The sequence below is a fragment of the Lathyrus oleraceus genome, chromosome 7 (assembly GCF_024323335.1).
Source record: "Lathyrus oleraceus cultivar Zhongwan6 chromosome 7, CAAS_Psat_ZW6_1.0, whole genome shotgun sequence".
In the NCBI taxonomy this organism is placed as follows: domain Eukaryota; kingdom Viridiplantae; phylum Streptophyta; class Magnoliopsida; order Fabales; family Fabaceae; genus Lathyrus; species Lathyrus oleraceus.
Window position 1 is genome coordinate 363134323 of NC_066585.1, and position 72089 is coordinate 363206411.

Consider the following 72089-nt stretch of genomic DNA (forward strand, 5'->3'; position numbering starts at 1 on the left):
TGAAAAAAATTGTGAAAATAACGCAGAGTTGCTTTTATTAGAAACACGAAACCTACTAGATGGATACATGGAAAAAGAGCAATGTTTGAGTTGAATATTAAAGCATGGGTTAAAACACTCAGAATACATGTCTTTGAATAAAAATGACATATACATACACATATTATTCAGCTACTTGATTTATTTGTTTAACATAGTAGTCTTCTCAAGGTGACTGACTATATTTACTACACCAATTCGACATTGGTAGAATGATTTGCTTGTTTTATACCTTTTTTAAAATTAAATATATAATTTGAACATTAAAACAAGAAAATATGCACACAAAAAATCATAATTAATTTTATTGACTTCAGTTGTAATGTATATTTGAGTTTTATTAAATCTAAAATTCTAAAGTATAATGTATTGATATCATAATATATGTTTTTAAAATGACAATGAAAAAAAGAAATAAAGAAAATGAAAGTTTATATAGACAAAAATGGTTAAAGTTATGAAAAACAAAATAAATTGTGAAAATAACGTAGAATAGCTTTTATTAGAAACATGAAACCTATTAAATGGATACATGGAAAAAGAGAAAAGTTTGATTTGTAAATTATAACATGGGTTGAAACACTCAGAATGCATGTCCTTGAATTAAAATGATATATACATACACATATTACTTAGATACTTGATTTATTTGTTTAACACAGTAGACTTCTCAAGGTGACTGACTATATTTACGACACCAAATCAACATTGGTAGAATGATTTGCTTATTTTATACCTTTTTTAAAATTAAATATATGTTTTAAACGTTAAAACAAGAGAATATGCAAAAAAAGTTATAATTAATTTTATTGACTTAGGTTGTAATGTATATTTGAGTTTTTTTAGATCTAAAATTCTAAAGTATAATGTATTGATATCAATTTTTTTAAAATGACAATGAAAAAAAAATAAAGAAAATGAAAGTTTATATAGACAAAAATGGTTAAATTTATGAAAAAGAAAACAAATTGTGAAAATGACGCAGAGTTGCTTTTATTAGAAATATGAAACCTATTAGATGGATACATGGAAAAAGAGCAAAGTTTTCTTTGAACATTATAACATGGATTGAAACACTCAGAATGCAAGTCTTTAAATTAAAATGACATAAACATACACATATTACTTAGCTACTTGATTTATTTGTTTAACACAGTAGTCTTCTCAAGGTGACTGACTATATTTACGACACCAAATCAACATTGATAGAATGATTTGCTTATTTTATACCTTTTTTAAAATTAAATATATGATTTAAACATTAAAACAAGAGAATATGAAAAATAAATTATAATTATTTTTATTGACTTAAGTTGTAATGTATATTTGAGTTTTATTAAATCTAACTTTATAAAGTATAATGTATTGATATCATAATTTTTATTTTTATTTTACAAATGACAAAGAAAAAAAGAAAAAAATAAAATGAAAGTTTATATAGACAAAAATGGTTAAAGTTATGAAAAACAAAAAAAAATGTGAAAATAACACATAATAGCTTTTATTAGAAACACGCAACCTACTAGATGGATACATGGAAAAAGAGCAAAGTTTGAGTTGAACATTAAAGCATGGGTTGAAAACCTCATAATGCATGTCATTTAATTAAAATGACATAGACATACACATATTACTTAGCTACTTGATTTATTTGTTTAACACAGTAGCCTTCTCAAGGTGACTGAATATATTTACTACACCAAATCAACTTTGGTAGAATGATTTGCTTATTTTATACCTTTTTTAAAATTAAATATATGCTCAAAACATTAAAAAAAGAGAATATGCAAAATAAATTATAATTAGTTTTATTGACTTAAGTTGTAATGTATATTTGGGTTTTATTAAATCTAAAATTCTAAAGTATAATGTATTAATGTCATAATTTTTATTTTTATTTTAAAAATGACACTAAAATGTTTATATACTAAAATAAATTGTGAAAATAACGCAAAGTTGCGTTTATTAGAAACATTAATCCTATTAGATGGATACATGGAAAAAGAGGAAAGTTTGACTTGAACATTATAACATGGATTGAAACACTCTGAAGGCATATCTTTTAATTAAAATGACATATGCATACACATATTACTTAGCTACTTGATTTATTTGTTTAACACAGTAGTCTTCTCAAGGTGATTGACTATATTTACTACTCCAAATCGACATTGGTAGAAAGATTTGCTTGTTTTTTTACCTTTTTTAAAATTAAATATATGTTTTAATCATTAAAATAAGAGAATATGCAAAAAAAATTATAATTAATTTCATTGACTAAAGTTGTAATGTATATTTGAGTTTTGTTAAATCTAATATTCTAAACTATAATGTATTTATATCATAATATTTTCTTTTAAAATGATAATGAAAAGAAGAAATAAAGAAATTGAAAGTTTATATAGACAAAAATGGTTAAATTTATGAAAAAGAAAAAAATTATGAAAATAACACAGAGTTGCTTTTATTAGAAATATGAGACCTATTAGATGGATACATGGAAAAAGAGCAAAGTTTGCTTTGAACATTATAACATGGGTTGAAATACTCAGAATGCATGTCTTTGAATTAAAATGACATATACATACACATATTACTTAGCAACTTGATTTATTTGTTTAAAACAGTAGTCTTGTCAAGGTGACTGACTATATTTACTACAACAATTCGACATTGGTATAAAGATTTACTTGTTTTATACCTTTTTTAAAATTAAATATATGTTTTAAACATTAAAACAAGAGAATACGCAAAAAAAAATATCATTAATTTTACTGACTTAAGTTGTAATGTATATATTAGTTTTATTAAATCTAAAATTCTAAAGTATAATGTATTAATATCATAATTTTAATTTTTTTGAAAAATGAAAATGAAAAAAAGAAATAAATAAAATGAAAGTTTATATAGACAAAAATAATTAAAGTTATGAAAATTAACAAATTCTAAAAATAACGTAGAGTTGCTCTTATTAGAAACATGAAACCAATTAGATGGATACATGGAAAAGGAGCTAAGTTTTCTTTGAACATTATAACTTGGGTTGAAACACTCAGAATGCATGTCTTTGAATTAAAATGACATATACATACACATATTACTTCTTAATGTATTTGTTTAACACAATAACCCTCTCAAAGTAACTGACTATGTTTACTACACCAAATCAACATTGGTAGAATGATTTGTTTATTTTATACCTTTTTTAAAATTAAATATATGTTTTAAACATTAAAATAAGAGAATATAAAAAAAATTATAAGCAATTTTATTGACTTAAGTTGTAATGTATATTTGAGTTTTATTAAATCTAAAATTCTAAAGTATAATGTATTGATATCATAATATTTTTCTTTAAATGACAATGAAAAAAGAAATCAAGAAAAAGAAAGTTTATATAGACAAAAATAGTTAAAGTTATGAAAAACAAAACAAATTGTGAAAATAACGCAGAATAACTTTTATTAGAAATAAGAAACCTATTAAATTGATACATGGATAAAGAGCAAAGTGTGTTTTGAACATTATAACATGGGTTGAAACACTCATAATGCGTGTCTTTGAATTAAAATGACATATACATACACATATTACTTAGCTACTTGAGTTATTTGTTTCACACAATAGCCTTCTCAAGGTGACTGACTATATTTATTACACCAAATCAACATTGGTAGGATGATTTGCTTATTTTATACCTTTTTTAATATTAAATAAATGTTTTAAACATTAAAATAAGAGAATATGCAAAAAAAATTATAATTAATTTTATTGACTTAAGTTGTAATGTATATTTGAGTTTTATTAAATCTTAAATTCTAAAGTATAATGTATTGATATCATAATATTTTCTTTAAAAAGACAATGAAAATAAGAAATAAAGAAATTGAAAGTTTATATAGACCAAATTGGTTAAAGTTATGAAAAAGAAAAAAAATTCTGAAAATCACGTAGAGTTGCTTTTATTAGAAATATGAAACCTATTAGATGGATACATGGAAAAATAGCAAAGTTTGCTTTGAACATTATAACATGGGTTGAAACACTCAGAATGTATGTCTTTGAATAAAAATGACATATACATACACATATTATTCAGCTACTTGATTTATTTGTTTAACATAGTAGTCTTCTCAAGGTGACTGACTATATTTACTACACCAATTCGACATTGGTAGAATGATTTGCTTGTTTTATACCTTTTTTAAAATTAAATATATAATTTGAACATTAAAACAAGAAAATATGCACACACAAAATCATAATTAATTTTATTGACTTCAGTTGTAATGTATATTTGAGTTTTATTAAATCTAAAATTCTAAAGTATAATGTATTGATATCATAATATATGTTTTTAAAATGACAATGAAAAAAAGAAATAAAGAAAATGAAAGTTTATATAGACAAAAATGGTTAAAGTTATGAAAAACAAAATAAATTGTGAAAATAACGTAGAATAGCTTTTATTAGAAACATGAAACCTATTAAATGGATACATGGAAAAAGAGAAAAGTTTGATTTGTAAATTATAACATGGGTTGAAACACACAGAATGCATGTCCTTGAATTAAAATGATATATACATACACATATTACTTAGATACTTGATTTATTTGTTTAACACAGTAGACTTCTCAAGGTGACTGACTATATTTACGACACCAAATCAACATTGGTAGAATGATTTGCTTATTTTATACCTTTTTTAAAATTAAATATATTTTTTAAACGTTAAAACAAGAGAATATGCAAAAAAAGTTATAATTAATTTTATTGACTTAGGTTGTAATGTATATTTGAGTTTTTTTAGATCTAAAATTCTAAAGTATAATGTATTGATATCAATTTTTTTAAAATGACAATGAAAAAAAGAAATAAAGAAAATGAAAGTTTATATAGACAAAAATGGTTAAATTTATGAAAAAGAAAACAAATTGTGAAAATGACGCAGAGTTGCTTTTATTAGAAATATGAAACCTATTAGATGGATACATGGAAAAAGAGCAAAGTTTTCTTTGAACATTATAACATGGATTGAAACACTCAGAATGCAAGTCTTTAAATTAAAATGACATAAACATACACATATTACTTAGCTACTTGATTTATTTGTTTAACACAGTAGTCTTCTCAAGGTGACTGACTATATTTACGACACCAAATCAACATTGATAGAATGATTTGCTTATTTTATACCTTTTTTAAAATTAAATATATGATTTAAACATTAAAACAAGAGAATATGAAAAATAAATTATAATTATTTTTATTGACTTAAGTTGTAATGTATATTTGAGTTTTATTAAATCTAACTTTATAAAGTATAATGTATTGATATCATAATTTTTATTTTTATTTTACAAATGACAAAGAAAAAAATAAAAAAATAAAATGAAAGTTTATATAGACAAAAATGGTTAAAGTTATGAAAAACAAAAAAAAATGTGAAAATAACACATAATAGCTTTTATTAGAAACACGCAACCTACTAGATGGATACATGGAAAAAGAGCAAAGTTTGAGTTGAACATTAAAGCATGGGTTGAAAAACTCATAATGCATGTCATTTAATTAAAATGACATAGACATACACATATTACTTAGCTACTTGATTTATTTGTTTAACACAGTAGCCTTCTCAAGGTGACTGAATATATTTACTACACCAAATCAACTTTGGTAGAATGATTTGCTTATTTTATACCTTTTTTAAAATTAAATATATGCTCAAAACATTAAAAAAAGAGAATATGCAAAATAAATTATAATTAGTTTTATTGACTTAAGTTGTAATGTATATTTGGGTTTTATTAAATCTAAAATTCTAAAGTATAATGTATTAATGTCATAATTTTTATTTTAATTTTAAAAATGACACTAAAATGTTTATATACTAAAATAAATTGTGAAAATAACGCAAAGTTGCTTTTATTAGAAACATTAATCCTATTAGATGGATACATGGAAAAAGAGGAAAGTTTGACTTGAACATTATAACATGGATTGAAACACTCTGAAGGCATATCTTTTAATTAAAATGACATATGCATACACATATTACTTAGCTACTTGATTTATTTGTTTAACACAGTAGCCTTCTCAAGGTGACTAACTATATTTACTACACCAAATCAACATTGGTAGAATGATTTGCTTATTTTATACCTTTTTTGAGTTTTATTAAATCTAAAATTCTAAACTATAGTGTATTGATATCATAATTTTTTTTAAAATGACAATGAAAAGAAGAAATAAAGAAAATGAAAGTTTATATAGACAAAAATGCTTAAAGTTATGGAAAAAAATTGGGAAAATATCGCAGAGTTGCTTTTATTAGAAATATGAAACCTATTAGATGGATACATGGAAAAAGAGCAAAGTTTGCTTTGAACATTATAACATGGGTTCAAACACTCAGAATGCATGTCTTTGAATTAAAATGACATATACAAACACATATTACTTAGCTACTTGATTGATTTGTTTAACACAGTAGTCCTCTCAGGGTGATAGACTATATTTACTACACCAAATCGACATTGGTAGAATGATTTGCTTGTTTTATACCTTTTTAAAAATTAAATATATGTTTTAAACATTAAAAAAGGAGAATATGCAAAAAAATATATAATTAATTTCATTGACTTAAGTTGTAATCTATATTTGAGTTTTATTAAATCAAAAATTCTAAAGTATAATGTATTGTTATCATAATATTTTCTTTAAAATGACAATGAAAAACAGAAATAAAGAAAATGAAAGTTTATATAGACTAAAATGGTTAAAGTTATGAAAAAAATTGTGAAAATAACGCAGAGTTGCTTTTATTAGAAACACGAAACCTACTAGATGGATACATGGAGAAAGAGCAACATGGGTTGAAACACTCATAATGCATGTCTTTTAATTAAAATGACATATACATACACATATTACTTAGCTACTTGATTTATTTGTTTAAAACAGTAATCTTCTCAAGGTGACTGACTATATTTACTACACCAAATCGACATTGGTAGAAAGATTTATTGTTTTATACCTTTTTTAAAATTAAATATACGTTTTAAACATTAAAACAAGAGAATATGCAAAAAAAAAATATAATTAATTTCATTGACTTAAGTTGTAATGTAAATTTGAGTTTTATTAAATCTAAAACTCTAAACTATAATGTATTGATATCATAATATTTTCTTTTAAAATGACATTGAAAATAAGAAATAAAGAAATTGAAAGTTTATATAGACAAAAATGGTTAAAGTTAAGAAAAAGAAAAAAAATTATGAAAATAACACAAAGTTGCTTTTATTAGAAATATGAAACCTATTAGATAGATACATGGAAAAAGAGCAAAGTTTGCTTTGAACATTATAACATCGGCTGAAACACTCAGAATGCATGTCTTTGAATTAAAATGACATATGCATACACATATTACTTAGCTACTTGATTTATTTGTTTAAGACAGTAGTCTTCTCAAGGTGACTGACTATATTTACTACACCAAAATGACATTGGTAGAATGATTTGCTTGTTTTATACCTTTTTTAAAATTAAATATATGCTTTAAACATGAAAACAAGAGAATATGCAAAAAAAAATTATAATTAATTATATTGACTTAAGTTGTAATATATATTTGAGTTTTATTAAATCTTAAATTCTAAAGTATAATGTATTGATATCTTAATATTTTCTTTAAAATGACAATGAAAATAAGAAATAAAGAAATTGAAAGTTTATATAGACAAAAATGGTTAAAGTTATGAAAAACAAAACAAATTGTGAATATAACGCGGAATAGCTTTTATTAGAAATATGAAACCTATTAAATTGATACATGGAAAAAGAGCAAAGCTTGTTTTGAACATTATAACATGGGTTGAAACACTCATAATGCATGTCTTTAAATTAAAATGACATATACATACACATATTACTTAGCTACTTGATTTATTTGTTTAAAACAGTAATCTTCTCAAGGTGACTGACTATATTTACTACACCAAATCGACATTGGTAGAAAGATTTATTGTTTTATACCTTTTTTAAAATTAAATATACGTTTTAAACATTAAAACAAGAGAATATGCAAAAAAAAATATAATTAATTTCATTGACTTAAGTTGTAATGTAAATTTGAGTTTTATTAAATCTAAAATTCTAAACTATAATGTATTGATATCATAATATTTTCTTTTAAAATGACATTGAAAATAAGAAATAAAGAAATTGAAAGTTTATATAGACAAAAATGGTTAAAGTTAAGAAAAAGAAAAAAAATTATGAAAATAACACAAAGTTGCTTTTATTAGAAATATGAAACCTATTAGATAGATACATGGAAAAAGAGCAAAGTTTGCTTTGAACATTATAACATCGGCTGAAACACTCAGAATGCATGTCTTTGAATTAAAATGACATATGCATACACATATTACTTAGCTACTTGATTTATTTGTTTAAGACAGTAGTCTTCTCAAGGTGACTGACTATATTTACTACACCAAAATGACATTGGTAGAATGATTTGCTTGTTTTATACCTTTTTTAAAATTAAATATATGCTTTAAACATGAAAACAAGAGAATATGCAAAAAAATTATAATTAATTATATTGACTTAAGTTGTAATATATATTTGAGTTTTATTAAATCTTAAATTCTAAAGTATAATGTATTGATATCATAATATTTTCTTTAAAATGACAATGAAAATAAGAAATAAAGAAATTGAAAGTTTATATAGACAAAAATGGTTAAAGTTATGAAAAACAAAACAAATTGTGAATATAACGCGGAATAGCTTTTATTAGAAACATGAAACCTATTAAATTGATACATGGAAAAGAGCAAAGTTTGTTTTGAATATTATAACATGGGTTGAAACACTCATAATGCATGTCTTTAAATTAAAATGACATATACATACACATATTACTTAGCTACTTGATTTATTTGTTTAAAACAGTAATCTTCTCAAGGTGACTGACTATATTTACTACACCAAATCGACATTGGTAGAAAGATTTATTGTTTTATACCTTTTTTAAAATTAAATATACGTTTTAAACATTAAAACAAGAGAATATGCAAAAAAAAATATAATTAATTTCATTGACTTAAGTTGTAATGTAAATTTGAGTTTTATTAAATCTAAAATTCTAAACTATAATGTATTGATATCATAATATTTCTTTTAAAATGACATTGAAAATAAGAAATAAAGAAATTGAAAGTTTATATAGACAAAAATGGTTAAAGTTAAGAAAAAGAAAAAAATTATGAAAATAACACAAAGTTGCTTTTATTAGAAATATGAAACCTATTAGATAGATACATGGAAAAAGAGCAAAGTTTGCTTTGAACATTATAACATCGGCTGAAACACTCAGAATGCATGTCTTTGAATTAAAATGACATATGCATACACATATTACTTAGCTACTTGATTTATTTGTTTAAGACAGTAGTCTTCTCAAGGTGACTGACTATATTTACTACACCAAAATGACATTGGTAGAATGATTTGCTTGTTTTATACCTTTTTTAAAATTAAATATATGCTTTAAACATGAAAACAAGAGAATATGCAAAAAAAATTATAATTAATTATATTGACTTAAGTTGTAATATATATTTGAGTTTTATTAAATCTTAAATTCTAAAGTATAATGTATTGATATCATAATATTTTCTTTAAAATGACAATGAAAATAAGAAATAAAGAAATTGAAAGTTTATATAGACAAAAATGGTTAAAGTTATGAAAAACAAAACAAATTGTGAATATAACGCGGAATAGCTTTTATTAGAAACATGAAACCTATTAAATTGATACATGGAAAAAGAGCAAAGTTTGTTTTGAATATTATAACATGGGTTGAAACACTCATAATGCATGTCTTTAAATTAAAATGACATATACATACACATATTACTTAGCTACTTGATTTATTTGTTTAAAACAGTAATCTTCTCAAGGTGACTGACTATATTTACTACACCAAATCGACATTGGTAGAAAGATTTATTGTTTTATACCTTTTTTAAAATTAAATATACGTTTTAAACATTAAAACAAGAGAATATGCAAAAAAAATATAATTAATTTCATTGACTTAAGTTGTAATGTAAATTTGAGTTTTATTAAATCTAAAATTCTAAACTATAATGTATTGATATCATAATATTTTCTTTTAAAATGACATTGAAAATAAGAAATAAAGAAATTGAAAGTTTATATAGACAAAAATGGTTAAAGTTAAGAAAAAGAAAATAAATTATGAAAATAACACAAAGTTGCTTTTATTAGAAATATGAAACCTATTAGATAGATACATGGAAAAAGAGCAAAGTTTGCTTTGAACATTATAACATCGGCTGAAACACTCAGAATGCATGTCTTTGAATTAAAATGACATATGCATACACATATTACTTAGCTACTTGATTTATTTGTTTAAGACAGTAGTCTTCTCAAGGTGACTGACTATATTTACTACAGCAAAATGACATTGGTAGAATGATTTGCTTGTTTTATACCTTTTTTAAAATTAAATATATGCTTTAAACATGAAAACAAGAGAATATGCAAAAAAAAATTATAATTAATTATATTGACTTAAGTTGTAATATATATTTGAGTTTTATTAAATCTTAAATTCTAAAGTATAATGTATTGATATCATAATATTTTCTTTAAAATGACAATGAAAATAAGAAATAAAGAAATTGAAAGTTTATATAGACAAAAATGGTTAAAGTTATGAAAAACAAAACAAATTGTGAATATAACGCGGAATAGCTTTTATTAGAAACATGAAACCTATTAAATTGATACAGGGAAAAAGAGCAAAGTTTGTTTTGAACATTATAACATGGGTTGAAACACTCATAATGCATGTCTTTAAATTAAAATGACATATACATACACATATTACTTAGCTACTTGATTTATTTGTTTAAAGCAGGAGTCTTCTCAAGGTGACTGACTATATTTACTACACCAAATCGACATTGGTAGAATGATTTCTTATTTTATACCTTTTTTAAATATAAATATATGTTTTAAACATTAAAACTAGAGAATATGCAAAAAATATTATAATTAATTTCATTGACTTAAGTTGTAATGTATATTTAAGTTTTAATAAATCTAAAATTCTAAAGTATAATGTATTGATATCATAATATTTTTTTTAAATGACAATGAAAAAAAGAAATAAATAAAAAGAAACTTCATATATACAAAAATGGTTAATGTTATGAAAAACAAAACAATCTGTGAAAATAACGCAGAATAACTTTTATAAGAAACATGAAACCTATTAAATTGATACATGGAAAAAGAGCAAAGTTTTTTTGAACATTATAACATGGGTTGAAACACTCATAATGCATGACTTTGAATTAAAAAGTCATATAAATAGATATATTACTTAGCTACTTGATTTATTTGTTTAAAACAATAGTCTTCTATAGGTGACTGACTATATTTACTACACCAAATCGACATTGTTAGAATGATTTACTTGTTTTATACCTTTTTTAAAATTAAATATATGTTTTAAACATTAAAACAAGAGAATATGTAAAAAAAATATCATTAATTTTACTGACTTAAGTTGTAATGTACATTTGAGTTTTATTAAATCTAAAATTCAAAAGTATAATGTATAATATCAAAAAAATTATTTTTTTAAAAAATGACAATGAAAAAAAGAAATAAAGAAAATGAAAGTTTATATAGACAAAAATGGTTAAAGTTATGAAAAAGAAAACAAATTGTGAAAATCACGCAGAGTGTCTTTTATTAGAAATATGAAATCTATTAGATGGATACATGGAAAAAGAGCAAAGTTTGCTTTGAACATTATAACATGGGTTGAAACACTCAGAATGCATGTCTTTGAATTAAAATGACATATACATACACATATTACTTAGCTATTTGAATTATTTGTTTAACACAATAGTCTTCTCAAGGTGACTGACTATATTTACGACACCAAATCAACATTGGTAGAATGATTTGCTTATTTTATATCTTTTTTAAAATTAAAGATACGCTTTAAACATTAAAACAAGAGAATATGAAAAATAAATTATAATTAATTTTATTGACTTAAGATGTAATGTATATTTAAGTTTTATTAAATCTAACTTTATAAAGTATAATATATTGATATCATTATTTTTATTTTTATTTTACAAATGACAATGAAAAAAATAAAAAATTAAAATGAAATTTTATATAGACAAAAATGGTTAAAGTTATGAAAAACAAAACAAATTATGAAAACAACGCAGAATAGCTTTTATTAGAAACACGTATCCTACAAGATGGATACATGGAAAAAGAGCAAAGTTTGAGTTGAACATTAATGCATGGGTTGAAACACTCATAATGCATGTCTTTTAATTAAAATGACATATACATACAGATATTGCTTAACTACTTGATTTATTTGTTTAACACAGTAGCCTTCTCAAGGTGACCGACTATATTTACTACACCAAATCAACTTTGGTAGAATGATTTGCTTGTTTTATACCTTTTTAAAAATTAAATATATGTTTTAAACATTAAAATAAAAGAATATGCAAAAAAGTTATAATTAATTTTATTGACTTAAGTTGTAATGTGTATTTGAGTTTTATTAAATCTTAAATTCTAAAGTATAATGTATTGATATCAGAATATTTTCTTTAAAAAGACAATGAAAATAAGAAATAAAGAAATTGAAAGTTTATATAGACAAAAATGGTTAAAGTTATGAAAAAGAAAAAAATTTCTGAAAATCACGCAGAGTCGCTTTTATTAGAAATATGAAACCTATTAGATGCATACATGGAAAAAGAGCAAAGATTGCTTTGAACATTATAACATGGGTTGAAAAACTCAGAATGCATGTCTTTGAATTAAAATGACATATACATACACATATTACTTAGCTACTTGATTTATTTGTTTAACACAGTAGTCTTCTCAAGGTGACTGACTATATTTACTACACCAATTCGACATTGGTAGAATGATTTGCTTGTTTTATACCTTTTTTAAAATTAAATATATTCTTTGAACATTAAAACTAGAGAATATGCAAAAAAAAAAAATATAATTAATTTTATTGACTTAAGTTGTAATGTATATTTGAGTTTTATTAAATCTAAAATTCTAAAGTATAATGTATTGATATCTTAATATACGTTTTTAAAATGACAATGAAAAAAAGAAATAAAGAAAATGAAAGTTTATATAGATTGTGAAAATAACGTAGAATACCTTTTATTAGAAACATGAAACCTATTAAATGGATACATGGAAAAAGAGCAAAGTTTGCTTTGAACATTATAACATGGGTTGAAACACTCAGAACGCATGTCTTTGAATTAAAATGACATATACATACATATATTACTTAGATACTTGATTTATTTGTTCAACACAGTAGCCTTCTCAAGATGACCGACTATATTTACTACACCAAATCAACATTGGTAGAATGATTTGCTTGTTTTATACCTTTTTAAAAATTAAATATATGTTTTAAACGTTAAAATAAGAGAATATGCAAAAAAAAATATAATTAAATTTATTTACTTAGGTTGTAATATATATTTGAGTTTTTTTAGATCTAAAATTCTAAAGTATAATGTATTGATATCAATTTTTTTTAAATGACAATGAAAAAAAGAAATAAAGAAAATGAAAGTTTATATAGACAAAAATGGTTAAATTTAAGAAAAAGAAAACAAAATGTGAAAATGACGCAGAGTTGCTTTTATTAGAAATATGAAACCTATTAGATGGTTACATGGAAAAAGAGCAAAGTTTGCATGTCTTTAAATTAAAATGACATAAACATACACATATTACTTAGCTACTTGATTTATTTGTTTAACACAATAGTCTTCTCAAGGTGACTGACTATATTTACGACACCAAAACAACATTGGTAGAATGATTTTCTTATTTTATACCCTTTTTAAAATTAAATATATGCTTTAAACATTAAAACAAGAGAATATGAAAAATAAATTATAATTATTTTTATTGACTTAAGTTGTAATGTATATTTGAGTTTTATTAAATCTAACTTTATAAAGTATAATGTATTGATATCTTAATTTTTATTTTTATTTTACAAATGACAATGAAAAAAATAAAAAAATAAAATGAAAGTTTATATAGACAAAAATGGTTAAAGGTATGAAAAACAAAACAAATTGTGAAAATAACACAGAATAACTTTTATTAGAAACACGCAACCTACTAGATGGATACATGGAAAAAGAGCAAAGTTTGAGTTGAATATTAAATAATGGGTTGAAACACTCATAATGCATGTCTTTTAATTAAAATAACATATACATACACATATTACTTAGCTACTTGATTTATTTGTTTAACACAGTAGCCTTCTCAAGGTGACTGACTATATTTACTACACCAAATCAACTTTGGTAGAATGATTTGCTTATTTTATACCTTTTTTAAAATTAAATATATGCTCTAAACATTAAAACAAGGGAATATGCAAAATAAATTATAATTAGTTTTATTGACTTAAGTTTTAATGTATATTTGATTTTTATTAAATCTAAAATTATAAAATATAATGTATTAATGTCATAATTTTTATTTTTTTAATAAAATGACATTGAAAAAAAGTAATAAAGAAAATAAAATGTTTATATACTAAAATAAATTGTGAAAATAACGCAAAGTTGCTTTTATTAGAAACATTAATCCTATTAGATGGATACATGGAAAAAGAGGAAAGTTTGACTTGAACATTATAACATGGATTGAAATAGTCTGAAGGCATATCTTTTAATTAAAATGACATATACGTACACATATTACTTAGCTACTTGATTTATTTGTTTAACACAGTAGCCTTCTTGTAACAACCCGTATAATATATATCTAGAATAATATCATACAAGTGTTAAACTTTGGTACTGTCACAACATAAGTTCCTAATGGCATCAAAATGTATACATGTCCAAACTAAAAACATCAATGGAACATGTTATACAATAATGCCTAAACAATAAAATCTAAGAACTATGTGCAATATCTTCATTGCACACAACTCCACAGCGGAAGATCATAATGAACAGCAACCCTTGAAACATCCGTAACAGTTGCTCTTATAGTCAATTGGTAAAGAATACCTGAAAAATAACAACAATAATGGGATGAGATAATAATCTCAGTGAGTTCTCCTATCCTATGGGTCCACTCGGCTCTACAGGGTTTCTAATCAAAATTCAACTCATATTTAACTCAAGTCAACAAGGGAACGAAGACTTGAGCGATGGGGAAACTATCTCGCAATTGTATGGCAACATGCATATGAGTTTTCATAACTCAACCACGATCATTATTCAGATCACGACGCATCAATTCCCGAACGGACTTACGTCTAAGCCAAGCCTGGTTCATGCATGGTCGTATGATTCGACTTTTGCGGTGGATATCCAGTTCCCCTATGGGACTCAAACCCACTTTTAAGAACCATCACTCGTATGAGACTTTACCCACTTTGAGACTCTTTCACCGTATGGGACTTATCCCACTTTGGTGTCCACCTTTCCCCCATGTCCACCATGGTTGGGGCTCAAACCCAATTGAGGCTCGAATCATTGGTCCCACATTCTAATGCTTACTCATCTAAGCATACCAATAGAGATGTGTACCACCACATAAAAACACACATTCTGAATACATGATCGGTTCCATAATCATTGGTTCCACGAACCATAACAAAATTCGGTTCCACAAATCATTGGTTCCATGAACCATAACAAAATTCATCAATCACAGGTGACTTCATTCACCACATTACACAAATAATAACATGGCATGTTCCATACAATGCGTCTCATTCTCAATCATGGCAACAATTCGTCCACGACCTCCACATAAGCTTCGTACGAATGAATACCGTATTCTCACACATATATCTCACATGTTCCATAACCTAGATCATATTTCTAAGTTATTAATCAAGTTATTCTCCTAGGTTTCCTCACTCATCTTTGGTAAGGTTTTTAATCATGTTACTTTACCTTCCACATAACAACAATATTTAATTTTCATCATGATAAAATTCATGGCATTCATAAATCACATAATATTTTATAACATGGAACAATAATAATAGCCCTTTACCTTATCTTTCTAACGCATTCGTCCGTGTGCAAAACGGAGTTATACCACTCAATTAATTCATTAATCTATCTTAATCAAGATTTAGATTAATATTTAATCATTGCATAAGTATTCAACAACAACCTCTCTAGCCTAGTGGTAAGGCTTGCACAGTTTCAAGGAGGTCCTGGGTTAGAACCCCATTGGTGACATATTCTGTCCAGAAATTAAATTTTGTTTCCATGTTAACTGGTTGCCACTGACAAAAACTGCCCAGAAGTGAATTTTGCTTCTGGTTAACCGGTTACCTCCATTAACTCTCATGAACACAACGAGTTCATTACAAATTTACACAAATCCTAACCCCACAAATATAAGTTATTTTCCCACTTCACAAACACCACTTTCCTCTGTCATTTCATTTCTAACACACCATCCTTTTCTTTTTCCCACAAAACTCACCATATTATATGTTCATGTGTACATGTATAATAAGGATTTCAACATCATAAATGCAACCATAACCACTCATGTAATCACAACAATCATGAAGAGCATATCAAGCACATGTTCATGAAAACATCAACAACAAGAGGAATATTCATCACATAGCATGGATTACTCATGATTTGTTTATGATTCTACAACCCTAACTTTTCTAGAAACCTAGAGTTTCTAACTAGAACTCACCTAGTAGAAGAAGAAGATGAAGTTGGTGATGATGATGAAGATGAGATGATGATGGTGGTGATGAACATGATTTTCCATCTTCTTCCTCCCTTCCTCTTCTTCTCTTCTTTCTCTTTCTCTTTCTTCTTTCCTTCTCTTTCTTTTTCTTTCTGATAACTCTCATTCTCTCTTCTTCTATTCTTATCCTTTCTTCTTTTCTTTTCCACCACACAATACATATACTATATAATATATATAATATATAATATTAAGTAGTGACATAAAATATCCCACGTGATATTTCATCTTCCACCACCAATTGACCAATTATTAATGTTACCAAAAATGTCCTCTCTTGTACTTATTAATATTGGTCTATCTCTTTATTAATAATTAATCCCTTCAGAGTTCACCGGTTACTCTATTGGTCCCAATTGACACCATTTTAATTGTTTTCTTTATTACAGGTAAAATGGCTATTATGAAGTCAATCATTCGTGCAAGGGGCAAGGGATACTCGAAAGTATCAATTGATATTTGTTTAGATGGAGATGTTCCATTGTCGTCAAGCCTCATTCGCGTAGATGATGATGCTGGATATTTGAAAGTATCCCTCTACGACAATGGAACATGTCCATCTAAACAAATATCAATTCTATCTTCAAAAGATAAGAGACCAAAAATATAAGGGGATTACGCAGCAAATCGAGTCAGTTGCATCAAAAAAAAAGGTATAAACACAATTATATGATATTTATGCATAGAAAATGTTAATTCTTGATCTTATACATCACCTAACTAATTTTATGATATTTTAGGTTCATGCTATTGATATTGAACAAAAAGAGGTTGTTGCTAAGAAGACTGCTGCTAGCAAAAAAAACATACATCTCAGAGATGCTTTTGCTACTTAGTTTTATTTCTTTTTAAGTTATGAATTGGTTGTATATAGAATCTTTAGAAGTTAAACGATTATATATCAGTGGATTGTTGTATATAAGGCTTGTTGAATGCAATGTGTGAAAAAGGGCTTCAAATTATATAGTTTTGGGTGTACTGCTTCAATATACAGGTTGTCTAAAATAAATAAAAAAATATAGCGCTTTTTAAAAAAAAAATTTAAATAACCACCCACTTTAGAGGGCGCTTTTTAAAAAAAGCGCCCTCTAAAGTGGAAACATTTAAGGGTTTAGAGGGCACTTTTACTGGAAAGCGCCCTCTAAACCCTTAAAAGTTTCCACTTTAGAGGGCGCTTTCCAGTAAAAGCGCCCTCTAAACCCTTAAATGTTTCCACTTTAGAGGGCGCATTTTTGAAAAAGCGCCCTCTAAAGTGGCCCTTAAAGGGCTTAAAGAGCCACTTTAGACAGCGCTTTCACTAGGAAAAAAAACGTTGTCTTTACCTATGCCAGCGCCAGATTAGAGGGCGCTTTAAAGCGCTGTTATAAGCCAAAAAAAGCGCCCTCTTTTCCCTTATTTGGCGTAGTGAGAGCACATAGGAGCTTCAATTGTTACAACTAACAAAAGATATAGTACATAGGAATTCAATTGGTCTCAACTGACAACTAATTGAGCATTTAAGGGAATATGGGATATTACACTTCTCAAGGTAACTAACTATATTTACTACACCAAATCAACATTGGTAGAATGATTTGCTTATTTTATACCTTTTTTAAAATTAAATATATGTTTTAAACATTAAAATAAGAGAATATGTAAAAAAAAAATTATAATTAATTTTATTGACTTAAGTTGTAATGTATATTTGAGTTTTATTAAATATAAAATTCTAAACTATAATGTATTGATATCATAATATATTTTTTAAAATGACAATGAAAAAAAGAAATATAGAAAATGAAAGTTTATATAGACAAAAATGCTTAAAGTTATGAAAAATTAATTGGGAAAATAACGCAGAGTTGCTTTTATTAGAAATATGAAACCTATTATATGGATACATGGAAAAAGAGCAAAGTTTGCTTTGAACATTATAACATGGGTTGAAACACTCAGAATGCATGTCTTTGAATTAAAATGACATATACAAACACATATTACTTAGCTACTTGATTTATTTGTTTAACACAGTAGTCTTCACAAGGTGACTGACTATATTTACTACACCAAATCGACATTGGTAGAATGATTTGCTTGTTTTATACCTTTTTAAATATTAAATAAATGTTTTAAACATTAAAAAAGGAGAATATGCAAAAAAAATTATAATTAATTTCATTGACTTAAGTTGTAATGTATATTTGAGTTTTATTAAATCTAAAATTCTAAAGTATAATGTATTGATATCATAATATTTTCTTTAAAATGACAATGAAAAAAAGAAATAAAGAAAATGAAAGTTTATATAGACAAAAATGGTTAAAGTTATGAAAAAAATTGTGAAAATAACGCAGAGTTGCTTTTATTAGAAACACGAAACTTACTAGATGGATACATGGAAAAAGAGCAAAGTTTGAGTTGAACATTAAAGCATGCGTTGAAACACTCATAATGCATGTCTTTTAATTAAAATGACATATACATACACATATTACTTAGCTACTTGATTTATTTGTTTAACACAATAGTCTTCTCAAGGTGACTGACAATATTTACTACACCAAATCGACATTGGTAGAAAGATTTACTTGTTTTATACCTTTTTTAAAGTTAAATATATGTTTTAAACATTAAAACAAGAGAATATGCAAAAAAAAAATTATAATTAATTTCATTGACTTAAGTTGTAATGTATATTTGAGTTTTATTAAATCTAAAATTCTAAACTATAATGTATTGATATCACAATATTTTCTTTTAAAATGACAAAGAAAATAAGAAATAAAGAAATTGAAAGTTTATATAGACAAAAATGGTTAAAGTTATGAAAAAGAATTTCTTTTTGAAAATAACATAGAGTTGCTTTAATTAGAATTATGAAACCTATTAGATGGATACATGGTAAAAGAGCAAAGTTAGCTTTGAACATTATAACATGGGTTGAAACACTCAGAATGCATGTCTTTGAATTAAAATGACATATACATACACATATTACTTAGCTACTTGATTTATTTGTTTAACACAGTAGTCTTCTCAAGGGGACTAACTATATTTACTACACCAAATTGACATTGGTAGAATGATTTGCTTGTTTTATACCTTTTTTAAAATTAAATATATGCTTTAAACATTAAAACAAGAGAATATGCAAAAAAAAAATTATAATTAATTTTATTGACTTAAGTTGTAATATATATATTTGAGTTTTATTAAATATTAAATTCTAAAGTATAATGTATTGATATCATAATATTTACTTTAAAATGACAATGAAAAAAAGAAATAAAGGAATGAAAGTTTATATAAATAAAAATGGTTAAAGTTATGAAAAAGAAAAAAACATTGTGAAAATAACGCAGAGTTGCTTTTATTAGAAATATGAAACCTATTAGATGGATAAATGGAAAAAGAGAAAAGTTTGTTTTGAACATTATAACATGGGTTGAAACACTCATAATGCATGTCTTTGAATTAAAATGACATATACATACACATATTACTTAGATACTTGATTTATTTGTTTAAAGCAGTAGTCTTCTCAAGGTGACTGACTATATTTACTACACCAAATCGACATTGGTAGAATTATTTACTTGTTTTATACCTTTTTTAAAATTAAATTTATGTTTTAAACATTAAAACAAGAGAATATGCAAAAAAATTATAATTAATTTCATTGACTTAAGTTGTAATGTATATTTAAGTTTTATTAAATCTAAAATTCTAAAGTATAATGTATTAATATCATAATATTTTTTTTAAATGACAATGCAAAAAAGAAATAAATAAAAAGAAACTTTATATAGACAAAAATGGTTAAAGTTATGAAAAACAAAACAATCTGTGAAAAAAACACAAAATAGCTTTTATAAGAAACATGAAACCTATTAAATTGATACATGGAAAAAGAGTAAAGTTTGTTTTGAACATTATAACATGGATTGAAACACTCATAATGCATGCCTATGAATTAAAATGACATATACATACACATATTACTTAGCTACTTGATTTATTTGTTTAAAACAATAGTCTTCTATAGGTGACTGACTATATTTACTACACCAAATCGACATTGGTAGAATGATTTACTTGTTTTATACCTTTTTTGAAATTTTATATAGACAAAAATGGTTAAAGTTATGAAAAACTAAACAAATTATGAAAATAACGTAGAATAGCTTTTATTAGAAACACGAAACCTACAAGATGGATGGAAAAAGAGCAAAGTTTGAGTTGAAAATTAATGCATGGGTTGAAACACTCATAATGCATGTCTTTTAATTAAAATGACATATACATACAGATATTACTTAACTACTTGATTTATTTGTTTAACACGGTAGCCTTCTCAAAGTGACTGACTATATTTACTACACCAAATCAACATTGGTAGGATGATTTGCTTATTTTATACCTTTTTTAAAATTAAATATATGTTTTAAACATTAAAATAATAGAATATGCAAAAAAAAGTTATAATTAATTTTATTGACTTAAGTTGTAATGTATATTTGAGTTTTATTAAATCTTAAATTCTAAAGTATAATGTATTGATATCATAATATTTTCTTTAAAATGACAATGAAAAAAAGAAATAAAGAAAATGAAAGTTTATATACACAAAAATGGTTAAAGTTATGAAAAAAATTGTGAAGATAAGGCAGAGTTGCTTTTATTAAAAACCCGAAACCTACTAGATCGATGATACATGGAAAAAGAGCAAAGTTTGAGTTGAACATTAAAGCATGGGTTGTAACACTCATAATGCATGTCTTTTAATTAAAATGACATATACATACACATATTACTTAGCTACTTGATTTATTTGTTTAACACAGTAGTCTTCTCAAGGTGACTTACTATATTTACTACACCAAATCGACATTGGTAGAAAGATTTGCTTGTTTTATACCTTTTTTAAAATTAAATATAAGTTTTAATCATTAAAATAAGAGAATATGCAAAAAAAAATTATAATTAATTTCATTGAATTAAGTTGTAATGTATATTTGAGTTTTATTAAATCTAAAATTCTAAACTATAATGTATTGATATCATACTATTTTCTTTTAAAATGACAATGAAAAACGAAATAAAGAAAAAGAAAGTTTATATAGACAAAAATAGTTAAAGTTATGAAAAACAAAACAAATTGTGAAAAGAACGCAGAATAGCTTTTATTAGAAACAAGAAACCTATTAAATTGATACATGGAAAAAGAGCAAAGTGTGTTTTGAACATTATAACATTGGTTTAAACACTCATAATGCGTGTCTTTGAATTTAAATGACATATACATACACATATTACTTAGCTACTTGATTTATTTGTTTCACACAGTAGCCTTCTCAAGGTGACTGACTATATTTATTACACCAAATCAACATTGGTAGGATGATTTGCTTATTTTATACCTTTTTTTAAACTTAAATATATGTTTTAAACATTAAAATAAGAGAATATGCAAAATAATTATAATTAATTTTATTGACTTAAGTTGTAATGTATATTTGAGTTTTAGTAAATCTTAAAGTATAATTTATTGATATCATAATATTTTCTTTAAAAAGACAATGAAAATAAGAAATAAAGAAATTGAAAGTTTATATAGACAAAAATGGTTAAAGTTACGAAAAAGAAAAAAAATTGGGAAAATCACGCAGAGTTGCTTTTATTAGAAATACGAAACCTATTAATGGATACATGGAAAAAGAGCAAAGTTTGCTTTGAACATTGTAACATGGGTTGAAACACTCAGAATGCATGTCTTTGAATTAAAATGACATATACATATACATATTACTTAGCTACTTGATTTATTTGTTTAACACAGTAGTCTTCTCAAGGTGACTGGCTATATTTACTACACCAATTCGACATTGGTAGAATGATTTGCTTGTTTTATACCTTTTTTAAAATTAAATATATTCTTTGAACATTAAAACAAGAGAATATGCTAAAAAAAATTATAATTAATTTTATTGACTTAAGTTGTTATGTATATTTGAGTTTTATTAAATCTAAAATTGTAAAGTATAATGTATTGATATGATAATATATGTTTTTAAAATGACAATGAAAAAAAGAAATAAAGAAAATGAAAGTTTATATAGACAAAAATAATTTAAGTTATGAAAAAGAAAATAAATTGTGATAATAACGTAGAATAACTTTTATTAGAAACATGAAACCTATTAAATGGATACATGGAAAAAGAGAAAAGTTTGATTTGAAAATTATAACATGGGTTGAAAACTCAGAATGCATGTCTTTGAATTAAAATGACATATACATACACATATTACTTAGATACTTTATTTATCTGTTTAACACAGTAGCCTTCTCAAGGTGACTGACTATATTTACTACACCAAATCAATATTGGTAGACTGATTTGCTTGTTTTATACCTTTTTTAAAATTAAATATATGTTTTAAACATTAAAATAAGAGAATATGCAAAAAAATTATAATTAATTTTATTGACTTAAGTTGTAATGTATATTTGAGTTTTTTTAAATCTAAAATTTTAAAGTATAATGTATTGATATCATTTTTTTTAAATGACAATGAAAAAAAGAAATAAAGAAAATGAAAGTTTATATAGACAAAAATGGTTAAAGTTATGAAAAAGAAAACAAATTGTGAAAATGACGCAGATTTGCTTTTATTAGAAATATGAAACCTTCTAGATGGATACATGGAAAAAGAGCAAAGTTTGCTTTGAACATTATAACATGGGTTGGAACACTCATAATGCATGTCTTTGAATTAAAATGACATAAACATACACATATTACTTAGCTACTTGATTTATTTGTTTAACACAGTAGTCTTCTTAAGGTGACTGACTATATTTACGACACCAAATCAACATTGGTAGAATGATTTGCTTATTTTATACCTTTTTTAAAATTAAATATATGCTTTAAACATTAAAACAAGAGAATATGAAAAATAAATTATAATTAAATTTATTAACTTAAGTTGTAATGTATATTTGAGTTTTATTAAATCTAACTTTATAAAGTATAATGTATTGATATCATAATTTTTATTTTTATTTTACAAATGACAATGAAAAAAATAAAAAATAAAAATGAAAGTTTATATAGACAAAAATGGTTAAAGTTATGAAAAACAAAACAAATTGTGAAAATAACACAGAATAGCTTTTATGGATACATGGAAAAAGAGCAAAGTTTGAGTTGAACATTAAAGCATGGGTTGAAACACTCATAATGCATGTCTTTTAATTAAAATGACATATACATGCACATATATCTTAGCTACTTGATTTATTTGTTTAACACAGTAGCCTTCTCAAGGTGACTGACTATATTTACTAAACCAAATCAACTTTGGTAGAATGATTTGCTTATTTTATACCTTTTTTAAGATTAAATATATGCTCTAAACATTAAAACAAGAGAATATGCAAAATAAATTATAATTAGCTTTATTGACTTAAGTTGTAATGTATATTTGAGTTTTATTAAATCTAAAATTCTAAAGTATAATGTATTGATGTCATAATTTTTATTTTTTTTTAAAAAATGACACTGAAAAACAGTAATAAGGAAAATAAAATGTTTATTTACTAAAATAAATTGTGAAAATAACGCAGAGTTGGTTTTATTAGAAGTATTAATCATATTAGATGGATACATGGAAAAAGAGGAAAGTTTAACTTGAACATTATAACATGGATTGAAACACTCTGAAGGCATATCTTTTAATTAAAATGACATATACATACACATATTACTTAGCTACTTGATTTATTTGTTTAACACAGTAGCCTTCTCAAGGTGACTAACTATATTTACTACACCAAATCAACATTGGAAGAATTATTTGCTTATTTTATACCTTTTTTAAATTAAATATATGTTTTAAACATTAAAATAAGAGAATATGCAAAAAAAAATATAATTAATTTTATTGAGTTTTATAAAATCTAAAATTCTAAAGTATAATGTATTGATATCATAATATTTTTTTTAAATGACAATGAAAAAAAGAAATATAGAAAATGAAAGTTTATAAAGACAAAAATGGTTCAAGTTTTGAAAAAAAATTAAGAAAATAACGCAGAGTTGCTTTTATTAGAAATATGAAACCTATTAGATGGTTACATGGAAAAAGAGCAAAGTTTTCTTTGAACATTATAACATGGGTTGAAAGACTCTGAATGCATGTCTTTGAATTAAAATGACATATACATACGCATATTACTTAGCTACTTGATTTATTTGTTTAACATAGTAGTCTTCTCAAGGTGTCTGGCTATATTTACTACACCAAATTGACATTGGTAGAATGATTTGCTTGTTTTATACCTTTTTTAAAATTAAATATATGCTTTAAACGTTAAAACCAGAGAATATGCAAAAAAAAATATTTAATTTTATTGACTTAAGTTGTAATGTATATTTGAGTTTTATTAAATCTTAAATTCTAAAGTATAATGTATTGATATCATAATTGTAACAACCCGTATAATATATATCTAGAATAATATCATACAAGTATTAAATCTTGGTACTGTCACAACATAAGTGCCTAATGGCATCAATATATATACATGTCCAAACTAAAACATCAATGGAACATGTTATACAATAATGCCTAAACAATAAAATTCTAAGAACTATGTACAATATCTTCATTGCACACAACTCCACAGCGGAAGATTATAATGAACAGCAACCCTTGAAACATCCATACAGTTTCTCTTAGATCCAACCTGTAAAGAATACCTGAAAAAATAACAACAATAATGGGATGAGATAATAAAAATGTCTTTGAATGTCTTTGAATTAAAATGACATATACATACGCATATTACTTAGCTACTTGATTTATTTGTTTAACACAGTAGTCTTCTCAAGGTGACTGACTATATTTACTACACCAAATTGACATTGGTAGAATGATTTGCTTGTTTTATACCTTTTTTAAAATTAAATATATGCTTTAAACGTTAAAACCAGAGAATATGCAAAAAAAAATATTTAATTTTATTGACTTAAGTTGTAATGTATATTTGAGTTTTATTAAATCTTAAATTCTAAAGTATAATGTATTGATATCATAATTGTAACAACCCGTATAATATATATCTAGAATAATATCATACAAGTGTTAAATCTTGGTACTGTCACAACATAAGTGCCTAATGGCATCAATATATATACATGTCCAAACTAAAACATCAATGGAACATGTTATACAATAATGCCTAAACAATAAAATTCTAAGAACTATGTACAATATCTTCATTGCACACAACTCCACAGCGGAAGATTATAATGAACAGCAACCCTTGAAACATCCATACAGTTTCTCTTAGATCCAACCTGTAAAGAATACCTGAAAAAATAACAACAATAATGGGATGAGATAATAATCTCAGTGAGTTCTCCTATCCTATGGGTCCACTCGGCTCTACAGGGTATTCTAATCAATACTCAACTCGTATGCAACTCAAGTCAACAAGGGAACGAAGACTTGGGCGATGGGGAAACTATCTCGCAATTGTATGGCAACATGCATCTGAGTTCTCATAACTCAACCACGATCATTATTCAGATTCACGCAACATCGATCCCCAACCGGACCTACGTCTAGGCCAAGGCTTGGTTCACGCATGTCCGTATGATTTGACTTTTGCGGTGGATATCCAGTTCCCCTATGGGACTCTAACCCACTTTTAAGAACCATCACCCGTATGGGACTCTAACCCACCTAGGGTATCTTTCACCGTATGGGACTCTAACCCACATAGGTGTCCACCTTTCCCCCATGTCCGCCATGGTTGGGGCTCAAACCCAATTGAGGCTCGAATCATTGGTCCCACATCCCAATGCTTACTCATATAAGCATACCACAAGAGATGTGTACCACCACAGAAAATACACATTCTGAATACATGATCGGTTCCACAAATCATTGGTTCCACGAACCATAACAAATTCATCAATCATAGGTGACTTCATTCACCATAATACACAATAATAACATGGCATGTTCCATACAATGCGTCTCATTCTTAATCATGGTAACAATTCGTCCACGACCTCACATAAGCGTCGTACGAATGAATACCGTATTCTCATACATGTATCTCATATGTTTCATAACCTAGATTATCTTTCTAAGTTATTAATCAAATTATTCTTCTAGGTTTCCTCACTCATCCTTGTAAGGTTTTTAATCATGTTATTTCACCTTCCACATAACAACAATATTTAATTTTCATCATGATAAAATTCATGGCATTTATAAATCACAAACTATTTTATAACATGGAACAATAATAATAATCCTTTACGTTATCTTTAGTCATGTTATTTCACAATCAACCATATCAACCATGTTTAACACCCATCAAAATAAAATTCATAGAATTTGTAAGACGCATAATACACTATAATATGATATCATAATAATAGCCTTTTTCATTATCTTACTAACGCATCCGTCCGCATCCAAAACGGAGTTATAACGCTCAATTAATTCATTAATCTATCTTAATCAAGATTTAGATTAATATTTATTCATTGCATAAGCATTCAACAACAACCTCTCTAGCCTAGTGGTAAGGCATGTACAGTTTCAAGGAGGTCCTGGGTTCGAACCCCCCTGTTGACAAATTTTGTACAAACAGAAAATTAAATTCTGTTTCAGTGTTAACCGGTTAACCTAAAACGTTAACCGGTTAACGCGCATAAAATCTGCTTTCCTCTGTAACTCCATTTCCAATCAAACCCACACTCCTTCTTCCAACACTTCCACCTCAACATCATAACATAACCATAGCAAAACATGTAATCACAACAATCATGAAGAGCATATCAAGCACATGTTCATTAAAACATCAACAAGAGGAATATTCATCACATAGCATGGATTACTCATGATTTGTTTATGATTCTACAACCCTAACTTTTCTAGAAACCTAGAGTTTCTAACTAGAACTCACCTAGTAGAAGAAGATGAAGTTGGTGATGATGAAGATGAGATGATGGTGTTGATGAACATGCTCTTCATGAGCTTTCCATCTTTTTTCTCTTTTCTTCTTCTTCTTCTCTTCTTCCTTTTCCTCTTTTCCTCTTCTCTTCCCTTTCTGATATCTCTCACCCTCTCTTACCCACTTCTTCTTATCTCTTTCCTTTCTCTTTCTTCTTATCCACCTCTTCTTCTTTCTACACCACATAAAACAACATATATATATATAATATATAATATTAAGTAGTATCATAAAATATCTCAATTGATATTTTATCTTCCAGCACCAATTGACCAATTATTAATGTTACCAAAATGTCCTCCCTTGTACTTATTAATATTGGTCTGTCTCTCTTATTAATAATTAATCTCTTCAGAGTTCACCGGTTACTCTATTGGTCCCAATTGACAACATCATAACATAACCATAGCAAAACATGTAATCACAACAATCATGAAGAGCATATCAAGCACATGTTCATGAAAACATCAACAAGAGGAATATTCATCACATAGCATGGATTACTCATGATTTGTTTATGATTCTACAAAATCTGCTTTCCTCTGTAACTCCATTTCCAATCAAACCCACACTCCTTCTTCCAACACTTCCACCTCAACATCATAACATAACCATAGCAAAACATGTAATCACAACAATCATGAAGAGCATATCAAGCACATGTTCATTAAAACATCAACAAGAGGAATATTCATCACATAGCATGGATTACTCATGATTTGTTTATGATTCTACAACCCTAACTTTTCTAGAAACCTAGAGTTTCTAACTAGAACTCACCTAGTAGAAGAAGATGAAGTTGGTGATGATGAAGATGAGATGATGGTGTTGATGAACATGCTCTTCATGAGCTTTCCATCTTTTTTCTCTTTTCTTCTTCTTCTTCTTCTCTTCTTCCTTTTCCTCTTTTCCTATTTTCCTCTTCTCTTCCCTTTCTGATATCTCTCACCCTCTCTTACCCACTTCTTCTTATCTTCTCTTCTTCCATAGCAAAACATGTAATCACAACAATCATGAAGAGCATATCAAGCACATGTTCATTAAAACATCAACAAGAGGAATATTCATCACATAGCATGGATTACTCATGATTTGTTTATGATTCTACAACCCTAACTTTTCTAGAAACCTAGAGTTTCTAACTAGAACTCACCTAGTAGAAGAAGATGAAGTTGGTGATGATGAAGATGAGATGATGGTGTTGATGAACATGCTCTTCATGAGCTTTCCATCTTTTTTCTCTTTTCTTCTTCTTCTTCTCTTCTTCCTTTTCCTCTTTTCCTCTTCTCTTCCCTTTCTGATATCTCTCACCCTCTCTTACCCACTTCTTCTTATCTCTTTCCTTTCTCTTTCTTCTTATCCACCTCTTCTTCTTTCTACACCACATAAAACAACATATAATATATATAATATATAATATTAAGTAGTATCATAAAATATCTCAATTGATATTTTATCTTCCAGCACCAATTGACCAATTATTAATGTTACCAAAATGTCCTCCCTTGTACTTATTAATATTGGTCTGTCTCTCTTATTAATAATTAATCTCTTCAGAGTTCACCGGTTACTCTATTGGTCCCAATTGACAACATCATAACATAACCATAGCAAAACATGTAATCACAACAATCATGAAGAGCATATCAAGCACATGTTCATGAAAACATCAACAAGAGGAATATTCATCACATAGCATGGATTACTCATGATTTGTTTATGATTCTACAAAATCTGCTTTCCTCTGTAACTCCATTTCCAATCAAACCCACACTCCTTCTTCCAACACTTCCACCTCAACATCATAACATAACCATAGCAAAACATGTAATCACAACAATCATGAAGAGCATATCAAGCACATGTTCATTAAAACATCAACAAGAGGAATATTCATCACATAGCATGGATTACTCATGATTTGTTTATGATTCTACAACCCTAACTTTTCTAGAAACCTAGAGTTTCTAACTAGAACTCACCTAGTAGAAGAAGATGAAGTTGGTGATGATGAAGATGAGATGATGGTGTTGATGAACATGCTCTTCATGAGCTTTCCATCTTTTTTCTCTTTTCTTCTTCTTCTTCTTCTCTTCTTCCTTTTCCTCTTTTCCTATTTTCCTCTTCTCTTCCCTTTCTGATATCTCTCACCCTCTCTTACCCACTTCTTCTTATCTCTTTCCTTTCTCTTTCTTCTTATCCACCTCTTCTTCTTTCTACACCACATAAAACAACATATAATATATATAATATATAATATTAAGTAGTATCATAAAATATCTCAATTGATATTTTATCTTCCAACACCAATTGACCAATTATTAATGTTACCAAAATGTCCTCCCTTGTACTTATTAATATTGGTCTGTCTCTCTTATTAATAATTAATCTCTTCAGAGTTCACCGGTTACTCTATTGGTCCCAATTGACAACATCATAACATAACCATAGCAAAACATGTAATCACAACAATCATGAAGAGCATATCAAGCACATGTTCATGAAAACATCAACAAGAGGAATATTCATCACATAGCATGGATTACTCATGATTTGTTTATGATTCTACAAAATCTGCTTTCCTCTGTAACTCCATTTCCAATCAAACCCACACTCCTTCTTCCAACACTTCCACCTCAACATCATAACATAACCATAGCAAAACATGTAATCACAACAATCATGAAGAGCATATCAAGCACATGTTCATTAAAACATCAACAAGAGGAATATTCATCACATAGCATGGATTACTCATGATTTGTTTATGATTCTACAACCCTAACTTTTCTAGAAACCTAGAGTTTCTAACTAGAACTCACCTAGTAGAAGAAGATGAAGTTGGTGATGATGAAGATGAGATGATGGTGTTGATGAACATGCTCTTCATGAGCTTTCCATCTTTTTTCTCTTTTCTTCTTCTTCTTCTTCTCTTCTTCCTTTTCCTCTTTTCCTATTTTCCTCTTCTCTTCCCTTTCTGATATCTCTCACCCTCTCTTACCCACTTCTTCTTATCTCTTTCCTTTCTCTTTCTTCTTATCCACCTCTTCTTCTTTCTACACCACATAAAACAACATATAATATATATAATATATAATATTAAGTAGTATCATAAAATATCTCAATTGATATTTTATCTTCCAACACCAATTGACCAATTATTAATGTTACCAAAATGTCCTCCCTTGTACTTATTAATATTGGTCTGTCTCTCTTATTAATAATTAATCTCTTCAGAGTTCACCGGTTACTCTATTGGTCCCAATTGACAACATCATAACATAACCATAGCAAAACATGTAATCACAACAATCATGAAGAGCATATCAAGCACATGTTCATGAAAACATCAACAAGAGGAATATTCATCACATAGCATGGATTACTCATGATTTGTTTATGATTCTACAAAATCTGCTTTCCTCTGTAACTCCATTTCCAATCAAACCCACACTCCTTCTTCCAACACTTCCACCTCAACATCATAACATAACCATAGCAAAACATGTAATCACAACAATCATGAAGAGCATATCAAGCACATGTTCATTAAAACATCAACAAGAGGAATATTCATCACATAGCATGGATTACTCATGATTTGTTTATGATTCTACAACCCTAACTTTTCTAGAAACCTAGAGTTTCTAACTAGAACTCACCTAGTAGAAGAAGATGAAGTTGGTGATGATGAAGATGAGATGATGGTGTTGATGAACATGCTCTTCATGAGCTTTCCATCTTTTTTCTCTTTTCTTCTTCTTCTTCTCTTCTTCCTTTTCCTCTTTTCCTCTTTTCCTCTTCTCTTCCCTTTCTGATATCTCTCACCCTCTCTTACCCACTTCTTCTTATCTCTTTCCTTTCTCTTTCTTCTTATCCACCTCTTCTTCTTTCTACACCACATAAAACAACATATAATATATATAATATATAATATTAAGTAGTATCATAAAATATCTCAATTGATATTTTATCTTCCAGCACCAATTGACCAATTATTAATGTTACCAAAATGTCCTCCCTTGTACTTATTAATATTGGTCTGTCTCTCTTATTAATAATTAATCTCTTCAGAGTTCACCGGTTACTCTATTGGTCCCAATTGACAACATTTAGAGCACATAGGAGCTCCAATCGTTACAAATGATAATAGATAATTTACATAGGAACTCAATTGATCTCAACTGACAACTAATTGAGCATTTAAGGGAATATGGGATATTACATTCTCCCCCCCTTAAATTGAAATTCGCCCCCGAATTTTCTTTACTCAACAAACGAACAATCCTTGTATTTACGTTCTAGACCAACACTTGGCTTCTCTTCAATTTCAAGTCTCTGACATACTCATTCTTCTAACTTGTCTTTGCTGACAAATTTACTTCTTCCATGAACTCTTGAAACTTCTAGATTTCCATCATAATATCATTCTGATATTAGATCAACATTTAAACTTGCTTCCACTTAATTCCTCTTATATACCGCTCAACATCAGTGGGTCACTTTCTTCCCGGAAACCATGACCTCCCTTCCTTGCACTAAGTTACACAAAACATAATTACAACATCTTGTCTTGACTTGGTTAATCAATACTCATTAATTCTTCATAAGAAAAATTTATTGATTCCCTGACCACAAACAACATTGACTACTCTTTTCTTATTATTCCTTCAACAAATGCGACAACCTTGTAATCCATTATTGATAATATCATAAACTTCACTTGATCTGACAATGTATGCTACAAGCCCGTACTCCTACTGCTTTCCTCCTCTCGTACTACTCCAATGAGATAGAACCATTAGCACGAGATTGTCTCACTCTCATTCTTATGAGTAACTATCCCCATGATCCCCATAGACTTTATTGATCTCTTTCTTTCGTCACCTTCCATTGTGGTACTCTGATTCCAACAGTGGGACACCTGGGATTCCTAGGCACTACTATTTAGATAACAATCCACAAAGAAACACACTTACCCTCAGAGTGCCTACTGTCCAAAATGGTACTAGAACCTTACCAACTTCTATTAGTAGAATAACTTCCTTGGTGACTCACAAAAGTGTAGAATAAAACCAACACTCTTCAAAAGATAGGTATCCAGGAGTTACATTGTTACAACCATAAAAACATAAAACATCCAAATTCATCATGGGTTCGATGTAGCTAAACCAAATTAGTTTGATAATATCCGGTTCCGATTACTATATTCCATATCAATCCTCTTATAGGGTTTTGATTCATTCAATATTTCTCCCGACACATGATCTCGACCAAAACAACATAACATCATCAAGGAACTTTAAATCATCAACAAAACACCACTTCTAAGGAACTTAAGCAATCTCGAACATAACTATGAGTGTCCATACACCTCATAGAGTCACACAAAATATTCCATACACACCTAGAGATAACATTTCACTTTGTATCCAAAATCATTCATCTCAATCATTCTGTCCCATCTTCCATAATCTTAGCTCATGCCCTTACTAACATACCATCCGAGTTGCATGTTTAACCGTAGGAATAACTGATTCTCGTTCCTCCTGGGAAGTATAACTCATGAATCCCTCCAATAGGGTAGAGTATCATCGTACACATCCATTACCACTCTCAGGGAGTCTACATCTAATGCTATGAATCCAAATGAATCAATCAATTTCATACCATGACCAACCGCTTCACACCTTATCAATATGTACCACATACCTATCGAATCTCTTCCAGATCACCACTTAGTAGGTCTCTTCCAAGTCCGTTCCGTACAGTTATTCATAATCATAATAGTGGTACTTCCCAAACTCGCTTAAACTGAGCATGGTCTACCAGGTTGGTTTTCCCACGCGTCTGACTTCCATGATATCTCCTCAGATGACCAACTACGCACTACACCTTCAGAAATCCCAATCTCAAAACTACCAATCTGACTTGTGGTGACTTGCAACTCCATCCTCAATTTGTACATCCACAACGGTACACTTATGACATTTAGGACATCCTTAACTCCAACACGGTGTGAACGTTTATACTCCGCGACTAACCAACCAACCAAATACTTCTCAAGAAGATAAATAACAACCAGACTTCCAATAAGCCAATATTACTCTTTCAATCCAAATAAAATGCACTTAAGATGAACCTTATCATTGCCACGCACTTATGACTGGAATTTTCTTCTAAACCAATACCTACTACACACTGCATTATATCGGGGTTACTTGTCTCTATAACTTCCCACGAATAATCCTCATTGCCTCCCAATAAACTCTTGCAACATAAAATATTCCACATTCTACACTTAGTCCACATGCTCCAACTTAGCTTATCTTTTGTTGGCTATCATCAACTAAACTTCTTAGAATACAAGACTCACTGCTCAAAAAAATGCATGTTACTTTACATCCATCTCAAGACAAGGAATCCATTACACTTACTTGTGACCATAATACTGCTATCACATACTTCTCTTAACACCAAGGTTTAACTTCCTCTATTCCACTATCTAACACCCCAGACTGCTTTCAGGATTATCAACTAACCCCACAAATCAACACGGGCCTTTTTCAACATGTTTTGTCCTCACTCGCACGCTTTCCAGGAAATTTCCCAGAAGGTCATCCATCCCAATACTACTCCAAGTCAAGCACGCTTAACTACGGAGTTCTTATTGATTAGGATACCGAAAAGAAGATGCATCTTATTGATATAGGTAGTACCAATTAATCCTTATAAGCCTTCTTTCAACCATGTAGTCTCATACCTGCACAGCCTCAGGATCCCTCTCATTCCGATGTGAATTCGGATTTTCCCCTAGAAGCTGCTAGGAGTGTCTCATTGTCATGCATCATGCATCGACAACCACTCCATCGCCCTCGGATGTTACATGTAACCACTCTTCGGCCTCTCCGACCTCGTGTGTCACACACTACATACTCTAGAAATCCTCGATGTGAACAATCATCAACTACACGCCCATAACTTTGTCTTAATGAATCTTAATGGTCCCATTGTGCCTCTATCTAAAATGTGCCCCATTACAACAGTTGTATTGCAACATCCACACTACTTCCGCACTCGGTGTTGACTTGTCTCCCTATGGTAATTCTCTCCGTTCCAATTACAAAACCATTCTACTAGAAGTCCTTAAATCCAACTTAATTGCTCTTATCCTCAACCAGTTCTCATACAACCAAAGCCCACTGGAGCTTCCATTACTATATAATATGCGCTATCGGCCTCCAACACAAACTCTTATAATTGATCTTTAGGTAACTCATCATTCCATAATGGTCTCTTACTAACACTGAACCGCTGACGAGCTATCTCAAATCCGATCTCCCTTCTAAAACTGAACATACTTGGTTTATCTTCTAACCTCCATTTGGTCCATATATGTTTCACTTGGAATAGGCAACCATGTCCTCGAGTCTCTTCTTAGACTTCACCACTACCTTAGGCTCCCAACAAAACTGAACGTCCTTATCCCTCAAGTCTTCAACCACTTGCAAGGTACCATTCCAAATATATATATTCCATTAAGTACTCTTGTTCTTCCAAAATATTTTAGTGTCCTTAGAAACTGAAACACTAATACACTATCTCACTTCCAGACCTTATGGCATATGCGTAACATAACCATCCCTTCCCCTTTACCATACAGAATCACTCGCAATACTATTCCATGTTAGTGAGTATATCTTACTCCACTAGCAATTCACACTTCTCTCAAAGCTCTGACAATTTATCCAATAGAGATCCTTAACTTCTTAACGCTGTTACCACCGCAGAATCGCCTGGATGATACACTACTCTTCAATTCCATAATACCCAAATCACAACGCCTCTGAAACTTCAACTGGGCCATCTAGTTCTCCTTACTTTCTAACTCTTGGCTCGAGCCTATTCTCAAAGCGCAAGTTCAACCCACACTTCGGAGTCCTCGTGGTCGCTCAACCATGATCCTACCTACCATGCACATAATATTAGGTTGATCAGGCCCAATACTATATACAGTGATATTAAGAATCATGTTGGCTAAACACACATATGAGGCAGGAATAGATTTACTTATGATGTTTCAAGGCTAGGTCGAGAATCGACCTGCTCTGATACCAACTGTAACAACCCGTATAATATATATCTAGAATAATATCATACAAGTGTTAAATCTTGGTACTGTCACAACATAAGTGCCTAATGGCATCAATATATATATACATGTCCAAACTAAAACATCAATGGAACATGTTATACAATAATGCCTAAACAATAAAATTCTAAGAACTATGTACAATATTTTCATTGCACACAACTCCACAGCGGAAGATTATAATGAACAGCAACCCTTGAAACATCCATACAGTTTCTCTTAGATCCAACCTGTAAAGAATACCTGAAAAAATAACAACAATAATGGGATGAGATAATAATCTCAGTGAGTTCTCCTATCCTATGGGTCCACTCGGCTCTACAGGGTTTTCTAATCAATACTCAACTCATATCCAACTCAAGTCAACAAGGGAACGAAGACTTAAGCGATGGGGAAACTATCTCGCAATTGTATGGCAACATGCATCTGAGTTCTCATAACTCAACCACGATCATTATTCAGATTCACGCAACATCGATCCCCAACCGGACCTACGTCTAGGCCAAGGCTTGGTTCACGCATGTCCGTATGATTTGACTTTCGCGGTGGATATCCAGTTCCCCTATGGGACTCTAACCCACTTTGAAGAACCATCACCCGTATGGGACTCTAACCCACCTAGGGTATCTTTCACCGTATGGGACTCTAACCCACATAGGTGTCCACCTTTCCCCCATGTTCGCCATGGTTGGGGCTCAAACCCAATTGAGGCTCGAATCATTGGTCCCACATCCCAATGCTTACTCATCTAAGCATACCACAAGAGATGTGTTGAAATAACGCAAAATAGCTTTTATTAGAAACATGAAACTTATTAAATTGATACATGGAAAAAGAGCAAAGTTTGTTTTGAGCATTATAACATGGGTTGAAACACTCATAATGCATGTCTTTGAATTAAAATGACATGTATATACACATATTACTTAGCTACTTTATTTATTTGTTTCACACAGTAGCCTTCTCAAGGTGACAGACTATATTTACTACACCAAATCGACATTGGTAGAATGATTTACTTGTTTTATACCTTTTTTAAAATTAAATATATGTTTTAAACATTAAAACAAGAGAATATGCAAAAAAAATTATAATTAATTTCATTGACTTAAGTTATAATGTATATTTAAGTTTTAATAAATCTTAAATTCTAAAGTATAATGTATTGATATCATAATACTTTTTTTAAATGACAATGAAAAAAAGAAATAAATAAAAAGAAAGTTTATATAGACAAAAATGGTTAAAGTTATGAGAAACAAAACAAACTGTGAAAATAATGCAGAATAGCTTTTATTAGAAACATGAAACCTATTAAATTGATACATGGAAAAAGAGAAAAGTTTGTTTTGAACATGATAACATGGGTTGAAACACTCATAATGCATGTCTTTGAATTAAAATAACATATACATATACACATATTACTTAGCTAATTGATTTATTTGTTTCCCACAGTAGCCTTCTCAAGGTGACTGACTATATTTACTACACAAAGTCAACATTGGTAGGATGATTTGCCTATTTTATACCTTTTTTAAAATTAAATATATGTTTTAAACATTAAAATAAGAGAATATGAAAAAAAAATTATAATAAATTTTATTGACTTAAGTTGTAATGTATATTTGAGTTTTGTTAAATCTTAAATTCAAAAGTATAATGTATTGATATCATAATATTTTCTTTCAAATGACAACGAAAAAAAGAAATAAAGAAATGAAAGTTTATATAGATAAAAATGGTTAAAGTTATGAAAAAGAAAAAACATTGTGAAAATAACGCAGAGTTGCTTTTATTAGAAATATGAAACCTATTAGATGGATAAATGGAAAAAGAGCAAAGTTTGCTTTGAACATTATAACATGGGTTGTAACACTCAGAATGCATGTCTTTGAATTAAAATGACATATACATACACATATTACTTAGCTACTTGATTTATTTGTTTAACACATTAGTCTCCTCAAGGTGACTGACTATATTTACCAAACCAAATCAACATTGGTAGAATGATTTGCTTGTTTTATACCTTTTTTAAAATTAAATATATGCTTTAAACATTAAAATAAGATAATAAGCAAAAAAAAATATAATTAATTTTATTGACTTAAGTTGTAATGTATATTTGAGTTTTATTAAATCTAAATTTCTAAAGTATAATGTACTGATATCATAATTTTTATTTTTTTTCAAAATGACAATGAAAAAAACAAGTAAAGATCATGAAAGTTTATATAGACAAAAATCGTTAAGGTCATGAAAAACAAAACAAATTGTGAAAATAACGTAGAATTGCTTTTATTAGAAACATGAAACCTATTTGATGGATACATGGAAAAAGAGCAAAGTTTGATTTGAACATTATAACATGGGTTGAAACACTCATAATGCATTTTATTTAATTAAAATGACATATACGTACACATATTACTTAGCTGCTAGATTTATTTGTATAACACAGTAGCCTTCTCAAGGTGGCTAGCTATATTTACTACACTAAATCAACATTGGTAGAATGATTTTCTTATTTTATACCTTTTTTAAAATTAAATATATGTTTTAAACATTATAATAAGAGAATATGCAAAAAAAAATTATAATTAATTTTATTGACTTAAGTTGTAATGTATATTTGAGTTTTATTAAATCTAAAATTCCAAATTATAATGTATGTATATCATAATTTTTATTTTTTTTTAAAAATGACAGTTAGAAAAAGAAATAATGAAAATCAAAGTTTATATAGACAAAACTGGTTAAAGTTATGAAAAAAAAAACAAATTGTGAAAATAACAAAGAGATGCTTTAATTAGAAACATGAAACCCATTAGATGCGTGTCTTTGAATTAAAATTGACATATACATACACATATTACTTAACTACTTGATTTATCTGTTTAACACAGTAGCCTTCTCAAGGTGACTGACTATATTTACTACACCAAATCAACATTGGTAGAATGATTTGCTTGTTTTATACCTTTTTTAAAATTAAATATATGCTTTAAACATTAAAACCAGAGAATATGCAAAAAAATTATATTTAATTTTATTGACTTAAGTTGTAATGTATATTTGAGTTTTATAAAATCTTAAATTCTAAAGTATAATGTATTGATATCATAATATTTTCTTTAAAATGACAATGAAAATTAGAAATAAAGAAATTGAAAGTTTATGTAGACAAAAATGGTTAAAGTTATGAAAAACAAAACAAACTTTTAAAATAACGCAAAATAGCTTTTATTTGAAACATGAAACCTATTAAATTGATCCATGGAAAAAGAGCAAAGTTTGTTTTGAGCATTATAACATGGGTTGAAACACTCATAATGCATGTCTTTGAATTAAAATGACATATATATACACATATTACTTAGCTACTTTATTTATTTGTTTAAAACAGTAGTCTTCTCAAGGTGACTGACTATATTTACTACACCAAATCGACATTGGTAGAATGATTTACTTGTTTTATACCTTTTTTAAAATTAAATATATGTTTTAAACATTAAAACAAGAGAATATGCAAAAAAAATTATAATTAATTTCATTGACTTAAGTTATAATGTATATTTAAGTTTTAATAAATCTTAAATTCTAAAGTATAATGTATTGATATCATAATACTTTTTTTAAATGACAATGCAAAAAAGAAATAAATAAAAAGAAAGTTTATATAGACAAAAATGGTTAAAGTTATGAGAAACAAAACAAACTGTGAAAATAATGCCGAATAGCTTTTATTAGAAACATGAAACCTATTAAATTGATACATGGAAAAAGAGCAAAGTTTGTTTTGAACATGATAACATGGGTTGAAACACTCATAATGCATGTCTTTGAATTGAAATAACATATACATATACACATATTACTTAGCTAATTGATTTATTTGTTTCCCACAGTAGCCTTCTCAAGGTGACTGACTATATTTACTACACAAAGTCAACATTGGTAGGATAATTTGCCTATTTTATACCTTTTTTAAAATTAAATATATGTTTTAAACATTAAAATAAGAGAATATGAAAAAAAAATTTATAATAAATTTTATTGACTTAAGTTGTAATGTATATTTGAGTTTTGTTAAATCTTAAATTCAAAAGTATAATGTATTGATATCATAATATTTTCTTTAAAATGACAATGAAAAAAAGAAATAAAGAAATGAAAGTTTATATAGATAAAAATGGTTAAAGTTGTGAAAAAAAAAAAACATTGTGAAAATAACGCAGAGTTGCTTTTATTAGAAATATGAAACCTATTAGATGGATAAATGGAAAAAGAGCAAAGTTTGCTTTGAACATTATAACATGGGTTGTAACACTCAGAATGCATGTCTTTGAATTAAAATGACATATACATACACATATTACTTAGCTACTTGATTTATTTGTTTAAGACATTAGTCTCCTCAAGGTGACTGACTATATTTACCAAACCAAATCAACATTGGTAGAATGATTTGCTTGTTTTATACCTTTTTTAAAATTAAATATATGCTTTAAACATTAAAATAAGATAATAAGCAAAAAAAAATATAATTAATTTTATTGACTTAAGTTGTAATGTATATTTGAGTTTTATTAAATCTAAATTTCTAAAGTATAATGTACTGATATCATAATTTTTATTTTTTTTCAAAATGACAATGAAAAAAACAAGTAAAGATCATGAAAGTTTATATAGACAAAAATCGTTAAGGTCATGAAAAACAAAACAAATTGTGAAAATAACGTAGAATTGCTTTTATTAGAAACATGAAACCTATTTGATGGATACATGGAAAAAGAGCAAAGTTTGATTTGAACATTATAACATGGGTTGAAACACTCATAATGCATTTTATTTAATTAAAATGACATATACGTACACATATTACTTAGCTGCTAGATTTATTTGTATAACACAGTAGCCTTCTCAAGGTGACTGGCTATATTTACTACACTAAATCAACATTGGTAGAATGATTTTCTTATTTTATACCTTTTTTAAAATTAAATATATGTTTTAAACATTAAAATAAGAGAATATGCAAAAAAAAATTATAATTAATTTTATTGACTTAAGTTGTAATGTATATTTGAGTTTTATTAAATCTAAAATTCCAAAGTATAATGTATGTATATCATAATTTTTATTTTTATTTTAAAATGACAGTTACAAAAAGAAATAATGAAAATCAAAGTTTATATAGACAAAACTGGTTAAAGTTATGAAAAAAAAAACAAATTGTGAAAATAACAAAGAGATGCTTTAATTAGAAACATGAAACCCATTAGATGCGTGTCTTTGAATTAAAATTGACATATACATACACATATTACTTAACTACTTGATTTATCTGTTTAACACAGTAGCCTTCTCAAGGTGACTGACTATATTTACTACACCAAATCAACATTGGTAGAATGATTTGCTTGTTTTATACCTTTTTTAAAATTAAATATATGCTTTAAACATTAAAACCAGAGAATATGCAAAAAAATTATATTTAATTTTATTGACTTAAGTTGTAATGTATATTTGAGTTTTATTAAATCTTAAATTCTAAAGTATAATGTATTGATATCATAATATTTTCTTTAAAATGACAATGAAAATTAGAAATAAAGAAATTGAAAGTTTATGTAGACAAAAATGGTTAAAGTTATGAAAAACAAAACAAACTTTTAAAATAACGCAAAATAGCTTTTATTTGAAACATGAAACCTATTAAATTGATCCATGGAAAAAGAGCAAAGTTTGTTTTGAGCATTATAACATGGGTTGAAACACTCATAATGCATGTCTTTGAATTAAAATGACATATACATACACATATTACTTAGCTACTTGAGTTATTTGTTTCACACAGTAGCCTTCTCAAGGTGACTGACTATATTTACTACACCAAATCGACATTGGTAGAATGATTTGCTTGTTTTATACCTTTTTTAAAATTAAATATATGTTTTAAACATTAAAACAAGAGAATATGCAAAAAAAATTATAATTAATTTCATTGACTTAAGTTATAATGTATATTTAAGTTTTAATAAATCTTAAATTCTAAAGTATAATGTATTGATATCATAATACTTTTTTAAATGACAATGAAAAAAGAAATAAATAAAAAGAAAGTTTATATAGACAAAAATGGTTAAAGTTATGAGAAACAAAACAAACTGTGAAAATAATGCAGAATAGCTTTTATTAGAAACATGAAACCTATTAAATTGATACATGGAAAAAGAGCAAAGTTTGTTTTGAACATGATAACATGGGTTGAAACACTCATAATGCATGTCTTTGAATTAAAATAACATATACATATACACATATTACTTAGCTAATTGATTTATTTGTTTCCCACAGTAGCCTTCTCAAGGTGACTGACTATATTTACTACACAAAGTCAACATTGGTAGGATGATTTGCCTATTTTATACCTTTTTTAAAATTAAATATATGTTTTAAACATTAAAATAAGAGAATATGAAAAAAAAATTATAATAAATTTATTGACTTAAGTTGTAATGTATATTTGAGTTTTGTTAAATCTTAAATTCAAAAGTATAATGTATTGATATCATAATATTTTCTTTAAAATGACAATGAAAAAAAGAAATAAAGAAATGAAAGTTTATATAGATAAAAATGGTTAAAGTTATGAAAAAGAAAAAACATTGTGAAAATAACGCAGAGTTGCTTTTATTAGAAATATGAAACCTATTAGATGGATAAATGGAAAAAGAGCAAAGTTTGCTTTGAACATTATAACATGGGTTGTAACACTCAGAATGCATGTCTTTGAATTAAAATGACATATACATACACATATTACTTAGCTACTTGATTTATTTGTTTAACACATTAGTCTCCTCAAGGTGACTGACTATATTTACTAACCAAATCAACATTGATAGAATGATTTGCTTGTTTTATACCTTTTTTAAAATTAAATATATGCTTTAAACATTAAAATAAGATAATAAGCAAAAAAAAAATATAATTAATTTTATTGACTTAAGTTGTAATGTATATTTGAGTTTTATTAAATCTAAATTTCTAAAGTATAATGTACTGATATCATAATTTTTATTTTTTTTCAAAATGACAATGAAAAAAACAAGTAAAGATCATGAAAGTTTATATAGACAAAAATCGTTAAGGTCATGAAAAACAAAACAAATTGTGAAAATAACGTAGAATTGCTTTTATTAGAAACATGAAACCTATTTGATGGATACATGGAAAAAGAGCAAAGTTTGATTTGAACATTATAACATGGGTTGAAACACTCATAATGCATTTTATTTAATTAAAATGACATATACGTACACATATTACTTAGCTGCTAGATTTATTTGTATAACACGGTAGCCTTCTCAAGGTGACTGGCTATATTTACTACACTAAATCAACATTGGTAGAATGATTTTCTTATTTTATACCTTTTTTAAAATTAAATATATGTTTTAAACATTAAATAAGAGAATATGCAAAAAAAAATTATAATTAATTTTATTGACTTAAGTTGTAATGTATATTTGAGTTTTATTAAATCTAAAATTCCAAAGTATAATGTATGTATATCATAATTTTTTTTTTTTTAAAAATGACAGTTAAAAAAAGAAATAATGAAAATCAAAGTTTATATAGACAAAACTGGTTAAAGTTATGAAAAAAAAACAAATTGTGAAAATAACAAAGAGATGCTTTAATTAGAAACATGAAACCCATTAGATGCGTGTCTTTGAATTAAAATTGACATATACATACACATATTACTTAACTACTTGATTTATCTGTTTAACACAGTAGCCTTCTCAAGGTGACTGACTATATTTACTACACCAAATCAACATTGGTAGAATGATTTGCTTGTTTTATACCTTTTTTAAAATTAAATATATGCTTTAAACATTAAAACCAGAGAATATGCAAAAAAATTATATTTAATTTTATTGACTTAAGTTGTAATGTATATTTGAGTTTTATTAAATCTTAAATTCTAAAGTATAATGTATTGATATCATAATATTTTCTTTAAAATGACAATGAAAATTAGAAATAAAGAAATTGAAAGTTTATGTAGACAAAAATGGTTAAAGTTATGAAAAACAAAACAAACTTTTAAAATAACGCAAAATAGCTTTTATTTGAAACATGAAACCTATTAAATTGATCCATGGAAAAAGAGCAAAGTTTGTTTTGAGCATTATAACATGGGTTGAAACACTCAGAATGCATGTCTTTGAATTAAAATGACATATACATACACATATTACTTAGCTACTTGATTTATTTGTTTAACACATTAGTCTCCTCAAGGTGACTGACTATATTTACCAAACCAAATCAACATTTGTTTAACACATATGCTTTAAACATTAAAACCAGAGAATATGCAAAAAAATTATATTTAATTTTATTGACTTAAGTTGTAATGTATATTTGAGTTTTATTAAATCTTAAATTCTAAAGTATAATGTATTGATATCATAATATTTTCTTTAAAATGACAATGAAAATTAGAAATAAAGAAATTGAAAGTTTATGTAGACAAAAATGGTTAAAGTTATGAAAAACAAAACAAACTTTTAAAATAACGCAAAATAGCTTTTATTTGAAACATGAAACCTATTAAATTGATCCATGGAAAAAGAGCAAAGTTTGTTTTGAGCATTATAACATGGGTTGAAACACTCATAATGCATGTCTTTGAATTAAAATGACATATATATACACATATTACTTAGCTACTTTATTTATTTGTTTAAAACAGTAGTCTTCTCAAGGTGACTGACTATATTTACTACACCAAATCGACATTGGTAGAATGATTTGCTTGTTTTATACCTTTTTTAAAATTAAATATATGTTTTAAACATTAAAACAAGAGAATATGCAAAAAAAATTATAATTAATTTCATTGACTTAAGTTATAATGTATATTTAAGTTTTAATAAATCTTAAATTCTAAAGTATAATGTATTGATATCATAATACTTTTTTTAAATGACAATGAAAAAAAGAAATAAATAAAAAGAAAGTTTATATAGACAAAAATGGTTAAAGTTATGAGAAACAAAACAAACTGTGAAAATAATGCAGAATAGCTTTTATTAGAAACATGAAACCTATTAAATTGATACATGGAAAAAGAGCAAAGTTTGTTTTGAACATGATAACATGGGTTGAAACACTCATAATGCATGTCTTTGAATTAAAATAACATATACATATACACATATTACTTAGCTAATTGATTTATTTGTTTCCCACAGTAGCCTTCTCAAGGTGACTGACTATATTTACTACACAAAGTCAACATTGGTAGGATGATTTGCCTATTTTATACCTTTTTTAAAATTAAATATATGTTTTAAACATTAAAATAAGAGAATATGAAAAAAAAAATTATAATAAATTTTATTGACTTAAGTTGTAATGTATATTTGAGTTTTGTTAAATCTTAAATTCAAAAGTATAATGTATTGATATCATAATATTTTCTTTAAAATGACAATGAAAAAAGAAATAAAGAAATGAAAGTTTATATAGATAAAAATGGTTAAAGTTATGAAAAAGAAAAAACATTGTGAAAATAACGCAGAGTTGCTTTTATTAGAAATATGAAACCTATTAGATGGATAAATGGAAAAAGAGCAAAGTTTGCTTTGAACATTATAACATGGGTTGTAACACTCAGAATGCATGTCTTTGAATTAAAATGACATATACATACACATATTACTTAGCTACTTGATTTATTTGTTTAACACATTAGTCTCCTCAAGGTGACTGACTATATTTACTACACCAAATCAACATTGGTAGAATGATTTGCTTGTTTTATACCTTTTTTAAAATTAAATATATGCTTTAAACATTAAAATAAGATAATAAGCAAAAAAAATATAATTAATTTTATTGACTTAAGTTGTAATGTATATTTGAGTTTTATTAAATCTAAATTTCTAAAGTATAATGTACTGATATCATAATTTTTATTTTTTTTCAAAATGACAATGAAAAAAACAAGTAAAGATCATGAAAGTTTATATAGACAAAAATCGTTAAGGTCATGAAAAACAAAACAAATTGTGAAAATAACGTAGAATTGCTTTTATTAGAAACATGAAACCTATTTGATGGATACATGGAAAAAGAGCAAAGTTTGATTTGAACATTATAACATGGGTTGAAACACTCATAATGCATTTTATTTAATTAAAATGACATATACGTACACATATTACTTAGCTGCTAGATTTATTTGTATAACACAGTAGCCTTCTCAAGGTGACTGGCTATATTTACTACACTAAATCAACATTGGTAGAATGATTTTCTTATTTTATACCTTTTTTAAAATTAAATATATGTTTTAAACATTAAAATAAGAGAATATGCAAAAAAAAATTATAATTAATTTTATTGACTTAAGTTGTAATGTATATTTGAGTTTTATTAAATCTAAAATTCCAAAGTATAATGTATGTATATCATAATTTTTATTTTTTTTTAAAAATGACAGTTAAAAAAAGAAATAATGAAAATCAAAGTTTATATAGACAAAACTGGTTAAAGTTATGAAAAAAAAACAAATTGTGAAAATAACAAAGAGATGCTTTAATTAGAAACATGAAACCCATTAGATGCGTGTCTTTGAATTAAAATTGACATATACATACACATATTACTTAACTACTTGATTTATTTGTTTAACACAGTAGCCTTCTCAAGGTGACTGACTATATTTACTACACCAAATCAACATTGGTAGAATGATTTGCTTGTTTTATACCTTTTTTAAAATTAAATATATGCTTTAAACATTAAAACCAGAGAATATGCAAAAAAATTATATTTAATTTTATTGACTTAAGTTGTAATGTATATTTGAGTTTTATTAAATCTTAAATTCTAAAGTATAATGTATTGATATCATAATATTTTCTTTAAAATGACAATGAAAATTAGAAATAAAGAAATTGAAAGTTTATGTAGACAAAAATGGTTAAAGTTATGAAAAACAAAACAAACTTTTAAAATAACGCAAAATAGCTTTTATTTGAAACATGAAACCTATTAAATTGATCCATGGAAAAAGAGCAAAGTTTGTTTTGAGCATTATAACATGGGTTGAAACACTCATAATGCATGTCTTTGAATTAAAATGACATATATATACACATATTACTTAGCTACTTTATTTATTTGTTTAAAACAGTAGTCTTCTCAAGGTGACTGACTATATTTACTACACCAAATCGACATTGGTAGAATGATTTACTTGTTTTATACCTTTTTTAAAATTAAATATATGTTTTAAACATTAAAACAAGAGAATATGCAAAAAAAATTATAATTAATTTCATTGACTTAAGTTATAATGTATATTTAAGTTTTAATAAATCTTAAATTCTAAAGTATAATGTATTGATATCATAATACTTTTTTTAAATGACAATGCAAAAAAGAAATAAATAAAAAGAAAGTTTATATAGACAAAAATGGTTAAAGTTATGAGAAACAAAACAAACTGTGAAAATAATGCAGAATAGCTTTTATTAGAAACATGAAACCTATTAAATTGATACATGGAAAAAGAGCAAAGTTTGTTTTGAACATGATAACATGGGTTGAAACACTCATAATGCATGTCTTTGAATTAAAATAACATATACATATACACATATTACTTAGCTAATTGATTTATTTGTTTCCCACAGTAGCCTTCTCAAGGTGACTGACTATATTTACTACACAAAGTCAACATTGGTAGGATGATTTGCCTATTTTATACCTTTTTTAAAATTAAATATATGTTTTAAACATTAAAATAAGAGAATATGAAAAAAAAATATAATAAATTTTATTGACTTAAGTTGTAATGTATATTTGAGTTTTGTTAAATCTTAAATTCAAAAGTATAATGTATTGATATCATAATATTTTCTTTAAAATGACAATGAAAAAAAGAAATAAAGAAATGAAAGTTTATATAGATAAAAATGGTTAAAGTTATGAAAAAGAAAAAACATTGTGAAAATAACGCAGAGTTGCTTTTATTAGAAATATGAAACCTATTAGATGGATAAATGGAAAAAGAGCAAAGTTTGCTTTGAACATTATAACATGGGTTGTAACACTCAGAATGCATGTCTTTGAATTAAAATGACATATACATACACATATTACTTAGCTACTTGATTTATTTGTTTAACACATTAGTCTCCTCAAGGTGACTGACTATATTTACTACACCAAATCAACATTGGTAGAATGATTTGCTTGTTTTATACCTTTTTTAAAATTAAATATATGCTTTAAACATTAAAATAAGATAATAAGCAAAAAAAAATATAATTAATTTTATTGACTTAAGTTGTAATGTATATTTGAGTTTTATTAAATCTAAATTTCTAAAGTATAATGTACTGATATCATAATTTTTATTTTTTTTCAAAATGACAATGAAAAAAACAAGTAAAGATCATGAAAGTTTATATAGACAAAAATCGTTAAGGTCATGAAAAACAAAACAAATTGTGAAAATAACGTAGAATTGCTTTTATTAGAAACATGAAACCTATTTGATGGATACATGGAAAAAGAGCAAAGTTTGATTTGAACATTATAACATGGGTTGAAACACTCATAATGCATTTTATTTAATTAAAATGACATATACGTACACATATTACTTAGCTGCTAGATTTATTTGTATAACACAGTAGCCTTCTCAAGGTGACTGGCTATATTTACTACACTAAATCAACATTGGTAGAATGATTTTCTTATTTTATACCTTTTTTAAAATTAAATATATGTTTTAAACATTAAAATAAGAGAATATGCAAAAAAAAATTATAATTAATTTTATTGACTTAAGTTGTAATGTATATTTGAGTTTTATTAAATCTTAAATTCTAAAGTATAATGTATTGATATCATAATATTTTCTTTAAAATGACAATGAAAATTAGAAATAAAGAAATTGAAAGTTTATGTAGACAAAAATGGTTAAAGTTATGAAAAACAAAACAAACTTTTAAAATAACGCAAAATAGCTTTTATTTGAAACATGAAACCTATTAAATTGATCCATGGAAAAAGAGCAAAGTTTGTTTTGAGCATTATAACATGGGTTGAAACACTCATAATGCATGTCTTTGAATTAAAATGACATATATATACACATATTACTTAGCTACTTTATTTATTTGTTTAAAACAGTAGTCTTCTCAAGGTGACTGACTATATTTACTACACCAAATCGACATTGGTAGAATGATTTACTTGTTTTATACCTTTTTTAAAATTAAATATATGTTTTAAACATTAAAACAAGAGAATATGCAAAAAAAATTATAATTAATTTCATTGACTTAAGTTATAATGTATATTTAAGTTTTAATAAATCTTAAATTCTAAAGTATAATGTATTGATATCATAATACTTTTTTTAAATGACAATGCAAAAAAGAAATAAATAAAAAGAAAGTTTATATAGACAAAAATGGTTAAAGTTATGAGAAACAAAACAAACTGTGAAAATAATGCAGAATAGCTTTTATTAGAAACATGAAACCTATTAAATTGATACATGGAAAAAGAGCAAAGTTTGTTTTGAACATGATAACATGGGTTGAAACACTCATAATGCATGTCTTTGAATTAAAATAACATATACATATACACATATTACTTAGCTAATTGATTTATTTGTTTCCCACAGTAGCCTTCTCAAGGTGACTGACTATATTTACTACACAAAGTCAACATTGGTAGGATGATTTGCCTATTTTATACCTTTTTTAAAATTAAATATATGTTTTAAACATTAAAATAAGAGAATATGAAAAAAAAATTATAATAAATTTTATTGACTTAAGTTGTAATGTATATTTGAGTTTTGTTAAATCTTAAATTCAAAAGTATAATGTATTGATATCATAATATTTTCTTTAAAATGACAATGAAAAAAAGAAATAAAGAAATGAAAGTTTATATAGATAAAAATGGTTAAAGTTATGAAAAAGAAAAAACATTGTGAAAATAACGCAGAGTTGCTTTTATTAGAAATATGAAACCTATTAGATGGATAAATGGAAAAAGAGCAAAGTTTGCTTTGAACATTATAACATGGGTTGTAACACTCAGAATGCATGTCTTTGAATTAAAATGACATATACATACACATATTACTTAGCTACTTGATTTATTTGTTTAACACATTAGTCTCCTCAAGGTGACTGACTATATTTACTACACCAAATCAACATTGGTAGAATGATTTGCTTGTTTTATACCTTTTTTAAAATTAAATATATGCTTTAAACATTAAAATAAGATAATAAGCAAAAAAAAATATAATTAATTTTATTGACTTAAGTTGTAATGTATATTTGAGTTTTATTAAATCTAAATTTCTAAAGTATAATGTACTGATATCATAATTTTTATTTTTTTTCAAAATGACAATGAAAAAAACAAGTAAAGATCATGAAAGTTTATATAGACAAAAATCGTTAAGGTCATGAAAAACAAAACAAATTGTGAAAATAACGTAGAATTGCTTTTATTAGAAACATGAAACCTATTTGATGGATACATGGAAAAAGAGCAAAGTTTGATTTGAACATTATAACATGGGTTGAAACACTCATAATGCATTTTATTTAATTAAAATGACATATACGTACACATATTACTTAGCTGCTAGATTTATTTGTATAACACAGTAGCCTTCTCAAGGTGACTGGCTATATTTACTACACTAAATCAACATTGGTAGAATGATTTTCTTATTTTATACCTTTTTTAAAATTAAATATATGTTTTAAACATTAAAATAAGAGAATATGCAAAAAAAAATTATAATTAATTTTATTGACTTAAGTTGTAATGTATATTTGAGTTTTATTAAATCTAAAATTCCAAAGTATAATGTATGTATATCATAATTTTTATTTTTTTTTAAAAATGACAGTTAAAAAAAGAAATAATGAAAATCAAAGTTTATATAGACAAAACTGGTTAAAGTTATGAAAAAAAAAACAAATTGTGAAAATAACAAAGAGATGCTTTAATTAGAAACATGAAACCCATTAGATGCGTGTCTTTGAATTAAAATTGACATATACATACACATATTACTTAACTACTTGATTTATGTTTAACACAGTAGCCTTCTCAAGGTGACTGACTATATTTACTACACCAAATCAACATTGGTAGAATGATTTGCTTGTTTTATACCTTTTTTAAAATTAAATATATGCTTTAAACATTAAAACCAGAGAATACGCAAAAAAATTATATTTAATTTTATTGACTTAAGTTGTAATGTATATTTGAGTTTTATTAAATCTTAAATTCTAAAGTATAATGTATTGATATCATAATATTTTCTTTAAAATGACAATGAAAATTAGAAATAAAGAAATTGAAAGTTTATGTAGACAAAAATGGTTAAAGTTATGAAAAACAAAACAAACTTTTAAAATAACGCAAAATAGCTTTTATTTGAAACATGAAACCTATTAAATTGATCCATGGAAAAAGAGCAAAGTTTGTTTTGAGCATTATAACATGGGTTGAAACACTCATAATGCATGTCTTTGAATTAAAATGACATATATATACACATATTACTTAGCTACTTTATTTATTTGTTTAAAACAGTAGTCTTCTCAAGGTGACTGACTATATTTACTACACCAAATCGACATTGGTAGAATGATTTACTTGTTTTATACCTTTTTTAAAATTAAATATATGTTTTAAACATTAAAACAAGAGAATATGCAAAAAAAATTATAATTAATTTCATTGACTTAAGTTATAATGTATATTTAAGTTTTAATAAATCTTAAATTCTAAAGTATAATGTATTGATATCATAATACTTTTTTTAAATGACAATGCAAAAAAGAAATAAATAAAAAGAAAGTTTATATAGACAAAAATGGTTAAAGTTATGAGAAACAAAACAAACTGTGAAAATAATGCAGAATAGCTTTTATTAGAAACATGAAACCTATTAAATTGATACATGGAAAAAGAGCAAAGTTTGTTTTGAACATGATAACATGGGTTGAAACACTCATAATGCATGTCTTTGAATTAAAATAACATATACATATACACATATTACTTAGCTAATTGATTTATTTGTTTCCCACAGTAGCCTTCTCAAGGTGACTGACTATATTTACTACACAAAGTCAACATTGGTAGGATGATTTGCCTATTTTATACCTTTTTTAAAATTAAATATATGTTTTAAACATTAAAATAAGAGAATATGAAAAAAAAATTATAATAAATTTTATTGACTTAAGTTGTAATGTATATTTGAGTTTTGTTAAATCTTAAATTCAAAAGTATAATGTATTGATATCATAATATTTTCTTTAAAATGACAATGAAAAAAAGAAATAAAGAAATGAAAGTTTATATAGATAAAAATGGTTAAAGTTATGAAAAAGAAAAAACATTGTGAAAATAACGCAGAGTTGCTTTTATTAGAAATATGAAACCTATTAGATGGATAAATGGAAAAAGAGCAAAGTTTGCTTTGAACATTATAACATGGGTTGTAACACTCAGAATGCATGTCTTTGAATTAAAATGACATATACATACACATATTACTTAGCTACTTGATTTATTTGTTTAACACATTAGTCTCCTCAAGGTGACTGACTATATTTACTACACCAAATCAACATTGGTAGAATGATTTGCTTGTTTTATACCTTTTTTAAAATTAAATATATGCTTTAAACATTAAAATAAGATAATAAGCAAAAAAAAATATAATTAATTTTATTGACTTAAGTTGTAATGTATATTTGAGTTTTATTAAATCTAAATTTCTAAAGTATAATGTACTGATATCATAATTTTTATTTTTTTTCAAAATGACAATGAAAAAAACAAGTAAAGATCATGAAAGTTTATATAGACAAAAATCGTTAAGGTCATGAAAAACAAAACAAATTGTGAAAATAACGTAGAATTGCTTTTATTAGAAACATGAAACCTATTTGATGGATACATGGAAAAAGAGCAAAGTTTGATTTGAACATTATAACATGGGTTGAAACACTCATAATGCATTTTATTTAATTAAAATGACATATACGTACACATATTACTTAGCTGCTAGATTTATTTGTATAACACAGTAGCCTTCTCAAGGTGACTGGCTATATTTACTACACTAAATCAACATTGGTAGAATGATTTTCTTATTTTATACCTTTTTTAAAATTAAATATATGTTTTAAACATTAAAATAAGAGAATATGCAAAAAAAAATTATAATTAATTTTATTGACTTAAGTTGTAATGTATATTTGAGTTTTATTAAATCTAAAATTCCAAAGTATAATGTATGTATATCATAATTTTTATTTTTTTTAAAAATGACAGTTAAAAAAAGAAATAATGAAAATCAAAGTTTATATAGACAAAACTGGTTAAAGTTATGAAAAAAAAAACAAATTGTGAAAATAACAAAGAGATGCTTTAATTAGAAACATGAAACCCATTAGATGCGTGTCTTTGAATTAAAATTGACATATACATACACATATTACTTAACTACTTGATTTATCTGTTTAACACAGTAGCCTTCTCAAGGTGACTGACTATATTTACTACACCAAATCAACATTGGTAGAATGATTTGCTTGTTTTATACCTTTTTTAAAATTAAATATATGCTTTAAACATTAAAACCAGAGAATACGCAAAAAAATTATATTTAATTTTATTGACTTAAGTTGTAATGTATATTTGAGTTTTATTAAATCTTAAATTCTAAAGTATAATGTATTGATATCATAATATTTTCTTTAAAATGACAATGAAAATTAGAAATAAAGAAATTGAAAGTTTATGTAGACAAAAATGGTTAAAGTTATGAAAAACAAAACAAACTTTTAAAATAACGCAAAATAGCTTTTATTTGAAACATGAAACCTATTAAATTGATCCATGGAAAAAGAGCAAAGTTTGTTTTGAGCATTATAACATGGGTTGAAACACTCATAATGCATGTCTTTGAATTAAAATGACATATATATACACATATTACTTAGCTACTTTATTTATTTGTTTAAAACAGTAGTCTTCTCAAGGTGACTGACTATATTTACTACACCAAATCGACATTGGTAGAATGATTTACTTGTTTTATACCTTTTTTAAAATTAAATATATGTTTTAAACATTAAAACAAGAGAATATGCAAAAAAAATTATAATTAATTTCATTGACTTAAGTTATAATGTATATTTAAGTTTTAATAAATCTTAAATTCTAAAGTATAATGTATTGATATCATAATACTTTTTTTAAATGACAATGCAAAAAAGAAATAAATAAAAAGAAAGTTTATATAGACAAAAATGGTTAAAGTTATGAGAAACAAAACAAACTGTGAAAATAATGCAGAATAGCTTTTATTAGAAACATGAAACCTATTAAATTGATACATGGAAAAAGAGCAAAGTTTGTTTTGAACATGATAACATGGGTTGAAACACTCATAATGCATGTCTTTGAATTAAAATAACATATACATATACACATATTACTTAGCTAATTGATTTATTTGTTTCCCACAGTAGCCTTCTCAAGGTGACTGACTATATTTACTACACAAAGTCAACATTGGTAGGATGATTTGCCTATTTTATACCTTTTTTAAAATTAAATATATGTTTTAAACATTAAAATAAGAGAATATGAAAAAAAAATTATAATAAATTTTATTGACTTAAGTTGTAATGTATATTTGAGTTTTGTTAAATCTTAAATTCAAAAGTATAATGTATTGATATCATAATATTTTCTTTAAAATGACAATGAAAAAAAGAAATAAAGAAATGAAAGTTTATATAGATAAAAATGGTTAAAGTTATGAAAAAGAAAAAACATTGTGAAAATAACGCAGAGTTGCTTTTATTAGAAATATGAAACCTATTAGATGGATAAATGGAAAAAGAGCAAAGTTTGCTTTGAACATTATAACATGGGTTGTAACACTCAGAATGCATGTCTTTGAATTAAAATGACATATACATACACATATTACTTAGCTACTTGATTTATTTGTTTAACACATTAGTCTCCTCAAGGTGACTGACTATATTTACTACACCAAATCAACATTGGTAGAATGATTTGCTTGTTTTATACCTTTTTTAAAATTAAATATATGCTTTAAACATTAAAATAAGATAATAAGCAAAAAAAAATATAATTAATTTTATTGACTTAAGTTGTAATGTATATTTGAGTTTTATTAAATCTAAATTTCTAAAGTATAATGTACTGATATCATAATTTTTATTTTTTTTCAAAATGACAATGAAAAAAACAAGTAAAGATCATGAAAGTTTATATAGACAAAAATCGTTAAGGTCATGAAAAACAAAACAAATTGTGAAAATAACGTAGAATTGCTTTTATTAGAAACATGAAACCTATTTGATGGATACATGGAAAAAGAGCAAAGTTTGATTTGAACATTATAACATGGGTTGAAACACTCATAATGCATTTTATTTAATTAAAATGACATATACGTACACATATTACTTAGCTGCTAGATTTATTTGTATAACACAGTAGCCTTCTCAAGGTGACTGGCTATATTTACTACACTAAATCAACATTGGTAGAATGATTTTCTTATTTTATACCTTTTTTAAAATTAAATATATGTTTTAAACATTAAAATAAGAGAATATGCAAAAAAAAATTATAATTAATTTTATTGACTTAAGTTGTAATGTATATTTGAGTTTTATTAAATCTAAAATTCCAAAGTATAATGTATGTATATCATAATTTTTATTTTTTTTTAAAAATGACAGTTAAAAAAAGAAATAATGAAAATCAAAGTTTATATAGACAAAACTGGTTAAAGTTATGAAAAAAAAAACAAATTGTGAAAATAACAAAGAGATGCTTTAATTAGAAACATGAAACCCATTAGATGCGTGTCTTTGAATTAAAATTGACATATACATACACATATTACTTAACTACTTGATTTATATGTTTAACACAGTAGCCTTCTCAAGGTGACTGACTATATTTACTACACCAAATCAACATTGGTAGAATGATTTGCTTGTTTTATACCTTTTTTAAAATTAAATATATGCTTTAAACATTAAAACCAGAGAATACGCAAAAAAATTATATTTAATTTTATTGACTTAAGTTGTAATGTATATTTGAGTTTTATTAAATCTTAAATTCTAAAGTATAATGTATTGATATCATAATATTTTCTTTAAAATGACAATGAAAATTAGAAATAAAGAAATTGAAAGTTTATGTAGACAAAAATGGTTAAAGTTATGAAAAACAAAACAAACTTTTAAAATAACGCAAAATAGCTTTTATTTGAAACATGAAACCTATTAAATTGATCCATGGAAAAAGAGCAAAGTTTGTTTTGAGCATTATAACATGGGTTGAAACACTCATAATGCATGTCTTTGAATTAAAATGACATATATATACACATATTACTTAGCTACTTTATTTATTTGTTTAAAACAGTAGTCTTCTCAAGGTGACTGACTATATTTACTACACCAAATCGACATTGGTAGAATGATTTACTTGTTTTATACCTTTTTTAAAATTAAATATATGTTTTAAACATTAAAACAAGAGAATATGCAAAAAAAATTATAATTAATTTCATTGACTTAAGTTATAATGTATATTTAAGTTTTAATAAATCTTAAATTCTAAAGTATAATGTATTGATATCATAATACTTTTTTTAAATGACAATGCAAAAAAGAAATAAATAAAAAGAAAGTTTATATAGACAAAAATGGTTAAAGTTATGAGAAACAAAACAAACTGTGAAAATAATGCAGAATAGCTTTTATTAGAAACATGAAACCTATTAAATTGATACATGGAAAAAGAGCAAAGTTTGTTTTGAACATGATAACATGGGTTGAAACACTCATAATGCATGTCTTTGAATTAAAATAACATATACATATACACATATTACTTAGCTAATTGATTTATTTGTTTCCCACAGTAGCCTTCTCAAGGTGACTGACTATATTTACTACACAAAGTCAACATTGGTAGGATGATTTGCCTATTTTATACCTTTTTTAAAATTAAATATATGTTTTAAACATTAAAATAAGAGAATATGAAAAAAAAATTATAATAAATTTTATTGACTTAAGTTGTAATGTATATTTGAGTTTTGTTAAATCTTAAATTCAAAAGTATAATGTATTGATATCATAATATTTTCTTTAAAATGACAATGAAAAAAAGAAATAAAGAAATGAAAGTTTATATAGATAAAAATGGTTAAAGTTATGAAAAAGAAAAAACATTGTGAAAATAACGCAGAGTTGCTTTTATTAGAAATATGAAACCTATTAGATGGATAAATGGAAAAAGAGCAAAGTTTGCTTTGAACATTATAACATGGGTTGTAACACTCAGAATGCATGTCTTTGAATTAAAATGACATATACATACACATATTACTTAGCTACTTGATTTATTTGTTTAACACATTAGTCTCCTCAAGGTGACTGACTATATTTACTACACCAAATCAACATTGGTAGAATGATTTGCTTGTTTTATACCTTTTTTAAAATTAAATATATGCTTTAAACATTAAAATAAGATAATAAGCAAAAAAAAATATAATTAATTTTATTGACTTAAGTTGTAATGTATATTTGAGTTTTATTAAATCTAAATTTCTAAAGTATAATGTACTGATATCATAATTTTTATTTTTTTCAAAATGACAATGAAAAAAACAAGTAAAGATCATGAAAGTTTATATAGACAAAAATCGTTAAGGTCATGAAAAACAAAACAAATTGTGAAAATAACGTAGAATTGCTTTTATTAGAAACATGAAACCTATTTGATGGATACATGGAAAAAGAGCAAAGTTTGATTTGAACATTATAACATGGGTTGAAACACTCATAATGCATTTTATTTAATTAAAATGACATATACGTACACATATTACTTAGCTGCTAGATTTATTTGTATAACACAGTAGCCTTCTCAAGGTGACTGGCTATATTTACTACACTAAATCAACATTGGTAGAATGATTTTCTTATTTTATACCTTTTTTAAAATTAAATATATGTTTTAAACATTAAAATAAGAGAATATGCAAAAAAAAATTATAATTAATTTTATTGACTTAAGTTGTAATGTATATTTGAGTTTTATTAAATCTAAAATTCCAAAGTATAATGTATGTATATCATAATTTTTATTTTTTTTAAAAATGACAGTTAAAAAAAGAAATAATGAAAATCAAAGTTTATATAGACAAAACTGGTTAAAGTTATGAAAAAAAAAACAAATTGTGAAAATAACAAAGAGATGCTTTAATTAGAAACATGAAACCCATTAGATGCGTGTCTTTGAATTAAAATTGACATATACATACACATATTACTTAACTACTTGATTTATATGTTTAACACAGTAGCCTTCTCAAGGTGACTGACTATATTTACTACACCAAATCAACATTGGTAGAATGATTTGCTTGTTTTATACCTTTTTTAAAATTAAATATATGCTTTAAACATTAAAACCAGAGAATACGCAAAAAAATTATATTTAATTTTATTGACTTAAGTTGTAATGTATATTTGAGTTTTATTAAATCTTAAATTCTAAAGTATAATGTATTGATATCATAATATTTTCTTTAAAATGACAATGAAAATTAGAAATAAAGAAATTGAAAGTTTATGTAGACAAAAATGGTTAAAGTTATGAAAAACAAAACAAACTTTTAAAATAACGCAAAATAGCTTTTATTTGAAACATGAAACCTATTAAATTGATCCATGGAAAAAGAGCAAAGTTTGTTTTGAGCATTATAACATGGGTTGAAACACTCATAATGCATGTCTTTGAATTAAAATGACATATATATACACATATTACTTAGCTACTTTATTTATTTGTTTAAAACAGTAGTCTTCTCAAGGTGACTGACTATATTTACTACACCAAATCGACATTGGTAGAATGATTTACTTGTTTTATACCTTTTTTAAAATTAAATATATGTTTTAAACATTAAAACAAGAGAATATGCAAAAAAAATTATAATTAATTTCATTGACTTAAGTTATAATGTATATTTAAGTTTTAATAAATCTTAAATTCTAAAGTATAATGTATTGATATCATAATACTTTTTTTAAATGACAATGCAAAAAAGAAATAAATAAAAAGAAAGTTTATATAGACAAAAATGGTTAAAGTTATGAGAAACAAAACAAACTGTGAAAATAATGCAGAATAGCTTTTATTAGAAACATGAAACCTATTAAATTGATACATGGAAAAAGAGCAAAGTTTGTTTTGAACATGATAACATGGGTTGAAACACTCATAATGCATGTCTTTGAATTAAAATAACATATACATATACACATATTACTTAGCTAATTGATTTATTTGTTTCCCACAGTAGCCTTCTCAAGGTGACTGACTATATTTACTACACAAAGTCAACATTGGTAGGATGATTTGCCTATTTTATACCTTTTTTAAAATTAAATATATGTTTTAAACATTAAAATAAGAGAATATGAAAAAAAAATTATAATAAATTTTATTGACTTAAGTTGTAATGTATATTTGAGTTTTGTTAAATCTTAAATTCAAAAGTATAATGTATTGATATCATAATATTTTCTTTAAAATGACAATGAAAAAAAGAAATAAAGAAATGAAAGTTTATATAGATAAAAATGGTTAAAGTTATGAAAAAGAAAAAACATTGTGAAAATAACGCAGAGTTGCTTTTATTAGAAATATGAAACCTATTAGATGGATAAATGGAAAAAGAGCAAAGTTTGCTTTGAACATTATAACATGGGTTGTAACACTCAGAATGCATGTCTTTGAATTAAAATGACATATACATACACATATTACTTAGCTACTTGATTTATTTGTTTAACACATTAGTCTCCTCAAGGTGACTGACTATATTTACTACACCAAATCAACATTGGTAGAATGATTTGCTTGTTTTATACCTTTTTTAAAATTAAATATATGCTTTAAACATTAAAATAAGATAATAAGCAAAAAAAAATATAATTAATTTTATTGACTTAAGTTGTAATGTATATTTGAGTTTTATTAAATCTAAATTTCTAAAGTATAATGTACTGATATCATAATTTTTATTTTTTTTCAAAATGACAATGAAAAAAACAAGTAAAGATCATGAAAGTTTATATAGACAAAAATCGTTAAGGTCATGAAAAACAAAACAAATTGTGAAAATAACGTAGAATTGCTTTTATTAGAAACATGAAACCTATTTGATGGATACATGGAAAAAGAGCAAAGTTTGATTTGAACATTATAACATGGGTTGAAACACTCATAATGCATTTTATTTAATTAAAATGACATATACGTACACATATTACTTAGCTGCTAGATTTATTTGTATAACACAGTAGCCTTCTCAAGGTGACTGGCTATATTTACTACACTAAATCAACATTGGTAGAATGATTTTCTTATTTTATACCTTTTTTAAAATTAAATATATGTTTTAAACATTAAAATAAGAGAATATGCAAAAAAAAATTATAATTAATTTTATTGACTTAAGTTGTAATGTATATTTGAGTTTTATTAAATCTAAAATTCCAAAGTATAATGTATGTATATCATAATTTTTATTTTTTTAAAAATGACAGTTAAAAAAAGAAATAATGAAAATCAAAGTTTATATAGACAAAACTGGTTAAAGTTATGAAAAAAAAAACAAATTGTGAAAATAACAAAGAGATGCTTTAATTAGAAACATGAAACCCATTAGATGCGTGTCTTTGAATTAAAATTGACATATACATACACATATTACTTAACTACTTGATTTATATGTTTAACACAGTAGCCTTCTCAAGGTGACTGACTATATTTACTACACCAAATCAACATTGGTAGAATGATTTGCTTGTTTTATACCTTTTTTAAAATTAAATATATGCTTTAAACATTAAAACCAGAGAATACGCAAAAAAATTATATTTAATTTTATTGACTTAAGTTGTAATGTATATTTGAGTTTTATTAAATCTTAAATTCTAAAGTATAATGTATTGATATCATAATATTTTCTTTAAAATGACAATGAAAATTAGAAATAAAGAAATTGAAAGTTTATGTAGACAAAAATGGTTAAAGTTATGAAAAACAAAACAAACTTTTAAAATAACGCAAAATAGCTTTTATTTGAAACATGAAACCTATTAAATTGATCCATGGAAAAAGAGCAAAGTTTGTTTTGAGCATTATAACATGGGTTGAAACACTCATAATGCATGTCTTTGAATTAAAATGACATATATATACACATATTACTTAGCTACTTTATTTATTTGTTTAAAACAGTAGTCTTCTCAAGGTGACTGACTATATTTACTACACCAAATCGACATTGGTAGAATGATTTACTTGTTTTATACCTTTTTTAAAATTAAATATATGTTTTAAACATTAAAACAAGAGAATATGCAAAAAAAATTATAATTAATTTCATTGACTTAAGTTATAATGTATATTTAAGTTTTAATAAATCTTAAATTCTAAAGTATAATGTATTGATATCATAATACTTTTTTTAAATGACAATGCAAAAAAGAAATAAATAAAAAGAAAGTTTATATAGACAAAAATGGTTAAAGTTATGAGAAACAAAACAAACTGTGAAAATAATGCAGAATAGCTTTTATTAGAAACATGAAACCTATTAAATTGATACATGGAAAAAGAGCAAAGTTTGTTTTGAACATGATAACATGGGTTGAAACACTCATAATGCATGTCTTTGAATTAAAATAACATATACATATACACATATTACTTAGCTAATTGATTTATTTGTTTCCCACAGTAGCCTTCTCAAGGTGACTGACTATATTTACTACACAAAGTCAACATTGGTAGGATGATTTGCCTATTTTATACCTTTTTTAAAATTAAATATATGTTTTAAACATTAAAATAAGAGAATATGAAAAAAAAATTATAATAAATTTTATTGACTTAAGTTGTAATGTATATTTGAGTTTTGTTAAATCTTAAATTCAAAAGTATAATGTATTGATATCATAATATTTTCTTTAAAATGACAATGAAAAAAAGAAATAAAGAAATGAAAGTTTATATAGATAAAAATGGTTAAAGTTATGAAAAAGAAAAAACATTGTGAAAATAACGCAGAGTTGCTTTTATTAGAAATATGAAACCTATTAGATGGATAAATGGAAAAAGAGCAAAGTTTGCTTTGAACATTATAACATGGGTTGTAACACTCAGAATGCATGTCTTTGAATTAAAATGACATATACATACACATATTACTTAGCTACTTGATTTATTTGTTTAACACATTAGTCTCCTCAAGGTGACTGACTATATTTACTACACCAAATCAACATTGGTAGAATGATTTGCTTGTTTTATACCTTTTTTAAAATTAAATATATGCTTTAAACATTAAAATAAGATAATAAGCAAAAAAAAATATAATTAATTTTATTGACTTAAGTTGTAATGTATATTTGAGTTTTATTAAATCTAAATTTCTAAAGTATAATGTACTGATATCATAATTTTTATTTTTTTTCAAAATGACAATGAAAAAAACAAGTAAAGATCATGAAAGTTTATATAGACAAAAATCGTTAAGGTCATGAAAAACAAAACAAATTGTGAAAATAACGTAGAATTGCTTTTATTAGAAACATGAAACCTATTTGATGGATACATGGAAAAAGAGCAAAGTTTGATTTGAACATTATAACATGGGTTGAAACACTCATAATGCATTTTATTTAATTAAAATGACATATACGTACACATATTACTTAGCTGCTAGATTTATTTGTATAACACAGTAGCCTTCTCAAGGTGACTGGCTATATTTACTACACTAAATCAACATTGGTAGAATGATTTTCTTATTTTATACCTTTTTTAAAATTAAATATATGTTTTAAACATTAAAATAAGAGAATATGCAAAAAAAAATTATAATTAATTTTATTGACTTAAGTTGTAATGTATATTTGAGTTTTATTAAATCTAAAATTCCAAAGTATAATGTATGTATATCATAATTTTTATTTTTTTTTAAAAATGACAGTTAAAAAAAGAAATAATGAAAATCAAAGTTTATATAGACAAAACTGGTTAAAGTTATGAAAAAAAAAACAAATTGTGAAAATAACAAAGAGATGCTTTAATTAGAAACATGAAACCCATTAGATGCGTGTCTTTGAATTAAAATTGACATATACATACACATATTACTTAACTACTTGATTTATATGTTTAACACAGTAGCCTTCTCAAGGTGACTGACTATATTTACTACACCAAATCAACATTGGTAGAATGATTTGCTTGTTTTATACCTTTTTTAAAATTAAATATATGCTTTAAACATTAAAACCAGAGAATACGCAAAAAAATTATATTTAATTTTATTGACTTAAGTTGTAATGTATATTTGAGTTTTATTAAATCTTAAATTCTAAAGTATAATGTATTGATATCATAATATTTTCTTTAAAATGACAATGAAAATTAGAAATAAAGAAATTGAAAGTTTATGTAGACAAAAATGGTTAAAGTTATGAAAAACAAAACAAACTTTTAAAATAACGCAAAATAGCTTTTATTTGAAACATGAAACCTATTAAATTGATCCATGGAAAAAGAGCAAAGTTTGTTTTGAGCATTATAACATGGGTTGAAACACTCATAATGCATGTCTTTGAATTAAAATGACATATATATACACATATTACTTAGCTACTTTATTTATTTGTTTAAAACAGTAGTCTTCTCAAGGTGACTGACTATATTTACTACACCAAATCGACATTGGTAGAATGATTTACTTGTTTTATACCTTTTTTAAAATTAAATATATGTTTTAAACATTAAAACAAGAGAATATGCAAAAAAAATTATAATTAATTTCATTGACTTAAGTTATAATGTATATTTAAGTTTTAATAAATCTTAAATTCTAAAGTATAATGTATTGATATCATAATACTTTTTTTAAATGACAATGCAAAAAAGAAATAAATAAAAAGAAAGTTTATATAGACAAAAATGGTTAAAGTTATGAGAAACAAAACAAACTGTGAAAATAATGCAGAATAGCTTTTATTAGAAACATGAAACCTATTAAATTGATACATGGAAAAAGAGCAAAGTTTGTTTTGAACATGATAACATGGGTTGAAACACTCATAATGCATGTCTTTGAATTAAAATAACATATACATATACACATATTACTTAGCTAATTGATTTATTTGTTTCCCACAGTAGCCTTCTCAAGGTGACTGACTATATTTACTACACAAAGTCAACATTGGTAGGATGATTTGCCTATTTTATACCTTTTTTAAAATTAAATATATGTTTTAAACATTAAAATAAGAGAATATGAAAAAAAAATTATAATAAATTTTATTGACTTAAGTTGTAATGTATATTTGAGTTTTGTTAAATCTTAAATTCAAAAGTATAATGTATTGATATCATAATATTTTCTTTAAAATGACAATGAAAAAAAGAAATAAAGAAATGAAAGTTTATATAGATAAAAATGGTTAAAGTTATGAAAAAGAAAAAACATTGTGAAAATAACGCAGAGTTGCTTTTATTAGAAATATGAAACCTATTAGATGGATAAATGGAAAAAGAGCAAAGTTTGCTTTGAACATTATAACATGGGTTGTAACACTCAGAATGCATGTCTTTGAATTAAAATGACATATACATACACATATTACTTAGCTACTTGATTTATTTGTTTAACACATTAGTCTCCTCAAGGTGACTGACTATATTTACTACACCAAATCAACATTGGTAGAATGATTTGCTTGTTTTATACCTTTTTTAAAATTAAATATATGCTTTAAACATTAAAATAAGATAATAAGCAAAAAAAAATATAATTAATTTTATTGACTTAAGTTGTAATGTATATTTGAGTTTTATTAAATCTAAATTTCTAAAGTATAATGTACTGATATCATAATTTTTATTTTTTTTCAAAATGACAATGAAAAAAACAAGTAAAGATCATGAAAGTTTATATAGACAAAAATCGTTAAGGTCATGAAAAACAAAACAAATTGTGAAAATAACGTAGAATTGCTTTTATTAGAAACATGAAACCTATTTGATGGATACATGGAAAAAGAGCAAAGTTTGATTTGAACATTATAACATGGGTTGAAACACTCATAATGCATTTTATTTAATTAAAATGACATATACGTACACATATTACTTAGCTGCTAGATTTATTTGTATAACACAGTAGCCTTCTCAAGGTGACTGGCTATATTTACTACACTAAATCAACATTGGTAGAATGATTTTCTTATTTTATACCTTTTTTAAAATTAAATATATGTTTTAAACATTAAAATAAGAGAATATGCAAAAAAAAATTATAATTAATTTTATTGACTTAAGTTGTAATGTATATTTGAGTTTTATTAAATCTAAAATTCCAAAGTATAATGTATGTATATCATAATTTTTATTTTTTTTTAAAAATGACAGTTAAAAAAAGAAATAATGAAAATCAAAGTTTATATAGACAAAACTGGTTAAAGTTATGAAAAAAAAAACAAATTGTGAAAATAACAAAGAGATGCTTTAATTAGAAACATGAAACCCATTAGATGCGTGTCTTTGAATTAAAATTGACATATACATACACATATTACTTAACTACTTGATTTATATGTTTAACACAGTAGCCTTCTCAAGGTGACTGACTATATTTACTACACCAAATCAACATTGGTAGAATGATTTGCTTGTTTTATACCTTTTTTAAAATTAAATATATGCTTTAAACATTAAAACCAGAGAATACGCAAAAAAATTATATTTAATTTTATTGACTTAAGTTGTAATGTATATTTGAGTTTTATTAAATCTTAAATTCTAAAGTATAATGTATTGATATCATAATATTTTCTTTAAAATGACAATGAAAATTAGAAATAAAGAAATTGAAAGTTTATGTAGACAAAAATGGTTAAAGTTATGAAAAACAAAACAAACTTTTAAAATAACGCAAAATAGCTTTTATTTGAAACATGAAACCTATTAAATTGATCCATGGAAAAAGAGCAAAGTTTGTTTTGAGCATTATAACATGGGTTGAAACACTCATAATGCATGTCTTTGAATTAAAATGACATATATATACACATATTACTTAGCTACTTTATTTATTTGTTTAAAACAGTAGTCTTCTCAAGGTGACTGACTATATTTACTACACCAAATCGACATTGGTAGAATGATTTACTTGTTTTATACCTTTTTTAAAATTAAATATATGTTTTAAACATTAAAACAAGAGAATATGCAAAAAAAATTATAATTAATTTCATTGACTTAAGTTATAATGTATATTTAAGTTTTAATAAATCTTAAATTCTAAAGTATAATGTATTGATATCATAATACTTTTTTTAAATGACAATGCAAAAAAGAAATAAATAAAAAGAAAGTTTATATAGACAAAAATGGTTAAAGTTATGAGAAACAAAACAAACTGTGAAAATAATGCAGAATAGCTTTTATTAGAAACATGAAACCTATTAAATTGATACATGGAAAAAGAGCAAAGTTTGTTTTGAACATGATAACATGGGTTGAAACACTCATAATGCATGTCTTTGAATTAAAATAACATATACATATACACATATTACTTAGCTAATTGATTTATTTGTTTCCCACAGTAGCCTTCTCAAGGTGACTGACTATATTTACTACACAAAGTCAACATTGGTAGGATGATTTGCCTATTTTATACCTTTTTTAAAATTAAATATATGTTTTAAACATTAAAATAAGAGAATATGAAAAAAAAATTATAATAAATTTTATTGACTTAAGTTGTAATGTATATTTGAGTTTTGTTAAATCTTAAATTCAAAAGTATAATGTATTGATATCATAATATTTTCTTTAAAATGACAATGAAAAAAAGAAATAAAGAAATGAAAGTTTATATAGATAAAAATGGTTAAAGTTATGAAAAAGAAAAAACATTGTGAAAATAACGCAGAGTTGCTTTTATTAGAAATATGAAACCTATTAGATGGATAAATGGAAAAAGAGCAAAGTTTGCTTTGAACATTATAACATGGGTTGTAACACTCAGAATGCATGTCTTTGAATTAAAATGACATATACATACACATATTACTTAGCTACTTGATTTATTTGTTTAACACATTAGTCTCCTCAAGGTGACTGACTATATTTACTACACCAAATCAACATTGGTAGAATGATTTGCTTGTTTTATACCTTTTTTAAAATTAAATATATGCTTTAAACATTAAAATAAGATAATAAGCAAAAAAAAATATAATTAATTTTATTGACTTAAGTTGTAATGTATATTTGAGTTTTATTAAATCTAAATTTCTAAAGTATAATGTACTGATATCATAATTTTTATTTTTTTCAAAATGACAATGAAAAAAACAAGTAAAGATCATGAAAGTTTATATAGACAAAAATCGTTAAGGTCATGAAAAACAAAACAAATTGTGAAAATAACGTAGAATTGCTTTTATTAGAAACATGAAACCTATTTGATGGATACATGGAAAAAGAGCAAAGTTTGATTTGAACATTATAACATGGGTTGAAACACTCATAATGCATTTTATTTAATTAAAATGACATATACGTACACATATTACTTAGCTGCTAGATTTATTTGTATAACACAGTAGCCTTCTCAAGGTGACTGGCTATATTTACTACACTAAATCAACATTGGTAGAATGATTTTCTTATTTTATACCTTTTTTAAAATTAAATATATGTTTTAAACATTAAAATAAGAGAATATGCAAAAAAAAATTATAATTAATTTTATTGACTTAAGTTGTAATGTATATTTGAGTTTTATTAAATCTAAAATTCCAAAGTATAATGTATGTATATCATAATTTTTATTTTTTTTAAAAAATGACAGTTAAAAAAAGAAATAATGAAAATCAAAGTTTATATAGACAAAACTGGTTAAAGTTATGAAAAAAAAAACAAATTGTGAAAATAACAAAGAGATGCTTTAATTAGAAACATGAAACCCATTAGATGCGTGTCTTTGAATTAAAATTGACATATACATACACATATTACTTAACTACTTGATTTATCTGTTTAACACAGTAGCCTTCTCAAGGTGACTGACTATATTTACTACACCAAATCAACATTGGTAGAATGATTTGCTTGTTTTATACCTTTTTTAAAATTAAATATATGCTTTAAACATTAAAACCAGAGAATACGCAAAAAAATTATATTTAATTTTATTGACTTAAGTTGTAATGTATATTTGAGTTTTATTAAATCTTAAATTCTAAAGTATAATGTATTGATATCATAATATTTTCTTTAAAATGACAATGAAAATTAGAAATAAAGAAATTGAAAGTTTATGTAGACAAAAATGGTTAAAGTTATGAAAAACAAAACAAACTTTTAAAATAACGCAAAATAGCTTTTATTTGAAACATGAAACCTATTAAATTGATCCATGGAAAAAGAGCAAAGTTTGTTTTGAGCATTATAACATGGGTTGAAACACTCATAATGCATGTCTTTGAATTAAAATGACATATATATACACATATTACTTAGCTACTTTATTTATTTGTTTAAAACAGTAGTCTTCTCAAGGTGACTGACTATATTTACTACACCAAATCGACATTGGTAGAATGATTTACTTGTTTTATACCTTTTTTAAAATTAAATATATGTTTTAAACATTAAAACAAGAGAATATGCAAAAAAATTATAATTAATTTCATTGACTTAAGTTATAATGTATATTTAAGTTTTAATAAATCTTAAATTCTAAAGTATAATGTATTGATATCATAATACTTTTTTAAATGACAATGCAAAAAAGAAATAAATAAAAAGAAAGTTTATATAGACAAAAATGGTTAAAGTTATGAGAAACAAAACAAACTGTGAAAATAATGCAGAATAGCTTTTATTAGAAACATGAAACCTATTAAATTGATACATGGAAAAAGAGCAAAGTTTGTTTTGAACATGATAACATGGGTTGAAACACTCATAATGCATGTCTTTGAATTAAAATAACATATACATATACACATATTACTTAGCTAATTGATTTATTTGTTTCCCACAGTAGCCTTCTCAAGGTGACTGACTATATTTACTACACAAAATCAACATTGGTAGGATTATTTGCTTATTTTATACCTTTTTAAAATTAAATATATGTTTTAAACATTAAAATAAGAGAATATGAAAAAAAAATTATAATAAATTTTATTGACTTAAGTTGTAATGTATATTTGAGTTTTGTTAAATCTTAAATTCAAAAGTATAATGTATTGATATCATAATATTTTCTTTAAAATGACAATGAAAAAAGAAATAAAGAAATGAAAGTTTATATAGATAAAAATGGTTAAAGTTATGAAAAAGAAAAAACATTGTGAAAATAACGCAGAGTTGCTTTTATTAGAAATATGAAACCTATTAGATGGATAAATGGAAAAAGAGCAAAGTTTGCTTTGAACATTATAACATGGGTTGTAACACTCAGAATGCATGTCTTTGAATTAAAATGACATATACATACACATATTACTTAGCTACTTGATTTATTTGTTTAACACATTAGTCTCCTCAAGGTGACTGACTATATTTACTACACCAAATCAACATTGGTAGAATGATTTGCTTGTTTTATACCTTTTTTAAAATTAAATATATGCTTTAAACATTAAAATAAGATAATAAGCAAAAAAAATATAATTAATTTTATTGACTTAAGTTGTAATGTATATTTGAGTTTTATTAAATCTAAATTTCTAAAGTATAATGTACTGATATCATAATTTTTATTTTTTTTCAAAATGACAATGAAAAAAACAAGTAAAGATCATGAAAGTTTATATAGACAAAAATCGTTAAGGTCATGAAAAACAAAACAAATTGTGAAAATAACGTAGAATTGCTTTTATTAGAAACATGAAACCTATTTGATGGATACATGGAAAAAGAGCAAAGTTTGATTTGAACATTATAACATGGGTTGAAACACTCATAATGCATTTTATTTAATTAAAATGACATATACGTACACATATTACTTAGCTGCTAGATTTATTTGTATAACACAGTAGCCTTCTCAAGGTGACTGGCTATATTTACTACACTAAATCAACATTGGTAGAATGATTTTCTTATTTTATACCTTTTTTAAAATTAAATATATGTTTTAAACATTAAAATAAGAGAATATGCAAAAAAAAATTATAATTAATTTTATTGACTTAAGTTGTAATGTATATTTGAGTTTTATTAAATCTAAAATTCCAAAGTATAATGTATGTATATCATAATTTTTATTTTTTTTAAAAATGACAGTTAAAAAAAGAAATAATGAAAATCAAAGTTTATATAGACAAAACTGGTTAAAGTTATGAAAAAAAAAACAAATTGTGAAAATAACAAAGAGATGCTTTAATTAGAAACATGAAACCCATTAGATGCGTGTCTTTGAATTAAAATGACATATACATACACATATTACTTAACTACTTGATTTATTGTTTAACACAGTAGCCTTCTCAAGGTGACTGACTATATTTACTACACCAAATCAACATTGGTAGAATGATTTGCTTGTTTATACCTTTTTTAAAATTAAATATATGCTTTAAACATTAAAACCAGAGAATACGCAAAAAAATTATATTTAATTTTATTGACTTAAGTTGTAATGTATATTTGAGTTTTATTAAATCTTAAATTCTAAAGTATAATGTATTGATATCATAATATTTTCTTTAAAATGACAATGAAAATTAGAAATAAAGAAATTGAAAGTTTATGTAGACAAAAATGGTTAAAGTTATGAAAAACAAAACAAACTTTTAAAATAACGCAAAATAGCTTTTATTTGAAACATGAAACCTATTAAATTGATCCATGGAAAAAGAGCAAAGTTTGTTTTGAGCATTATAACATGGGTTGAAACACTCATAATGCATGTCTTTGAATTAAAATGACATATATATACACATATTACTTAGCTACTTTATTTATTTGTTTAAAACAGTAGTCTTCTCAAGGTGACTGACTATATTTACTACACCAAATCGACATTGGTAGAATGATTTACTTGTTTTATACCTTTTTAAAATTAAATATATGTTTTAAACATTAAAACAAGAGAATATGCAAAAAAAATTATAATTAATTTCATTGACTTAAGTTATAATGTATATTTAAGTTTTAATAAATCTTAAATTCTAAAGTATAATGTATTGATATCATAATACTTTTTTTAAATGACAATGCAAAAAAGAAATAAATAAAAAGAAAGTTTATATAGACAAAAATGGTTAAAGTTATGAGAAACAAAACAAACTGTGAAAATAATGCAGAATAGCTTTTATTAGAAACATGAAACCTATTAAATTGATACATGGAAAAAGAGCAAAGTTTGTTTTGAACATGATAACATGGGTTGAAACACTCATAATGCATGTCTTTGAATTAAATAACATATACATATACACATATTACTTAGCTAATTGATTTATTTGTTTCCCACAGTAGCCTTCTCAAGGTGACTGACTATATTTACTACACAAAGTCAACATTGGTAGGATGATTTGCCTATTTTATACCTTTTTTAAAATTAAATATATGTTTTAAACATTAAAATAAGAGAATATGAAAAAAAAATTATAATAAATTTTATTGACTTAAGTTGTAATGT